At 44.7% G+C, this 54,304-nt stretch overlaps 1 protein-coding gene across 7 annotated transcripts; it reads right to left on the bottom strand.

Annotated features, from left to right (window-relative positions):
- Positions 1–21,905: 21,905 nt before the first annotated feature.
- DGUOK (deoxyguanosine kinase) lies at positions 21,906–53,263 on the bottom strand. 7 transcript variants are annotated; one of them, XM_023187973.2, is made up of 7 exons: positions 53,043–53,263; positions 40,150–40,262; positions 34,301–34,488; positions 30,475–30,622; positions 23,611–23,726; positions 22,617–22,716; positions 21,906–22,153 (listed from the first exon to the last, which is right to left on the bottom strand). In XM_023187973.2, the coding sequence occupies exons 1-7, from the start codon at positions 53,182–53,184 to the stop codon at positions 22,127–22,129; spliced, it is 834 nt and encodes a 277-aa protein (XP_023043741.1). In that variant the 5' UTR covers positions 53,185–53,263; the 3' UTR covers positions 21,906–22,126. The 7 variants fall into 7 exon arrangements, with proteins under 7 accessions (XP_023043741.1, XP_023043742.1, XP_023043746.1 ...); XM_023187974.1 differs by having other exon boundaries at positions 34,319–34,488; XM_023187978.1 differs by lacking the exon at positions 40,150–40,262 and adding an exon at positions 46,968–47,071 and having other exon boundaries at positions 53,043–53,179.
- Between the last annotated feature and the right edge of the window lie 1,041 nt (positions 53,264–54,304).

Genomic DNA, 54,304 nt, shown 5'->3' with positions numbered 1-54,304 from the left:
AAAAAAAAAAAAAAAAAAAAAAAAAAAAAAAAAAAAAAAAAGAAGAGGGTGTCAGAATAGAGGCAGAGAGAGCAGCTAGAAGGCTGTTGCAGAAACCTAAGTGAGAAAACAAAAATGATGGTCTCCATTAGGGTAGTGGTGGTGGGGAGGGAGAGAGGTATCAAGAAAGATTTACGAAGTCAAATCCACAGGACAAGGGCATAGGAAGGGAGGTTTCTGGAAGAACAACAGGGTAGATGGTAGTGCCAGGGGGCCCAGAGAAGGTGCAGGTTGATAAATGAGGTCAGCAGAACACATCCCATTTGAGGTCCATTTTGACAGTGCCCACAGAGAGACCCAGGAGTAGCTCCTGTCACAGCCTGAGATTCCGGTGGGGAAAACCAGGTCCTATGAGCTGCCTCTTGGTTAAACTCCAACATCAGATCAAGGTTAGTATTTTCTTGTTTAAAAAAATATCAGGCTGGGCCTGGTGGCCCATGCCTGTAATCCCAGCACTTTGAAAGGCCAAGGCAGTCGAATCACTTGTGCTCAGGAGTTCAAAACCAGCTTGGGCAATATAGTGAGACCCCAACTTTACAAAAAAAATTAGCCAGTGCAGTGATGCACACTGACGTGAGAGGATCACTTAAGCCCAGGAGGTTGAGGCTGTCAGTGTGCCAAAATTGTGCCACTGCACTCCAGTCTGGGCAACAGAGTAAGACCCTGTCTGAAAAAAAAAAAGGCCGGGTGCGGTGGTTCACACCTGTAATCCCAGCACTTTGGGAGGCCAAGGCAGGTGGATCACAAGGTCGGGAGATTGAGACCATCCTGGCTAACATGGTGAAACCCCCATCTCTACTAAAAATACAAAAAATTAGCCAGGCGCGGTGGCGGGTGCCTGTAGTCCCAGCTACTCGGGAGGCTGAGGCAGGAGAATGGCGTGAACCTGGGAGGCGGAGCTTGCAGTGAGCTGAGATGGCGCCACTGCACTCCAGCCCAGGCGACAGAGCTAGACTCCCTCTCAAAAAAAAAAAAAAAAAAAAAAGACACTAAAAAAATATGTATGTGTGTTGGGGGAGGGGGAAACACAGAAAATACACATAGTATAAAAGTGGTGAAATTCCTGAACTACACATCATAGGAATCCATTCAGAACAGTGCTTCATAGAAAGAGCTGAGCATCCCTGAAAGATTGGTTCAACTTCAATTGGCTTGTCTCCTGATCTTGTTTCCATGTGTTGCTTCTCTCCCATCTCCTGCTAAGTAGGAGCCTGCTTGTCCCATTTGAGACAAACATGATATCAACCCCTTTCGTCTTCGAGGCTTCCCTGCCTCATATCCTTTTGTGGGTGAGGATTGAGCCCCATTTGTAGGTGCTTGACAGTGCTGGGGCACCCATCCTCAGAGACCCTGTTCTTTCCACTTGGACGTTGTGCTCCCCTATCCCCCAGGATGTCTTCCCCATTCCCCATGCACTGAGATGCTCCCGCTGGTTCCTTGAGTTCCATTTTCAGCTCCTCTGTGTACCAGTTTTTGACTGTAGGTGAGGTAATTCCCCCTTCCTGGCCTCCTTCCAATCTCTAAAGATGGGACTCATGATAATACCTTCTAAGCAGACTCCTTTGCAGGGGATCGAATGAGCCAATCTACGGCAAAGTCCTGCCTCAGACCTTGGTGGACAGTAGGCACTCAAACTGTCCTATACTTTCATTTCCATTCAGTCCCCTGATTCTTCCTGCCACTTATCAGAGAAATGGTCTTACCCTAGTCTAGCCATATGTAACCATGATAACCAGAGTTAAACTATATACAATAATCAATGCAGACATTATGTGTTACAGAAGGTCATTGGATATAATGGCATTCAGGTGCCCAGGATGAGGTTTGCTATTAAGTAGGAGCCCCTATCCAGCCTCCCCAGGTGCAGACAGTTTGCGAAGTGCCTCCCTTGTTCTCTCTCTGCCTCCATATTCAATCAACACTAGGTGGTCCTACCAGCTCCAGACTAAACTGTCCTGAACTGGTACCCTTTCTCAGGCTTCCTGCTCTCCCCTTTTCAGCCTGCCTCCCTTCCCCTCAATCTGTGGTCTCCCCTCTCACAGACACGGATTTCATTGCCGTTGATTCAGACCACCTGGGCGTGGGCAGGCAGGGTCCTGGAATTTAGATGATGAGGTGTCTGGGCCATCCTGTAGCCAGCCAGGAATAAAAGTTTCAAACTCCTGCTACTCAAAGTGTGGTTAGTCTGTGGGCTTGCAGCAGCGGTACCACTGAGAGTTTCTAGAAGTGCACTATCTCAACAGGCCTCAGAGCTACTGAATCAGAGTTTGTTTGTTTTTTCCCTCAAGAGACAGGGTCTTACTCTGTTGCCTGGGCTGGAGTGCAGTGGCCTGATCATAGTTCACTGCAGGCTTCAACTCCTGGACTCAATTGATCCTCCTGCCTCAGCCTCCTCAGTAGCTGGGACTACAAATATGTGCTACCCACCCTGGACTAATTTTTAATTTTTTTGTAGAGACAGGGTCTCACTATGTTGCCCAGACCAGTCTCAAACTCCTGGCCTCAAACCGTCCTCCCACATCAGCCTCCCCAACTGTTGGGATTATAGGCGTGAGCCACTGCACCTGGCCAGAATCTGCATATTGACAAGACTTCCAGGTGATTCTTAGGCACCCTAATAATTAAGAAGCTCTGCTTTAGAATCCCTCAGAAGGTAGGGTTAGTTAGGGTAGAGATGAAAAAGGACACAGGCATCCCTCGTAGAGCTGGGAGAGGCCTTCTTGGAAATGCCTGCACTAATGGATCGAGTCATAAGGTTACACCACCATCATTCTGGGGAGATAAGCTGTATTCTCAACATTGTACTATTTATCTGCTAAACCAGGGAGGAATGTGATTAGCAGATGTCTCAGTCTTCTTGCCATTCTTTAGGACATCCACATGACACTCAGCCATCTCAAACCACATTAAAACTGAATTTTAACATCCAGCCTCTGGAAAACATAGTGAATCAAAAATCTGTAAGATACACCAGGCGCAGTGGCTCACGCCTGTAATCCCAGCACTTTGGGAAGCCGAGGCAGGCAGATCCCTTGAGGACAGAAGGTCGAGACCAACATGGTGAACCCCCTGGCCAACATGGTGAAACCCCGTCTCTACCAAAAATGCCAAAAATTAGCTAGGTGTAGTGGTACGTGTCTGTAGTCCCAGCTACTCAGGAGGCTGAAGCACCAGAATCGCTTGAACCCGGGAGGCAAAGGTTGCAATGAGTCCAGATCGCACCAGTGCACTCCAGCCTGGGTAACAGAGCGAGACTCTGTCTCAAAAAAGCAAAACAAAACAACAATAACAACAACAACAAAAACCTGTAAGATAGAAAACAGGGTGTTTTTTTTTTTTTTTTTTTTTTTTTTTGAGGCAGAGTCTCACTCTGTCGACCGGGATGGAGTACTGTGGCCGGATCTCAGCTCACTGCAAGCTCCGCCTCCCGGGTTCACGCCATTCTCCTGCCTCAGCCTCCCCGAGTAGCTGGGACTACAGGCGCCCGCCACCTCGCCCGGCTAGTTTTTGTATTTTTTAGTAGAGACGGGGTTTCACCGTGTTAGCCAGGATGGTCTCGATCTCCTGACCTCGTGATCCGCCCGTCTCCGCCTCCCAAAGTGCTGGGATTACAGGCTTGAGCCACCGCGCCCGGCGAAAAGAGGGTGTTAAAGACCGAAAGAGGCCAAAAGGGAACTGACAGATTGGCCACTCCCAACAGGAGCATGCAGTGAACCAAAGGCATGTGTGCGAGGTGCTGGTGGCCATTCAGATCCATAGACCCATGAGCAGCTTCATGGCTGCTAGAAAAAAAGAGGGACAATGAAGTGCAGGAAGCCTAGAAGCAACCCGTGAGGTCTAGGTGAAGAGCTTAGGTTTGTAAGTACATGGCTGATCTGTGTAGAAAACATAAATGCAGTGGTTTTTTGTTGTTGTTTGTTTTTGTTTTTTAATGTCTCGGGGGCACAAGAGGGAGGGTGCCCCTTGTCCATGAGAACCCTTTTTGAAGGTAAACAGGTAAATTCCTTTATGCAGCATGGTGCCAGGTCTGCTGCTTCGTGTGGGTGCTCCTGGGGCAAGGGCACCAACATTAAGACTGAGAGAAAAACCATAGGTTTAGGGTTGTCAGATTTAGCAAATAGAAACACAGGACTTCCAGTTGAATTTGAGTGTCACACAAACAACAAATAATTTTTTAGTATACATATGTTCCAAATATTGCATGCCAGAGTAACCCTACTCAAGAGCAGAGCCTGTCCCCAAAGCACTCGACCAGGAGAAACTTGAGCTAAAGGAAAGTCTCCCCAGGGCTGAGAGAGCCCAGTGGTACTATCCTAAGACCCACCCTATTTTTGAAAACAGGATGGAAATGGGCTTTGTTAGTTTTGGGGTGGGGCAGTCTTTTGTGAGACAATGCCATATTGTTTGCTTTGTAAAATGTTTTGCCCTGCATTTTACATTTAATTATCCTGTATTGGGCAAGGTAGTTCAAGGAACATATACTATAAAAGTAATGTAGTTTTGATAATTCCAAGTCAGATTCCTGTAGGAGATGGACAGTTTCTTAGTCCAGAACAATAAAATCCCGTGTAGCCAGATAAACTGCTTCTGTATAACCAGGCTTTTATTTATTGAGACCTGTAGAAGAAAATGTTGGTAACTATTTACCTCATCAAGGAACATTTCTAAGCATAAAATCAATAAACCCTTTGTATGTCAACAAACCAAATTAAATGATAAACTCAGGGAAAATATTTACAAGACAAATAAACAGGAAAGGTGTTATATACTTAGTAGGTAAGAAAAGATGGACACTCAAAAGGGAACAAAAAGGCAAAGCATGTGAACATTCACAAAAGAAGGAATACAAATGGCCAATAAAGACATTAAAAAGTCCAGGCCCAGTGTGGTGGCTCACACCTGTAATCCCAGCACTTTGGGAGGCCTGTAATCCTAGCACTTTGGAAGGCCGAAGTGGGCAGATCACCTGAGGTCAGGAATTCAAGACCAGCCTGGCCAATCTCTACTAAAGAAAAATACAAAAATTAACCAGGCGTGGTGGTGCTCCCCTGTAATTCCAGCTACTCGGGAGGCTGAGGCTGCAGAACTGCCTGAGCCTGGGAGGCGGAGGTTGCAGTGAGCCAAGATTGTGCCACTGCACTCCAGCCTGGGCCTATATATATATATATATATATATACACACTTTTTATATATACAAAAATATATTATATATATAAACTTTATAAATATAGCAAACTGGCAGATCACAAAATAAAAATACTCAGTTTTGCAAAGACTATAAGGGTCTAAGTACAAGGATCATCTTGGAGGACTTATTTATGACAGCAAAAAAGTAAAATAAATGTTCAACATTAAAGAATGATTAAGGCCAGGTCCATGGCTCACACTTGTAATCTCAACACTTTGGGAGGTCAAGGCCTGAGGATCACTTAAGCCCAGGAGTTTGAGACCGGTGTGGGTGACATAGGGAGACCCCATCTCTACGAAAAAAAAAAAAGAAAAAAAAAAATTAGCTGGACATGGTGGGTGTGCCTGTGATCACAGCTGCTCTGGAGGCTGAGGTGAGGATTGCTTGAGCTCAGGAAATTGAGGCTACAGTGAGCCATGATTGTGCCACTGCACTCCAGCCTGGGTGACAGAGCAAAATACTGTCTCAAAAAAATTACATAAAATATACCTGAAGATTGGAAGCAAATATATCAAAATACAAACATTGGGTCTCTGGATTATTTTTGTTTTCTTCTTAATACCTTTTTTCCCCTAAAATTTCTACAATAAAGAGGTAGTAGCATTCCTATCATTGAAAAATAGAAAATTGTGTTTGAGAAAGAAGACAAGTGGAACATCAATGCCTTTAAGTAGGTCTTTGAGAGAGAAGGAAGTAAATTCTGATAACTCTCTAACAGAATGACCAAGACTTTTCACAGTGGAATTGCCTGGAGAACTTGAGGAATACCAATGCTGAGGCCCCACTTCCAGAGATTCTGGTTGTATGGACCTGGTGCCCACCCCATGGGGTCTTTGGCAATGTCAGGTCATGCCCCGGGGCGTGGGTACTCCAATGTGAAGCCAGGCTGGGAACCACTACTTGCAGGAGTGATCAGGAGTTTTAGAGTTTAGGTCCCTGTGGACTGTTGGAGGAGCGCTGCAGGAGGAACGGCAAGACCTGATTTCAAGCCTAGTAAGTGGTCCTTTAGGCACATAATTTAAGTGAATCTTTGTGTGTCTATCTGTAAAATGAGAATATTTAATGTGTACCACAAGAGTTGTGGCCTCGAGGAGAGGATAAATGAGGAAGTACTGTGTGAAATAGAAAGCATATACAAATGTCCTCTTGTTAGAACCTGGAAATTCAGACTCTAGCAATGACCTTTGATCAATGGAATATCCTTGACAGCACTGGGACAGATGCAAATAAGCAGGTTTGTTTCAAAACTGTCCATTTTATAATTTGATTTGATTTGCAGATCTTTTAGGCAGGTGCTGTCAGACGTGGATGCCTGGGGCAGTCGTAGCCAGAGGGCTCATGAGCAGGGGACAGCAGCCAATAGATCTGGGTTGGTTCAGATCATTTGGTTGTTCCTGCTTTGAAAAGTGACTGGCCACCAGGAGTCAAAGCCTTGTTCTCCTGACAATGTGCCTTTGCGCTTTTAACAAACACACCAGAATGTCTACTTCCAAATAAATATTCTTATCTAAATTGTTTCCCTGTGAGGTTGTATTACCATAGCTTAAAATGTCTTGGGAATTCCTCGTTTGAGATTGCCTTTTGTCTAAGCTACACTTTTTTTTCTGGGTATTTTCAATCAGTGAATTTATTCTCCATCCTCTGAAGAAGAGCTTAATTTTAGAAAGCAGCCAAAAATATCTTTCAGAAGCAAACCTGGTGATTAAGGTGGTAGTCTAACCTAGGTAAGACATTTTATTTTTTAAGTAGAAAGGTCACTTGTAAGGTACGTGTGCATCTATCTTGCTACTCACTGTAGTCAGTGCCTGACATGCAGACACTCAGTGTATTCTTGTGGAATGGTGAACAGAGCCTGGCTCTCCTGGGACCCATAAACTGGCTCCTAAGGCAACTCCGAAGAGGTTTTTGAGCAACGCCAGCCTATTTGGCACTAACAATTTTTAGCCCGTATGTTGATTAGAATACCTTTATTTATTTATTTATTTATTTTTATTTTTTTTTATTTTTTATTTTTTTTTTTTTTTGAGACGGAGTCTCGCTCTGTGGCCCAGGCTGGAGTGCAGTGGCCAGATCTCAGCTCACTGCAAGCTCCGCCTCCCGGGTTCACTCCATTCTCAAGCCTCAGCCTCCCGAGTAGCTGGGACCACAGGCGCCCGCCACCTCGCCCAGCTAGTTTTTTGTATTTTTTAGTAGAGACGGGGTTTCACCGTGTTAGCCAGGATGGTCTCGATCTCCTGACCTTGTGATCCGCCCGCCTCGGCCTCCCAAAGTGCTGGGATTACAGGCTTGAGCCACCGCGCCCGGCCTAGAATACCTTTATAAGTGTTCTACATCTATACCTTATGTGTTTGATCAAGGAGAAACTGTGGTAGTTCCTTCTACCTTACTGAGGCTAATGCTGGATTTAGTCTTCTAAAGCAACCACTAATCAGTGACGTTGGACAAATCCAGGCATTTTTGGAATTATTTTGCACGCCAACCCAAACCACAGAACATCTAAGCATGTGGTGGGTTAATAAGGACAATGCCTGAAACCCAACTCACTTTTTCACACAATGATTTCAAGATGCTGACATTAATCTTGACTTGCAAATTGACTAGCTGAGGTCCACACTTCCATGCCTTAATACGTGTGAGGTGTACAGAGTTAAGCAGCTCATAGGCAGGGCAGCAAGCACTGGCTTGAGTGTCAGGACACCTGGGCTATTCCAGCTCTGCTGCTAACTAGCTCTGTCTGCTTGGGAAAAACGTGTCTCACACACTCCCATCCATACAAACACACCCTTAGTCCTTATTTATTTATTTACTTACCTACACAATGATCTAGCACCATTAAAATCATCATTCTAAACTGAGAAAAGGCAGACAACAGTAGACACCCCACTGGCAAGGTCCTGCCCAAGTACTGGGGAGATTTGTGGAGCTGCAAAAACCAGTTTGAGGCCAGGCTCCGTGGCTCACGCCTGTAATCTCAGCGCTTTGGGAGGCCGAGGTGGGTGAATCGCTTAAGGTCGGGAGTATGAGACCAGCCTGACCGATGTGATGAAACCGTATCTCTACTAAAACTACAAAATTAGCTGGGTGTTGTGGCGCACGCCTGTAATCCCAGCTACTCTGGAGGCTGAGGTGGGAGAATCCCTTGAACCCGGGAGGAGGAGATTGCAGTGAGCCGAGATCACACCACTGCACTCCAGCCTGGGTGAGAAAGTGAGACTCAATCTTAAAAAAACAAAACAAAACAAAACAAAAAGCCAACAACAACAACCGCCACAAAAAAAAAAAAACCCAGTTTGAGAAGAGAGAAAGTCTCTGCTTTGAAGGAGAAAAAAAGCCAAAGATGAAGCTCACTGCTCCTGGCACTGGAACTGAAGGGAACATGCAGGTCATCTGAGGTCAAGTTCAGGGCATGCAGCCAGCCACCAGGCGGGAAGGAAGCAGAGTGAATGCCTGCCTGCTCTCCCAGCCCTCCACCTTCTGAGCAGAAGTCCCACACTGGCCCCCTTTGCTGGGTCTCCCAAGGGACCTCAGAGACTCCTTCCAGACCCGGGCATTTGGGCTCTGGCCTCAAAGACACAGCCTACGTAGAAATGCTGAAAGAAACAGGTAAGAGAACAGTGTGAGTGACGGAGGCTTGGCTGGCCTGGCTTGTCTTTGCCAAGCACTCTATTTAAAACATTTGAGCATTTCTCGCCTGCTATTGCCCTCTACTCCAGCCTTGCGGTCTCCCTGCCCAACCCCACCCCTCCACAGGCTCTTTTCTTAGCTCCCTGCCTTTGCTTATGGTGTTTACTCCAAATCACCCAGTCTTGCTCTAAAAATCCTACTTCACTTAATGCCCAGATCGAATGCATGTAATCCAAGAAGCTCCTTAGCTGGAAGCAGCACCCATTTCGGTCCACAGTGGTATCACACTTAGGGGCATGCGGTCTGATCCCATCAGGACCTCAACGCACCCCACCCTTCACCATCCCATCCTGTGTGTCCCTTCCTTTGCCCATGCTGCTCCCCTGCTTGGACCGTCCTTCCCGCCCTACCTGCCCAAATGGTCCTTACCTCACCCTTCAAGGCTCAGCTCAGCTGTACTCTGTGAAGCACTCTCCAGCTCTTTCTGTCTCTCCACTCACATGCACCTACCAGTTCCATTTACTGAGTGGCTACTCTGCCTAGAAGTTTGTCTACAATATTTCTAATTCTTGGTACCACTTGAAAAGTAGTTGCAAAATTAGTTTCATTTTGAGATTTAAGGAAAACAGAAGCTCAGAGAGGCAAAGGAACTTGTCCAAGTCACACCGCTGGTGAGTGGCCCAGCCAGGATTTGAACCCAGATTTGCATGATGTCTAATCCCAAGTCCTCCATGTACTCCATGCTACTTATTCATTCGTAAGGCAGATATTGTAAGCAGGAAACTGTCAGGACCTTAAAGATTGTCTTGCTTGCTTTCAAAGCAAGGAACCTAAAGTATAGAGATGTTCAGTGACTTGCCCAAGGTGATACAGTTTCTCTCAGCCCCCTTCTCTGATTCCTCCCATGTGCCAGCTCTGGTGGCCAGGGAACTACCAATCACTGCAGAGGCTGTCCAGTACCAGGTAACATTTGTCTGGGGTCCCCAGTCATAAGCCGTGGGGCACATACCTACACTGCAAGCAGGGCCCCAAATTAGGCAAGAGAGAATGTTGCAACAAGCTCAGAGCCACAGGATATATTAGCACAATTGTATACAATGATAAAATCCTAAACAGTGGCTTCAAAGTTTATAGCTTTCTGACCAGGCATGGTGGTGGCGCACGCCTGTAATCCCAGCTACTTGGGAGGCTGAGGCAGTAGAATTACTTCAACCAAGGAGGCGTAGGTTGCAGTGAGCCAAGATTGCACCATTGCACTCCAGCCTGGGTGACAGAGCAAGGTTCTGTCTCAAAACAAAACAAAAGAAAAAAAGTAGTTTACAGCTTTCTCTAGAAGTCTGAGGAGTGAGTCCAGCGCTAATGTTGCAGTTCTACGAAGTCAGGGCCTGAGGCTTCTTCTGTGTTTTGTAATTCACTCTTTATGAGGCACTTCGTGATCCAAAGTGACCCCCAGGATCATGGGGAACGGGGTGGCTCTGAGGGCAGAATCAAAGGACTCATCATCATCTTTTTCTACCATCCCTTGTAAGAAACTCAGTCATAATCTAGTCCAGAGTCAGAGAGGCTGCTCAGAGTCCACCTGCAGCTGGCCTGGGACTTAGCAAGTATGTAGCTAAGTATGTTAGCAAGTATATTGCTGGCAGCATGGAGGGGTAAGGGCGTGGGAGGTGTTTAATTGCTTAGTGCCAGGGGTCTTTCTCAGGCTCAGCCTGCTTCCCTTTTTCTTCTTTCTTCCTGCTTTCCATTTGTCTAGTATCTATTGAATTACTCACTCCCATGTGCCAGGCACTGGAGATACAAAGTGGGATAAGACATAAGCCATGCTCTAATAAAGAGACAAAGAAAGAGATGATTTTAGGCCGGGCATGGTGGCTCACGCCGGTAATCCTAGCACTTTGGGAGGCTGAAGCGAGTGGATCACCTGAAGTCAGGAGTTTGAGACTGGCCTGGCTAACATGGTGAAACCCTGTCTCTACTAAAAATACAAAAATTAGCTGGGCATGGTGGCGGGCACCTGTAATCCCAGCTACTCTGGAGGCTGAGGTAGGAGAACCACTTGAACCCAGGGGGCAGAGGTTGCAGTGAGCCAAGATCACACCACTTCACCACTCCAGCCTGGGCTATAGGTCAAGATGCTGTCTCAAAAAAAAAGAGATGATTTTAATGTTATGTGTAAGAGCAACAGTAAGATAAATGCAAAAGGCATTTGACAGGAGCTCGAAGGGAGGCACCTGACACAGCCAGGGTAGAGTCAGCAGAAGCTTCCTGGAAATGACAATTGTGGATGCCAAGGGGCTTAGAGATGAAGGGTGCTCCAGGGAGAGCACACAGCATGAGCAAAAGCAATGAGAGTGCGGGGAGTGTGGGACAACCATGAGTTGAATGTAAACACAAACAGAGGAGGGTTTGGAAGGATGTGTGCCTGCTCAGGGCCCCCAGGGGGCCAAAGGCACATTCTGGAGGCACCTGGTGGTATTCGAGGCCCTCTGGCTGCTCTGAGTAGGGATTTGGGAGAGCCATAGCAAGAGGCAGAGACCCTGGGTGGGAGGGCTGGGTTAGGAGTGGAGGTGAGAGAGCAGGTAGATCTGAGAAATGTTAGCAGGAAATTGGTAGCACCAGACATTTGCCTGGCTGTTGGAGATGAGTGACAGGGAGGAGTCAGAGGATCTCAGTTTTCTAGCTGGGTGGCTGGAAGGATGATGGGGTCACTGCTGATATAGAGAATACAGGATCTACTGCCATACCATTCTGAATGCGCCTGATCTCATCTGATCTTGGAAGCTAAGCAGGGTTGGGCCTAGTTAGTATTGGATAGGAGAATAATACAGGGTCTTCTCCCAGCAACCTTTCTTGCCTTGGGGAATACTCCCAGCTTCACAGTAGGATATAATCTTTCCTATGTTGCCTTTTGCATAGCTGATCTTAAAGACATGCACATGAGCCCTTTTCTTTCCTTCCTTCCTTCCTTCCTTCCTTCCTTCCTTCCTTCCTTCCTTCCTTCCTCCCTCCCTTCCTTCCCCCTTTTTTTTTTTGACAGAGTTTTGCTCTTGTTGCCCAGGCTGGAGTGCAGTAGCACGATCCCAGTTCACTGCAACCTCCACCTCCCAGGTTCAAGCGATTCTCCTGCCTCAGCCTCCCAAGTAGCTGGGATTACAAGCATGTGCCACCACGCCCAGCTAATTCTTTTTGTATTTTTAGCAGAGACGAGGTTTCACCATGTTGGTCAAGCTGGTCTCAAACTCCTGACCTCAAATGATCCACCTGCCTTGGCCTCCCAAAGTGCCAAGAGATTACAGGCATGAGCTACCATGCACGGCCAGGCCCTTTTCATTGGAAAGATTTTAATTCAAGTGCCCTCAGGAGATGAAGTTCCCTTCACTCTGGTGTAGTGAATGAAATATAGGAACACAGTTTGTACCGTGGAGTCTCCAGGCCAAAGCTGAAGTTTCAGCTTAGGTAACAAATGTTACCTAAGCCCAGTGGTTCCTAGTGGAAGCTTTGGTTCTAGAAAACCCACTTGTAGTAAACATCTGCCATTCTTTATGGAGAACTAGTAAATCACTCCCCTTCCTGTGTCCAAGGACTTATTCACCTTGTTTGGGGATAGACCCCACCTCTCACAATGAAGATGTGATATCAGATACTGTATTTCTCAGACTCCCTTGCAGCTACTTGGCATGTCAAGGGCATGTGGCCTAGACTCTGCAAGTCAGATGTACCTGCCAGAGTCTCAGGTCCATGAAGAGCATTCTGTGACAGCAGCAGTAATGACGGGGAAATCACATTCTCATAACAGCCATGGTGGACCCTCCTGGGGACTTGCAAGTGATGTACCCTAAAACCTAAGCTTCCTTAGGTTCACAGTAACTTCCTGCTGTTTGCAATTAAGGACTGTGACTAGTTCTTTGGTGGCATATCAATCCAACAGGGTACATGGCTAAGGCAAAAGCAGAGTCTAGGAGAACACAGACGTTGTTCAGAGGACAGTAAGTGAAACCATTTAGCAAGAACAGAGGCTTCTTTCACAGGGGCGGGTAAAGATAAGGTTGGAGAGCTCCAAAAGGCCACTTAAGCCTGGTCATCACCTTCTAAGAGGCATCAATATTGCTTTAATGATTTTTGTTTTGGAATAATTTTGTATTCACAGAAAAATTGCAAAGACAACATAGAGTTTCCGTGTATCCCTCATCCAGATTCCCCTAATGCTAACATCTCACATGACATGGTACATTTGTGAAAACTGAGAAGTTACTATCAGTTAAACTCCAGACTTGATTTGGATTTCACTAGTATTTTCCACTAATGAACTTGGTCTGTTCCAGGATACAATTCAGGATGCCACTATGCATTTGGATACCAACATTTTTTTTTTTTTTTTGAGATGGAGTTTCACTTTTATTGCCCAGGCTGGAGTGCAATGGCGCCATCCGGCTCACCACAACCTCTGCCTCCTGAGTTCAAATGATTCTCCTGCCTCAGCCTCCCAAGCAGCTGGGATTACAGTCATGTGCCACCACACCCAGCTAATTTTGTATTTTTAGTAGAGACAGGGTTTCTCCATGTTGGTCAGGCTGGTCTCGAACTCCGGACCTCGTGATCTGCCCACCTCAGCCCCACAAAGTGCTGGGATTACAGGTGTGAGCCACCACATCCAGCCACTGACATTTTTTTTTTCTTTTTTTTTTTTTTTGAGACGGAATCTTGCTCTGTCACCCAGGCTGGAGTGCAGTGGCCGGATCTCAGCTCACTGCAAGCTCCACCTCCCGGGTTCACGCCATTCTCCTGCCTCAGCCTCCTAAGTAGTTGTGACTACAGGCGCCCGCCACCACACCCAGCTAATTTTTTTTTTTTGTATTTTAGTAGAGACGGGGTTTCACCGTGTTAGCCAGGATGGTCTCGATCGCCAGACCTCGTGATCCGCCCGTCTCAGCCTCCCAAAGTGCTGGGATTACAGGCTTGAGCCACTGCGCCCCGCCACCACCGACATTTTTAAAGAAGAATATTAACATGATTAAAGGTTTTTAGGCTGGGTGTGGTGGCTCACAACTGCAGTCCCAGCACTTTGGGAGCCTGAGGTACGTTGATCACTTGAGGTCAGGAGTTTGAGACCAGCCTAGCCAACATGGTGGTGTCTACTAAAAATACACACACACACACACACACACACAAAATTAGCCAGGTATGGTAGTGTGCTCCCGCAGTCCCAGCTACTTGGGAGGCTGAGGCAGGAGAATCGCTTAAACCCAGGAGGTGGAGGTTGCAGTGAGCCAAGATCGTGCCACTGCACTCCAGCCTGGGCAACAGAGCAATGCTGTCTCAAAAAATAAAAATAAATTAAAAAAAAAAAAAGGTGTTTTAAGAAAACCATCTGATAGCAACATAAAGGGTGAGCTGGGAAGTGGAGTAGAAGGCATCTGTAAAGACATTCCAGAACCTTCACCAAGCTTCCACATACATTCTAATGTCTGTGCCTGAAGGGCACTTTATGAAGGTGCAGTTGCTGAGAAGAGAAAATCTAGCCCCCCAGAAGCATCTCTGTGCCTGTTCAGGGACCCAGGGGCCAAAGGCACAGTGAGGATGCACCTGGTGGCCTCCACCTAGCAGTGCTGGCAAACTAGGTTTTCCTGCCTAGGCTACAAAAGTTGATTGATAAATCCAGACAGGCAGCCAAGGAAATGCATGCTTGCCTCCTTTTCCGAAAGTCTAGTCTTATCTCCCTTAGGTAATGGTTTGGTGTTATGCAGAGAACAGACTCTGGAGTCAGGATGGACCTAGGTGTGAGTCTCAGTGCTGTCAGTTACTATGGGACTCTAGTTGAGTTATTGAACTTTGAGCTTCAGTTTCCTCACTGGTAAAAACTGGCACCTTAAACCTCCTTCACAGGATTATTGAGAGGATTAAATAACATTTAGAAAGTGCTCAGTAGGGGCCGGGCGCGGTGGCTCAAGCCTGTAATCCCAGCACTTTGGGAGGCCGGGACGGGCGGAACACGAGGTCAGGAGATCGAGACCATCCTGGCTAACACGGTGAAACCCCGTCTCTACTAAAAAATACAAAAAAACTAGCCGGGCGAGATGGCGGGCGCCTGTAGTCCCAGCTACTCGGGAGGCTGAGGCAGGAGAATGGCGGAAACCCAGGAGGCTGAGCTTGCAGTGAGCTGAGATCCGGCCACTGCACTCCAGCCTGGGTGACAGAGCGAGACTCCACCTCAAAAAAAAAAAAAAAAAAAAAAAAGAAAGTGCTCAGTAGGGTAGCTGGCACACAGTAGGCATCTGATAATCATCAACTCCTTTGACAATTTAAGAATAGAGTCCGGGCCCCAAATTCTTACATATTCTCAGTACACCGAAGGGACTTCCTCAATTGATGATCATAATATAGAGCTCACAAATAACCCAGGAACCTGAGAAAGGGCAGAGCATGTCTCCAGTCAATAGTTTCTTTATTTAAGAAGTCTATGTTGGGCACTCATGAAACAGCAATAAAGAAATAAAGGCCAGGCATTGTACTAAATGACCAAGACATGGTCTGTGTCAAGAAGGTCAAGGCCAAGGACATCAAAGAGATGTCTCCAGACAACTTTCATTCAGGTATGACACATTTGACAGGAGTTTAATAAACAGGGTGCCCAAGGGCACAAAGACTGGCCATGGTGTGGGGTGAGGGAAGGGCTCCACAGAGAGGGGAATGGTGGGCTTGGGACCGGCAGGATGAGCAATTCTTTCAGTGTAAAAGCTTGGGGTGGAGGGTGGGGGAGAGAGAGAGAGAGAGAGAAACATTTTGTCATGTGGGAAAACACATCTGAAGCTATGGGTGGTCTTGTGGGATTTATGGTAGGAGTGATGGGAGATAGGATTACAAAAACATGGCAGCTCTCATGGCTGAGGGGCAGCTCTCTAGTGGCAGGGGTGGGGCAGGTGACCTCACTTGAAGTTGTGCTTCTGCATAGCAACCACTATTCTTTTTTGTACATCATTTAGTTGATGTGGCTTGGGGAAGAAATGATTACTGGTAGTAGTAATTGGGGGGCAGGGGAGGGGCCATTCCTGCCACTCCTAGGCATAGCCACTGCTACAGAGGGGACCATATGACTGCTATGGAAGAGGAGGGGAGGTGGGATGAATGTTGGGGAGTCAGCCACAATTTCCACTACACCTTCAACTAGAGAAACAGAAATGGGTGCAGAGAAGATTTGAAAGATTTTAGAGATGAATAGTCAGAATTTGTTGAGAATGAGTGTAAGTGGAGGGTCAAAGATAAGACCAAGGCTTTTAATGTGGCCAACGGGGTGAATGGAGAAGCAGGGGAAACGGCTTTGCTGGCTGGGGTGCGGTAGGGTTGGTGGTGGGCATGAGGGTGGGGAGGAGAACTGTTTTGTAGCCATTGAGTGTAAGGGATCCCTGCTGTGAAATCCATAGTTTGATACAGCTCTAGCTTTAAAAGACATCCTCCTGTTTGGGATTTGCTTCAGAATAATCAGAGTGGGGGTAGGCTGTAGGTGAAACCAGACTGGTTCTGAGTAGATAACTCAAGTTGGTGAGAAAGTCAAAGTTGGCTCATACGAAGAAGGTAAAAAGCTGCACTGCGACTCAACAGGCTGGGAGGACGTTACACAGCTAAAGCCAGTCACAAAAGTTACCATGAAACAGTATTTCTCCCACGGGCACATTGTAGCTGTAAAGTGTCATAACGACCCCCTTCCTTGTGTGACTACTGCTTTCTGACTCATAGAGAAACCTTGTTCTTTAAAATAATGAACTATTAGAAACTTTGCTGTGTGAAATATTAAATGTTGACAGTAAAAATGAAACATTCCTTTTTTTTTTTTTTTTTTTTTTTTTGCCAGAAGATTCTTTTTTTTTTTTTTTTTTGTTTGTTTGTTTGTTTTTTTGTTTGAGACGGAGGAGTCTCGCTCTGTCGCCCAGGCTGGAGTGCAGTGGCGCGATCTCGGCTCACTGCAAGCTCCGCCTCCCGGGTTTACGCCATTCTCCTGCCTCAGCCTCCCGAGTAGCTGGGACTACAGGCGCCCGCCATCTCGCCCGGCTAGTTTTTTGTATTTTATAGTAGAGACGGGGTTTCACCGTGTAGACCAGGATGGTCTCGATCTCCTGACCTCGTGATCCACCCGTCTCGGCCTCCCAAAGTGCTGGGATTACAGGCTTGAGCCACCGCGCCCGGCTTGGCCAGAAGATTCTAAGTCACTTTGACACAGAGAAGTTGTCTTGGTTTCCAATCCAGGTTCATAGTTTCACGTAAGGAGCTTCTGAACACAAATTCCATGTTTGTCTTAACTTTGTACTTTCTAGGGAAACAAACCTGGCTTCACTGCACAGTTCAGAACAGACTCCTTTATACATAGTGGACTCCTTTATACACAGTCCTGCTTTGCTTTGCACCTATCCAAACAATACTTCATTCAATTTTACCTAAACTCTAGTTTTCCTTAAAATCCTGTAACAGTATCTTTTCCTGTTTGGTGAGATGTCCCACAGTTCCTCTGGTATGTGGTCTTCCTCGTTGCAATTTGACCTTCTCAAATTCAAGGTTTGTTTCTGGTGATCTTAGGCTGAGTGGGCTAGAATGTGGGTATGGGGGTACAGGGGTGCTTGATACCATTCCCTCTTGCATATGATTCACATTTTCCATAAAATTTCCAAGTTCATAAGAAGCCTTCACCCCATGAGAATAGTAGGAGCCATGATAGTGTTTGAGATCTGTGGAAGGCAGAATAATAGCCTCCCTCCTACCCCACAGCTTGGATTTCCCAGAGGAGGCCAGTGTTATCACGTGGGTCCTTAAAACCAGGACAAAAAGTGGCTGTGGTTAGAGATGCAACATTACTGGCTTTGAAGATGAAGGGGCCACAAGCCAATGAATGTGAGCAGTTTCTAGAAGACAGAAAAGGTAAAGAAACAGAATCTCCTCTAGAACCTCCAGAAAGAAAAGCAGCCCTGTTGATAACTTGATTTTGTCCCAGTGACACCCATGTCAGAGTTCTGACCTCCAGAGCTGTAAGATAATAAATGTGTGCTGCTTTAAGCCATTACATTTGTGGTAATTTGATAATGGCAGTGATGGAAAACAAATTCAAGATCACGCAGAGGGAGTAGACAAAGACAGAAATGAGCCAAGGGTGCCTTGGAGACACCAACATTTTCGAGGAAAGGAGAGAAAGATGTCAGCCCAGGAGGCAGAAGGGGAGGCATCAAATGTAGGGAAGCCAGGAGAGACCCACAAAGGAGAGAGTGGTTCGGAGAATGAGGGCTGAAGAAGGTTAAATAGTATTAAAATTTTAAAGTGCATGTTATTTCGTTGCATCACTTCTTCTGTGATTCTGGTATTTGCATATAACAAACAGCCTCTTTTACTTGAAACTATCACCTTCTCTCTCACGTTGAAAGCCTGAGAGTTTGAAAACTTTCACAACCTTGATCCTTGTTATAAACCCATCAAGGTAATATTCAGGTTCCAGAACAGCAGGTTTTACCACATCGTAAACCAGAAAGAAATGCAGCTATTTTTTATGTGTTAATCCAAATTTTTTGATGCTGGGAGTTGGCCTAAACCAAGAGTAACAGCCATCCAGACTGGCCTGACAGTGTAGAGTAGGGACCATTTTAGTGCGACCTCCACTCTCTAGCATTCCCTTTAAAAACCCAAGGTGCCCAAGGTTTCAGCCTGCCTTCCTGTGGTCCTAATCCACACACTTACAGGCTCCACCCAGACCTACTTGTCCCTCCCCCGCAATTTAAGTTTCAAAATTACTGCTGTTCATTAATATGTTTACTCTCTACAGATGATCTTAGCTACAAATTTGGAAAATGACAAACTATATCACCTGGGTTAGACTGTTGATGGCATGTACTATCCTAGAAGACATTTCTTTTTATTTATTTATTTATTTTGAGACAGTCTTGCTCTGTCACCCAGGCTAGAGTGCAGTGGTGCAATCTCGGCTCACTGCACCCTCTGCCTCACAGTTCAAGTGATTCTCCTGCCTCAGGCTCCCGAGTAGCTGGGACTATAGGCCTGCACCACCATGCTCAGCTAATTTCTGATTTTTAGTAGAGATGGGGTTTCACCTTGTTGGCCAGGCTGGTCTCAAATTCTTGGCCTCAAGTGATCCGCCCGCCTCAGCCTCCCTAAGTGCTTGGATTACAGGCTTGAGCCACTGTGCGCAGCCAACGTTTAGTTTCTAAAAGGCAATGTTTACCAGTAGAGATGCTGAATTTGTAGACTTTCAGACTTTATTTTTTTTAAACTAGTGTTATTTTATTTACTTATTTATTTTTTTAAATTTTATTTATTTATTTATTTATTTATTTTGGACTTTCAGACTTTAAAACTAGGTGAAGAGTGTGGTGGCTTACGCCTATAATCCCAGTGCTTTGGAAGGCCAAAGCGGGAGAATCACTTGACACCAGAAGTTGGAGACTAGCCTGGGCAACATAGTGAGACAGTCTCTACTAAAAATAAAATAATTAGTGGGCGTGGTGATGTGCACCTGTAGTCTCAACTACTCAGGAGGCTGAAGTAGGAGGATGGCTTGAGCTCAGGAGTTCGAGGCCGTAGTGAGCTGTGATTGCCACCACTGCACTCTAGCCTGGGCAACACAGTGAGACTGTGGGGGTTAAAAAAAAGAAATGAAGTACGTGCTACCACTTGGAAGAACCTTAAAAACATTATGCTCAGTTAAAAAAAAAGAAGTTACAGAATACAATATATTATGATTCTATTCTTATGAAATTGCAGAATAGGCAAATCTAGAGAGACAGAAGTAGACTAGTTGTTGCCTAGTGCTGGGAGTTGGAGGCAGGGAAACTTGGGGGAGATGGGTATGGGCTTTCTTTTTGGGGTGATGAAAATGTTCTGGAATTGTGGTATTGGTCATGCAGCCCTATGACTATTATACTAAAAACCATTGAATTGTATACTTTATTTTTTATTTTTATTATTATATTTTGAGATGGAGTTTTGCTCTTGTTGCCCAGGCCGGAGTGCAGTGGTGCGATCTTGGCTCACTGCAACCTCTGCCTCCCAGGTTCAAGTGATCCTTCTGCTTTGCCTCCTGAGTAGCTGAGATTACAGGCACGCACCACCACACCCAGCTAATTTTTTGTATTTTTAGTAGAGATGGGGTTTCACTATGTTGGCCAGGCTGGTCTCAAACTCCTGATCTCAGTTGATCCACCTGCCTTGGCCTCCCAGAGTGCTGGGATTACAGGCATGAGCCACCACGCCTGGCCTGTACACTTTATTTTTCAGAGATAGGGTCTTGCTCTGTCACCTATAAGTGCAGTGGCAGGATCATAGCTCACTGCAGCCTCCAACTCCTGGGGTCACATGATCCTCCCACCTCACCCTCCCAAGTAGCTAGGGCTATAGGCTTACTCCACCACACCTGGCTTATTTTTTAAATATTTACTTTTTTGGAGAGCTGGTCTCTCGTTATGTTACCCGGGCTGGTCTCAAACTCCTGACCTCAAGCAATTTTTACTTTGGCCTCCCAAATCTCTGGGATTACTGGTGTGAGCCATTATGTGTGGCCTGAATTGTACAGTTTAAATGAGTGAATTGTATGGTATGTGAATTATGTATCAATAAAGCTATTAAAATGTTTTAAATAAGTAGGATAAGGAAATTGTCATACTTCCATATTAAAACATAACTTTTTTTTTTTTTTGAGATGTAGTTTGGTTCTTGTCACCCAGACGGGAGTGCGGTGGTGTGATCTTGGCCCACTGCAACGTCCACCTCCTGGGTTCAAGTGATTCTCCTGCCTCAGCCTCTCAAGTAGCTGGGATTACAGACATGCACCACCATGCCCGGATAATTTTTGTATTTTTGGTAGAGACGGGGTTTCGCCATATTGGCCAGGCTGGTCTTGAACTCCTGACCTCAGGTGATCCACCTGCCTTGGTCTCCCAAAGTGCTGGGATTACAGCCGTGAGGCACCTTGCCTGGCCTACGTATTTGTTAGAAACCAATCTCACATTAATTTCCCCTAAGCATAAAGGTCAGAAACACAGCTTTCTGTCTTCTGGGACACTCTTACGTCCCCAGATCATTCATCTTCCTGTGTACCTGCAGAACTGTCAAGGGTTCAGTGCAAGAGGTCCGCTCCTGTGAATCACGGACCTGCAGGCTTCTGGCAATGGAGCACTTCAATCCTATAGCGCCATGTATTTTTCTTCCCTTAACAATAAATTCTACTTGAAGGTTAAAGAGCACAACAAAAAATTTTCTTTTTTTTTCCTGCACGGAGAGATCCACCCCATTAACGTTATGTGAAACTCACTGGGTAAGGTATTTAGACAAAGCTAGAGTGCCGGGCTGGCCAATCTTAAATGTCAGATGCTTAACTTTTGGGTTCTTGCTGTTTTCTCCCTTTCTTTTGGCCAACTTCTTTAGCCCTAGGACAAGGGATTAAGTTCCCCACACCTGTCCCCCATATCAAGAGTGGCAGATGGTAAGAGATAAAGAAGCTTCCTAGAGTTCAAGCTCCATTTCCTGCTCTGGGGGCTCACATTTAAGATCCCACCCACTCTTGAGCCACTTTTCCCTTCTTCATGCATGGCAGGTAGGGCTTGGGTGAGAGTTCTGGGAGCAATTTGAAAATTGCTAGTTGATATGGTTAGGCTTTGTGTCCCCAACCAAATCTCATCTTGAATTGTAATCCCCAGGTGTCAAGGGAGAGACCTGGTGGGAGGTGACTGTATCACTGGGGCAGTTTCTCCCATGCTGTTCTCATGACAGTGAGCTCTCACGACATCTAATGGTTTTATAAGGCAGTTTTCCCTGCTCTTTCTTGCACTCACTCATTCACCTGCCACCATGTAAGATGTGCCTGTTTCCCCTCTGCCATGATTGTAAGTTTCCTGAGGCCTCCCCCAGCATGTGAAACTGTGAATCAATAAAACCTCTTTCCTTTATAAATTACCCAGCCTCAGGTAGTTATCTTTATAGCAGTGTGAAAACGGACTAATACACTAGTCTAGAGGTGAATTCAGAGCAAGCACCAAGAAACACATGCTGAAATAAATGAGCACATGAATTAGAAAAACAAGCAAAACTTAAACTTTATTTTCAAAATGCTTCAGATACAAAAGAAAACAATGGTAAAGTCTAACAATAATTAACAAACCAGCCCTTAAGCGGCAGAGTGCTCCAGGGATGAGAGGGGCTAGGAATGGAAAGGTGGTTGAGAGACACAACATTTTTCTAGCTTCAGAAAGTCAGGGAGCCCAGATCACGGCCTGAACATCATGGTATCAGTTACAGATTCTTTATAAAGGTGTTTACCTGTGGGAAGGAGAAAATCAAAAGTTTAATTTCATATTTTTAACAGACTTTTCAATAGTCCACCCCCAATGCATATGCAGTCAAGCCCATGAGGTTTTTGTGTGGAAAGGAAAATAGGCATGGAGAAGAAATGTGAGAAGCCCAGGGTCATATAGCATCAAGGGGCAGAGCTGGGAATAGAATCCAGTAGTCTCATTTCCCTAGTTTTAGGATGCCTTAGAGAGGAAAGTCAGCTGGCAAGCACATGTTACAAGTCAATTATTTAACAATTATTAGTCCAGCATACTTTAGAGAATAGGGATATATTTGTAATTTGCACAAGATCCCATAGGCCTTGGAGTGTGAAATGCAACGTGAGATGCAAAGCACAAGACCCATGATATTGAACTCTGAAGCAAAGGCCAGAAAGATAAAAGTACAACAAAGGAAACCACTAGAAAGCAGAAGTTAAAGTCCTTCCCACCTCTCTCATGAGGTCTTCTTGTTTGGTTACTTCCTCAGAAAAATCATCATTGACATCCAACACCAGCACTGGAATATTCATCAGAGCCTCAAAGTGGAGCCTATAAGAAGCATGAACGTTTGGGGGACAGAAAAAAAGAAAAGTAATTTGAGTCAAGTTTCACATACTTGCCAAGTCTTTCTTACTCAGAAAACAGATCTAAATTCAACATGACTTTTCAATGAAACTGCATGTAAACTACATTTAAAAAAACAAATTCAATAAAGTTGGCTGGAAACAGAAAGGTTGAGGCTTCTCTTCATTCTTGAGAGTGATACTAATGGTCAGAGCACCAAACATTTTAAGTGGACAACAAACCAAGCCAAAGGGAGGACAGGCAGAAACTAGGAATGCCAATTTAGTAATATTGACAATTTCTCTAACGTTTTCAGCCCTTCATGCTGAGCCAACTATCACCATCGATCACAATGTTCAATCTAGGGAAATGTTAAGAAACAAAGAAAAAGCTGGAGAAATAGAATCTAATAAAAAAGCCCTTGGAATGTAAAGATTATAATTCAATATTAAACTTCTTCTGGGCGTCTCACTCTGTCGCCGAGGCTGGAGTGCAGTGGTGCGATCTTGGCTCACTGCAACCTCTGCCTCCCAGTTTCAAGTGATTCTCCTGCCTCAGCCTCCTGAGTAGATGGGATTATAGGCACCTGACACCACACCTGGCTAATTTTTGTATTTTTAGTAGAGATGGGGTTTCACCATGTTGGCCAGGCTGGTCTTGAACTCCTGACCTCAGGTGATCCACCGCCTCAGTCTCCCAAAGTGCTGGGATTACAGACGTGAGCCACGGCATCCAGCAATATTAAACTTCTGAGATGGAAAATGCTTGACATTTCCAGTATATTCTGAACCTTCCTACAGGGGGCTGCATGCTGAACTTGTTTTTAACAACTGGCTGTTGGGAGCCAGGTCTCTCTGATACATTCTTTTCTCCACTTACTTCGTGGTCTTGTGAAGAAGCCAGGCTTCGTGTTGGCCATGCAGCTGCTCTAGATACGCCAGCTCAATTCCTTTCTCTTCCTCCCTGGCCCTCCGGTACAGTCTCTTCAAACAAACCTAAAAGACAGTCCCCAGGCCCTGATGAGCTCATCTGCTGTTTTGGCTGCTACAATGCAGTCTTAGGGGGCTCTGAGGCCCACCCACAATGTCTATCTTGGGCATTACAAGCCATACCTTTACTTCTACTGTCTTGTTTTCTTATGCAATCAGGGGATCTACACCATTCTTTTCCCATCTCCACCTTAAACCTGCTCTTCCTCTGGAGTATCCTAAATTGGTTAATGGCGAACATCATCCATCCAGTCATCCAAGCCATGGACCTGGAATTTTCCTTGTTCTTCCTTCTCCCTACTATATCCGGAAAGTCACTCAATTCTCTTTCATCTCACTAGATGGTTCTCTCCTCACCTCTACCCTTGTCAGGTCCTCATTACCTCTCACCTGGATTATGGCACAAGCCTTCTGATTTTGCCTCCCAGAGGCAGGGAAGTATATGGACAGAGTACAGGCCTTAAGGTTAGAAAATCCAGGAGTAAATTCCTGCCTTCATCAGGTACTAGCAGTGTAATCTTTGTGGGCTTCTATTTCCTCATTGTCTACCCATCCACAGGTAACTAAGGTAAGTCGTATTGGGCTCCTGGCAAAAGCTGTTCCTTTCTTCCAGTTTGTACCCTTCACTCCACCCTTCGGTAGTACAGCAATATAATGACATGACTTTCCTTGCTGAAAATACTTCACAGGCTCTTTACCACCTACAGCCATAGCCCCAGGGTTCAAAGCAGTATGTATGAGTAGCACTGCATTTATAAAATGTTAGTTCATTTGAAATATGTCTTTCATATCATACCAAACATTCACTCAGGAATAGAATGTAAAATTTGCACAGGTCAAAGATAAAACAAACAAGTGGAAAAACAAGTGAGGCTTGAGACTAACTCTTATCCCCTGCTGCTTTGCAGAGTGTGCATAATTCTATTCTGCATTCATCTGGTAGTGAAGTTTGATGCACACTGGCTCAGAAAATGACATCTTCCTTACCTGTCACACAGAGCTACCCCTCCTACTTCTCAACTGCCTTAGCTCTTCCCCTGGACTCACTGCTTTAGCCAGATTTGACCTCTTTCCTGGGGAACAGGCCAGGCTCTTTCACATCTCAAAATTTTTGCTCCAAATGTTTGTTTTGACTGAATTATTTTCAGGCTTCTCTCTGCTTGACAAACATTTCATTATTCAATATCATCTGTCCTGGAAGAATAGATGGATTAACCCACCGATTTAGAACTTCCCTCTTATTTTATTTTTTTGAGACAGAGTCTCGTTCTGTTGCCAGGCTGGAGTGCAGTGGCGAGATCTCAGCTCATTGCAACCTCCACCTCCTAGGTTCAAGCGACTCTTCTGCCTCAGCCTCTTGAGTAGCTGGGACTACAGGTGGGCGCCACCACGCCCAACTAATTTTTTGTATTTTTAGTAGAGATGCGGTTTCACCATGTTGGCCAGGATGGTCTCGATCTCTTGACCTTGTGATCTGCCTGCCTTGGCCTCCCAAAGTGCTGGGATTACAGGCGTGAGCCACCGTGCCCGGGCCAGGACTTCCCTCTTTCAATAACTTAAGAACTGAAAACTTAATTTCCAAATGTAGTACACAATAATCCCAAAGACTTGGGAGTCTTTGCTGTTTCTCTCTTACCTGTTCTCTAAGGAAATAAAATTATAGAAACAAATTTCATTAATGATCAAAAGGTATATGCATTTGCAATTATATACTGCCAGACTGCCTCCTTAGAGGTTAACCAATTAATATTCCCACTGGAAAGGTAGCTTTAGGATTTCTAAGCATAGCAAAGCTATCTAATTTTCCTTTTTGAGAAAAAAAATGTCTGATTCATGAAAACAATTTTATTTTTAAATGTGGCTTTATGCTTCCAAGTACACACAGAAAGGCAGAACAATTCTTTTTAGGAAAGCTAATTATTCATTCACTGCTTGCAGACAAACACTGACACTAACATTGATCTATTAAAATAGGCTAACATGGCCGGGCGTGGTGGCTCAAGCCTGTAATCCCAGCACTTTGGGAGGCCGAGACGGGCGGATCACGAGGTCAGGAGATCGAGACCATCCTGGCTAATATGGTGAAACCCCGTCTCTACTAAAAAATACAAAAAACTAGCCGGGCGAGGTGGAGTAGTCCCAGCTACTCGGGAGGCTGAGGCAGGAGAATGGCGTGAACCCGGGAGGCGGAGCTTGCAGTGAGCCGAGATGGCGCCACTGCACTCCAGCCTGGGCGACGGAGTGAGACTCCATCTCAAAAAAAAAAAAAAAAAAAAATAGGGTAACATATCTCTATTTACTATTAATTTCCTTAACAGAGCAAATGGATTTCCCTTAGTGGTCTAAGTCTTAACTGGTGGCAGTATTGAGGGGGGAAAAAAAAAGAAGTCGAAGCAAACTCCTACTATGAGCATTTAGCATAACTCTTGCTTTACTGATATGGTTAGAACAAATTCTATTTTTAAAAATCCCGTGTAAACAGTGCTTTAATCTGGCCCCTCTTCATCTCAGTCCTCATGAGGAAGACACACCTGCATGTGCACAGGAAAGATAGTGTAGCTACAAGTGGCAGAGGAAAGACCCTATACTGGTCTTCTTAACCTGCCCCACCCAGGAAGAACTGCTGTTCTGATCGCTTGGAGTCAGAGACAGGAAATGGAAAGTGACTGCTAGTGGGTCTTTTCACTATGCCTCTCAAGCCCAAACCCAGGTGCCACTTGTCCCCATGCACCTCCTGCATGCTATCCCCATGCTGTGCTGGTCCCAGGCAGGGCCTGGCTTTTTGATGTACACTGATCAGCTGCACTCTCTTCTTGATTCCATGGGGCTGGGTAGGAATACTGAGGCCTAGCCATTTCTCTTCTGAGTTTTAAAATTGTTAGCTTGCTTGTTTTTTTTTTTTTTTTAATTTTTAGAGATGGGGTCTCCCTATATTGACCATGCTGGTCTTGAGCTCCTGACCTCAAGCAATCCTCCCATCTCGGCCTCCCAAAAGTGCTGGGATTACAGGCATGAGTGAGTCACCGTGCCCAGCCTGACTTGCTTTTTTTTTTTTTTTTTTCTAAGTTTTATTTATTTATTTGAGACAAGGTCTTGCTTTGTGGCCTAGGCTGAAATGCAGTGGTGCAATCATGACTCACTGCAGCCTCAATCTCCCAGGCTCAAGTAATATCCCACCTCAGCCTGCTGAGTAGCTGGGAATAGAGACACACCACCATGCTTGGCTAATTTTTAAATTTTTCGTAGAGGGCAGGGAGCTCTCACTATGTTGCCCAGGTGGGTCTTAAACTCCTGGGCTCAAGCAGTCCTCACACCTTGGTCTCCCAAAGTGCTGGCATTGCAGGCATGAGTCACTGCACCTGCCTGGTCCAGTCTGGCCTAGCTTGCTTGCTTTTAAGAAGTTAGGGGGCCGGGCGCGGTGGCTCACGCCTGTAATCCCAGCACTTTGGGAGGCAGAGGTGGATGGATTACGAGGTCAGGAGATCGTAGACCATCCTGGGTAACACGGTGAAACCCCGTCTCTACTAAAAATACACAAAATTAGCCGGGCGTGATGGCAGGCGCCTGTAGTCCCAGCTACTTGGGAGGCTGAGGCAGGAGAATGGCGTGATCCCAGGACGGGGAGCTTGCAGTGAGCCGAGATCGTGCCACTGCACTCCAGCCTGGGCGACAGAGCAAGACTCCATCTCAGAAAAAAAGAAGATAGGGAAGAATAGGTAGAAAGGAGCAGAAGGACCTACGAAGTCCATTTGACATGCTCGAAACTCGGTATTTACTAGGGCTCTGAACTGGAAGATTGGGCACCTGCACAGTTTTTTTTTTTTACATAGTGACATGTCAACTTCTATTCTGTTCTTCCCTTGGGCACAGTTACCTCTGAACTTCACAGAAGAGGTCAAGTGTGACTTCAGGAAAGAAATATAGGCATTCCTGCATCTCTGGAACTAATGCCATCAAAACAGCATTAAAATCCCCGTCTAATCTCAAAATGAGTAAGTTATTTTTCTTTTCTGCCATTAAGTTGCAATAATTCTTCAACTCTTCTCATTCTACTCCAGCTGAAATATTTCAGTTAGCCTCTCCAAAAAGGCAGATCTGCCCCCAAGTGACGACGATAATGATAACGATGATGATGATGATGAGCATCATCATCATCATTACAAAGTGCTGGGATTACAGGCGCAATCATCATCATCATCATCACCATTTGCTATGGTTTCAGTGTATCCCCCAGAATTCATGTGTTGGAAATTTGGTCCTTAGTGTGGTAGTGTTGAGAGGTGGGGCCTTTAAGAGGTAATTAGGTTGTTAAGACAGATTAATGCCACTCTCTTGGGACTGGGTTAATTCTCGCCAGAGTGAGTTCTCATTCTCGTGGGACTGGACCAGCTGCCATGAGAGCAGGATGTTATAAAGCAAGGCTGCTACTCCCGTCTTGCCCCTTTTGCACATGCCTGTTCCCTTCCACCTCATCAAGTGATGAGGTAGCAGGATGTCCTCACTGGAAGTTAAGGCTGCCCAATTTAGACTTCCCAGTCTCCATAACTGTGAGCCAAAATAAGCCTCTTTATAAATTAACCAGTTTCAGGCATTCTGTTACAAGGTCATTCAGAGTGCACAAAGAAGAAAAGCAATTAAGACTTTCTTGTTCTCCCTGCTGGGTCCAACTTCCACTCCCCAGAAACAAGAGCCTCTTCAGCTGGCCCAAGTAGCCCCATTTTACTCCCAGGAATGAGTCACTCCACTTCCTCTCTCACTCCTCCCCAGTGCTGGCTTCAAGGCACTGAGCTGATTGTGCTGAAGTTCTGTTCTCTTGGAAAAGGTTAAGTCAGCATTCTCACTTCTCCTAATGCTCAGCTCCTCAACCTCCTGCTTCTTTCAGTCCAGCCATCCCAAGACTCCTATAGGAAACCTGTCACCTCTTCAAATTCCAACCAGGATCTTTACTCAGTCCAACCTCACAGCACTCTCACTCCTCTTTGGCCCAGGCCACAAACCTTCCTGGGGCTCAGGACTTCCCTCTCAACGTGAACCCTACACTTTGACACTTCAAACTGCCCTCTCTGAGAGGGGATTCGTTTCCCCCATAATCGCTGACACTAATCTCTACCCCTAAAGTATAATCCCCTTCTTCTATTCCGGTTCTCAGGCAATGAAGACTATTGAAAGAAGTCACAAAAACATGACCCACCTGGTCAACTTGCAATCAATGCATCTAACTTTAGTGTGGTTCTTTCCATGGAAGGTTATTAGCCCTCTGGCCTCACTGAATCTTTAGTTCAGTTTTATTTTATTTTAGAAACAAGTTCTCACTCTGTCACCTGGGCTGGAGTATAGTGGCATGATCACAGCTCACTGTAGCCTCAAGCTCCTGGACTTAGGTGACCCTCCTGTCTCACCTCCCCAATAGCTAAAACCACAGGCACACATAACCACACTCGGCTAATTTTTAAACTTTTTTGTAGAGATGGACTCACACTATATTGCCTAGGCTGGTCTTGAACTCCTGGTCTTAAGTGATCCTCCCATGCCAGCCTCCCAAAATACTGGGATTGTAAGCGTGAGCCACTGCACCCAGCCCAGTTTCATTTTAAACTTTAACCCTTATTTCTGTAGAATCTCTTATTCCTTCCTATGATCTAGCTTTTGTCTCAAAATGTCCAAAAACTCTCAACACAAAGATCCCCAGTATCTGGTCCCAGTCACATTCAAGGGCCTCTTTTTTCCTGGCTGCCACCTTCTTAAGGCAAGACCCTTCTTTCCAGTCCTCTCCCCATTGGCTGGTGTGAGGCTCTGTGATGGGAGCTCTCCCACTCATCCTCTGGTTCTGCTCAGTCTGTTCTCAGGCTCCTTTCTGCCCACAAGTCTCAGTTCCATCTCTAAAAAGCACAGCCTCTAGCTTGGAGACAGCTTTCCTTCCTTCTAACAGTATGTGGTCTATCTGGCATTTGACTATATATTGGATGTATGTCTCAAAAGCTGAGAGCGGTATATCTCTAAAAAAAAAAAAAAAAAAAAAAAAAAAACCTCTCACCTTGACTCAGAATCCCACTCCAGAAGAGCCCTTAGAGATCATCTAGATTGAGCCAGTGGATTTTACAGGCAAGGATCTCTCCAGTGGAATGGTCTCCAGGGGCTGCCCAAGGTCACTACCAGTCACCAGAAGCGACAGCTCACTTCAGCCTCCAGAGACTCTGGTGCTCCTGCCATGACATCATCATCCTACTGCATGCAGGATGGCACCAGCCAGAGAGTCACAGAATGGAACTACTATAGTCCATCTTGCCTTCCCAATGGCATCAGGGTTCAAAAAAGGGCCATAAATTAGGGCAGTATCATGATGAGGTGAGAAAATTCTCCTTCTCTTCCTCCTCACATCTTACTCAGGAAACCATCAAGACTCCACACTCTGATGACCCAGTCAGACTGAAGGAGGAGCTGAGGCAAGTGGCTACAGGTCAGAGCGTCCCACCTGCAAACCCTAAGTGATAAAGATGATGCTCGATTTGCTCTGTTGTTGCTACATCAACAGCGATCCTTTTATGCATAGTCAATGGCTTTAGCACTCTGCTACACGAAGCCAGTGGGGAACAGGGTGCTCAACACTGGGATAGGAGGGTGTCCCCCACTGCTCTCCATGCTGCAGGTAATGTCTACGCTCTAATTTCTCCAACCAGAAAATCAGGGGCTTGGAGAATGTCACTTCTTAGGTTTCATATGGCCCTAAAGTCTACGGTTTTAGGTTCGGTGTTACCTGGGGAGAAGCCTGGAGGTAGATGAAGCCATGTAATGTGAGCCGGCTGGCAAACTCCCACAGGAGAAAAGAATGCCAGTCCTGATAGATATGCCACTCGATGTCACTGAGGGAACCATTTTCAAAAAGATTCTTTGCAAAGATATACCTGGTTGGAAGTGGGATGGGAATGGGGATGGGAGGAGAATGGGAAATGGAATGAAAGGCACCAGAGAGAGAGAGAAGCAGAAAAATCAATAACAAACTTGTTCCATGTCTGTTCAAACCACTTAACCTTTCGAGCTCCTCATCAATCCTTAAGAAACCTGAATTCTTAACCCATATCTCCCTCCCTGCTCAATAACTAAGATGGGAAATAGGATCTAGACTTTGGAGGCTGAAATCACACCTTTCCAGATGGATTGATTCACTGGAAGAAAAGGGACAGAAGATAGTATCATTGGTCCCTAACAATTTTCTCTGCTAGAAATCAGTCAGAACATACAGCAAATATATGTTAACTTGAACTTTTGAGATCTCCTTATTATTATTATAGCAAGGCCCAAAACAAATAAACAAGTGAATCCAGTATAAACCCACCCACTCAATTTCATACAAGGACTGAGGACTTCTGACTCTCCAGGCTACTGAGCCATCCTTTTGTCTAGCTGAGACATGCAGAACAAATAGTTTTTATGTGGTGTCCTCTATGGAGCAGAAAATGCATTTCCCACTAATTTCAGTATTACCAAGAAAGCAAACTCTCCTGCAAAGTGCATATGAGCTCTTGCTTGCTTGCTTCCTGTGCTGCTGAGTTTCTAGTTCAGATAAAAGAAAGCTAAAGCTAATAATCAAACCAGCTTTGCCCCCTGCTTATTTCTACAACCAAAAGAGCATCTGGTAAACAGGAAATCAGAGCTAAACACAAACCATGGTTTCAGACAAACCAGGGGTCAATTCTGCTTTCAAACCTCAGGCATTTTAATACAAAACACAATTTGCATCCTAAACAAAGTACTCCAGTTTTCAAGGCAATGCTCAGCAACTGGCCACTTCAGCAACTGGCCACCTCCGAGAAAATAAAATTCAGAACCCTTGTATACGATGGCTCAGGGAAGTGCAGACTGCAAGGCTGTGAGTGTCACCATTAAGGGAATACCTCAGAATAACATTCCAGGGTCTGATCCTGGCTGAAAGATTCACTAGCTATGTAACCTCAGGCAAGTCACCTAAATCCTCTCAGCCCGTTATTATGATGTCTTGTAATAATCCTCATAAAGTGCTTAGAAGAGTGACTGGCACATGGTATTCTAGATATCTTAGTAATAAATATAACTGCTTTTTGTCAGGCTATGAAGAAGCTAACTTAGAAACTCCAAAAGTAAACTTTCCCAGTCTGGAATGGTTTAGCCATAGTCTAGTTGATGAGAACAAAGAAAAGGGTAACATTTTAAACTCAAAATGTTTTTGAGTTCTTCACAGATAACTAGAAGATGAAATTAAGATCCTATAAAGTGGCCATGCACTGTGGCTCACACCTGTAATCCCAGCACTTTTGGAGGCTGAGGCAGGCGGACCACCTGAGGCCAGGAGTTTGAGACCAGCCTGGCCAACATGGTGAAACCCCGTCTCTACTAAAAACACAAAAATTAGCCAGGCATGATGGCGTGTCCCTGTAATCCCAGCTACTTAGGAGACTGAGGCGCAAGAATTGCTTGAACCCAGGAAGCAGAGGTTATAGTGAGCCGAGATTATACCACTGCATTCCAGCCTGGGTGACAGAGCGAGACTCTGTCTTAAAACAAAACAAAAAGGATCCTAAAAAGAGAAATTAAAGATTTGCTAATAAGCCCTATGAAAGGGGTTCTTGGCTTTCTTGAGAAAGAGCACTTCCTTTATTTCTTCAAAGCTCTTGGTGGTGATGGGGTGAGGGGTAGAAGGGTGTGGTGCTGAGTGAGAGGGAAGTACTGCAGACTGAATGCAAGGGGCTGTAGGACAGAACAGGGCATAAGGATCTTGGAGTCAGGGTCTCTGCTCGAAAATCATATGCTAACGTTTCCTTTAACTCAAATAGAAGACTAAGATTTCTTCCTCCCTATAATCAACTCTCCCAGATAACCTGTGTTCCTCCTTTGGAACAAATATCACACAGGTGAGCATGTGTTCAGTCCCTGTTAGGCAGGGACTGGGTCTGCCTTATTCACTGTTGCAGCCCCAGGGCCAGCCTTGGTGCTTCAACACAGGAGGCATCCAATAAATCTGTGTGAGTGAACAAAGTCTAAATTACCCTCAGGATTGGAACTTGTGATTAGTTTTCCTTTCTGTCTCAAAAATGCCCTCAGTGAAGATAGCACCTGGAATGTTGTATGCCCACAGTGTAATCAATTCTTACCTCTTCCTTTACAAGCAAAGGTTAAGATCCATGTAGCTTCTTAATGCATTTCTAATTAACAAAGTGTTTCTACTTCTCTATTTTCCTCTGAGGGTCTCACATGCCTACTTACTTCATGAAGGGACTAGAAATAAAGACTATGTTTCCCAGCAACCCAGGTGGTTATATGTAATTCAACTTCTGAGTCCGAGAGGCATGGCTTGGGAGAAAAGAGAGGAAAACAGGCACATGGGATACCCAACAGCTGAAAAAGAAGTAAAACCTATAGCCCAGTCGTATGTAATTCACATATTTAGCTTTTATAAAAAGTAGGCTCTCTCGGGGTACATAAAGAAGGAATGGATAGCCTATAGAGTTTGTTTTATATATCTTCCAAGATTTTAGGGTAAAGTCAGAAAAATCACTTGTCATTTACAAAAGTACCCTTATTTTTTTCTTCTAGGAGGCTTTCTGAAAGCACTAAGAAATAGAACTCGTTTGTGTAATCCGGAATTAAGAGTAACCAACTGAGCGTCTTCAGCAGTGACACTTTCCATTTTGATAATTCAAAGAGCCTTAAGAAAGATCATTTTGCTTGAAAGCACCATTTCACACTGACACTGGTCATTTATAGGCTTCAGATAAGAAAAACCCCAGCAGTGTCCAGATCAAGCCATCCTGACTTTGTCTCTAGGTGGCTTTACCTCAAGTCACAGCCTGGTCTCTGTGGCAGAGCCAGGCATTCTGGAGCCTGCACGGCCTAGCTCTTCTGGAGCAGATGGGCGCACTTCCCAGGGTGCTGCTAGCCTGCATTAAAAGTGACTTCACATCTCATTCCCTCAGGTGGTCAGGATGATGCCCATCCCTGATCTGACACAGGCACTGATGTCCACGAGACTCTGGCCAGCAAGAAGCCCTCTCACAGCAGGAAGGGGTCAAAAAGGGCTAAATCTGAGACAGAAGCCAGTTTCACAAAATGTGCTATTTCTGCCTAAGCATCCTTTCTTGAAGAATAAAAAAAAGGCTGAAAATATCTCCTATATCATTTTTAGGAACACAAATTTTAATTTTGTCTGCTTTTTTCTTAAAGAGGATAACCAACCACTGAATCATTTGATTTCTTAGAATATACACTGCTACTTCAGTGTCTGTTCTGTGCCTTTTAGCATGTGATGGTTACATTAGGTGGCTACCAGTTTGCTCCATGCCAGAAAAGAAGGAAACCTAAGATAATCAGTAGCAATATAAGAAAATCAAAGCATTCAGTTGATGAAAAACACAATTTCCTTTCTTGACATAGATGACAATTTGGTACAAGTACAATTCTGGACAAATCTGTATAGTGTTGTCTTTAAAAAAGAAGACAATTTTTTAAAGTATAATTATCAGTGACCAGAGCAGTGCAGGATCTGTGCAAGATCAAACAGGCGGCACTGAGCATGGGGCTTGTGACTGGTGGAGGGCTTGGCATTTTACCTGTCACTGTACACAGACCTCTCAAAGATCTGTACTGGCTTCCTGGCCTGTAAGAGTTTCTCAGGGAAGGGCTCCAGCTGTACTTTCAGGCGGCTCAAAAAGGAAAATGTCTGGAATGTGTAGGACCATCGTGCTGGCTCCCGGTACATCATATTCAGCAAGTTTCCAAGACTTTGGGCAGTGCAGGCCTAGAGGGAGATGAAAAAAAAAAAAAAAGAGAATTTCCTAGAAAGCGTATTTACTCCATGGGGTACACCCCTCCACCTTCCCAAACAGGTTTAATAATCAACGAAACAAGGAATTATAAAAGTTTTCTTCCACCAAAAAGGTAGAATCAGATCCCCAGTTTAGTCAAAATTTCATAATCAGGGATGAGATTTTCCTACCTATTAAAAAAGACTCTCTTTTTTTTTTTTTTTTCTTTTTTTTGAGACGGAGTCTTACTCTGCAGCCCAGGCTGGAGTGCAGTGGCCGGATCTCAGCTCACTGCAAGCTCCGCCGCCCGGGTTTAGGCCATTCTCCTGTCTCAGCCTCCCCAGTAGCTGGGACTACAGGCGCCCGCCTCGTCGCCCGGCTAGTTTTTTGTATTTTTTAGTAGAGACGGGGTTTCACCATATGAGCCAGGATGGTCTCGATCTCCTGACCTCGTGATCCACCCATCTCGGCCTCCCAAAGTGCTGGGATTACAGACTTGAGCCACCGCGCCCGGCCTAAAAAAAAAGACTCTCTAACGGGAGATGACATGCCACTTCAATATAACAAAAGCAGAGGAAGAACCATATATAGAATTAACACGATCACTGATTGAGGGATTTGTGAAGTCTGTCTAGGGAGGAGTTAACAGTCAACGACCATCTAAAATTTAACTTTGAATCAAATCTTTCCACTATAACACTATGTTGCCTCTCTTTTGAGTTCCATCTGTAGCTATTTGTTTATAAAATGTCAAGGCAAACTGGAAAGCAACTGCTTATTTGAAAATCCAACCAATCAACCACCAAATAGAATTCTGTATCTTTCATATAAGGACTACAATTTGTTTGTTAAAGAAAAACAAAACCCTACTTAATTCTAGAGACTTTATGAAACATAATTAAAACATTTCACTTGCTCAGCATATGCAAGTGGGCACAAGTGTGGGATGTTCAGCAGCCCCGGATTCTTTCTTTTTTTTTTTTTGAGACAGAGTCTCGCTCTGCCACCCAGGCTGGAGTGCAGTGGCGCAATCTCGGCTCACTGCAACCTCCCAGCTCACTGCAACCTCCCGGCTCACTGCAATCTCTGCCCCCCTCCCCACCCCAGCTGAGTTCAAATAATTCTCCTACCTCAGCCTCCTGAGTGGCTGGGATCACAAGCGCCCGCCACCATGACAAGCTAATTTTTGTAGTTTTAGTAGAGACAGGGTTTCACCATGCTGGCCAGGCTGGTCTCGAACTCCTGACCTCAGATGATCCACCCGTTTTGCCCTCCCAAAGTGCTGGAATTACAGGCATGAGCCACCACGCCCGGCCCCAGATTCTTTTCTGGATCTGCCATTAACTCAACAATGCAAAAGTGAGTTTTGTACAAAAGCACTTTGGAGCTGTATTTTTCATTCAATTGCCATTAACTGAAGGCCTGTGTGGAAGACACGCTACATGGACAGGGTACTGTAAGGGTAGAGAAAAAGGAATTAACATTTATTTTAACCTTTACTGTGGTATGTTATCTCCTTTAATCTTCAAAACAGCTTCATGAGGTAGGTACTGCTGTAACGCCCCTTTTCCAGAGGGGAAAATCCACTCAGAGGTGAAGTAACTTACTTGTGCAAGGTTTCATGGTGAATAAATGTTGAAGGGACTCAAACCTGGCTTCCTCTAACCTCATCATTCCAACACCCTCCATCTAAAGGTGAACAAAACAGTTCCTGAACTCAAAGAGCTCACAATGCAAAAAGGAAGAGGGTGATGAGGATATACAAAGCTGGAATGTAAGGCAGAACATGAGATGAAGGGATGATTACTGACGGTGGAAGGAATCTCAGGGAGTTTCTGAAATAAAGTGGCATTAAGCTGGGAAGTAACTGATGAGTAGAATTCTCACAGATGGAAATGGAGATCAAAAAGACTGCATTTCAGGTAGAAACAACAGTACAGGAGGAGAAAAAAGATTAAAAAACACTAAGTAGTCCAATTTGGCTAAAAAGCACTCTTAGATTCCGAAGAAGGGTCCTAGTCTTTGAAAGGCTTCAGCAAGAGCAACACATATAGCGCAGAGTGGACCAGAAAAACATTTAACTTGGAGGTATTTTTGGGATTTCCCTCCTTCTGACCCCGCAAGCCCACACTTACTAGCCTCACACATGGCCCCTGACTAAGAGCTGGAGGTAGAAGTAGGAGGACAAATTTGAGTCTCCTATAGTCTCTGTGGTATCACTAGAGATGGTAGGGAGCAGCTGTGGGCCTGTAGCACAATTCACACACTGTATGTAGAAACAGGAGAAAACAAAAGATACTGCCTTGCTGATAAAACAAGAATAGGCTGTCATAAAAAAGGAGGAATAAGAAAAGAACTTTCTTAGAGTTGAAAAAAATGCAATTGCCAAAGTAAAACATCCAATGAAGATAATGAAGATGGTAACTAGCAGACTACATAATGCAGTAAACCTAATTAGTGAATTAGAAGATCCTCAAAGAGAATCACTTTAATGGCTAGGTATGGGGGCTCACACCTGCCCAGCACTTTGGGGGGCCAAGGCAGGAGGACTGCTTGAGGCCAAGAGTTCAAGACCAACTTGGGCAACACAGCGAGACTCTGTCTCTACAAAAAAAATTTAAAAATTACCTGGGCATAGTGGTGCATGCCTGTAGTCCCAGCTATTCTGCAGGCTGAGGTGGGAGGATTTGCTTGAGCCCAGGAGTTCAATGCTGCAGTGTGCTATACACTTGATCTTAGCCAAAAGGCTGAGAAGTGATGCTGCAGTGAGCTATAATAGGGCCACTGCATTCCAGCCTGGGAAAGTGAGACTCTTTAAAAAAAGAGACAAGAGTATCAGCTTAAGAAATTCTCCCTAGGGGCCAGACATGGTGGCTGATGCCTGTAATCCCAGCACTTTCGGAGGCCAAGGCGGGCAAATCGCCTGAGGTCAGGGGTTCAAGATCAGTCTGGCCAACATGGTGAAAGCCTGTCACTACTAAAAATACAAAATTAGCTGGGCATGGTGGTGCATGCCTGTAATCCCAGCTACTTGGGAGGCTGAGGCAGGAGAATCGCCTGAACCCAGGAGGTGGAGGTTGCAATGAGCCGAGATTGCACCATTGCACTCCAGCCCGGGCAACAGGAGCGAAAACTCCATCTAAAAACACACACACACACACACACACACAAAACCCCATGAATAACTGAGGCAGAATACAGTTGTCCAATAATGATTCCCCTCAAACAGCACTGAATCCATATAATCTTAAGGATGATTTCTATCATACCTTCAAGGAATAGATCATTCCCATGCTAGAAAAGAAGAAAAATTTCTCCATTTATTTTCATAACATTGATGGTAAAACCCGTCACAAACTACACATGGGCCAGGCATCACGGCTCACACCTGTGGTCCCAACACCTTGGGAATCCAAGGTGGAAAGATTACTTGAGCCTAGGAGTTCAAGACCAGCCTGGGCAGCAAAGTGAGAACCTATCTCTACATAAAAAAATTTTTTTAAGTAGACAGGGACAGTGGTATGCACCTATAGTCCCAACTACCCAAGAGACTGAGGTGGGAAGATAGCTGGCTTCCCCCAGAACAAGATGGAAGCTACTGTGTCTCTTATGACCTACCCTAGAAAGGTATTTCTTATTTTTGCTACTTTCTATTTACTGGAAACAAATCACAAAGTCCAGCCACGTTCAAGGCAAGAATTAATGCTCTACTTCTTGAAGGGAGGAATACCAAACAATTGTGGACATGCAGTCATGTATCCCTTAACAACAGGAGTATGTTCTGAGAAATGTGTCATTGGACAATTTTGTCACTGTGTGACCATGAGAGAATGTACTCACACAAACCTAGATGGGATAGCCTGTTACACACTTAGGCTTTAAGGTATACCCTGCTGCTCCTAGGCTACAAAGCTGTGTCACATGCCACTGTATTGAATACTGCAGGCAATTATAATACAATGGTATTTGTGTATCTAAACATAGAAAAGGTACAGTAAAAATATGTTGTTATAATCTTACAGGACCACCATTGTACACATTGACAAAAACATCATTATGTGGCCCACGACTTTATTTTGAAATCTCAACAGGTGACCTGTGGCATACTCAGAAAAAGATATATAATTTATTCCTGCATAGGAAAGTTAATTTCACAAATACACACACAGGCACACATACAGACATATAAAGAAACAACTTAAGAAACAAAAATCCTCAATAGGCATGATATGCCAGCCACAAAAGCTAACACAATTCTGGGTTGGAATAAAAAAAAATGGCACCCAGAACAAGTTCCATGATACTCTGGTCCCACTTAGACTACATCCAGAATGTCCTGTTTACCTCCAAGTAGCACTCTTAGTAAATTCAAAGTGGAAAGTGAACAAACTAGGACTCATCACTTAGGTAAAGTTACTTCAGAGTAAAGAATAGCCTGCAGGAAAATCGGAGGTGTTTGGCTTGAAAGAGAGAAGACTTGACCAGGCATGGTAACTCATGCCTATAATCCCAGCACTTTGGGGGCCAAGGTGGGTAGATCGCTTGAGCCCAGGAGTTTGAGACCAGCCTGGCCAACATGGCGAAACCCTGTCTCTACTAAAGATACAAAAATTATCCCAGCATGGTGGCATGCACCCATTAGTCTCAGTTCTCAGGAGGCTGAGGCATGAGAATCACTTGAACCCAGGAGGTGGAGGTTACAGTGGGCTGAGATCACACCATTGCACCCCAGCCTGGGTGACAGAATGCGACTGTCAAAAAAAAAAAAAAAGAGGGAGACTTGAGGGGGAGAAGGAACAGGAAAATCATTACCTTCAACTATATATAGGGTTGTTACGGGGAAAAGTTAAAAGACTTAGGGGGTAGAACTTGAACCAATGAGTCAGAGTCACAGGGGTGCAACGTGGCTCATTAAAAGGCAGAATTGTTTAGCAATTAGAGTTAAGAACCAGAATGTGCCACTGAGTGAATGTTCCAGGTGGAGGCAAGAGGAGTTCATGGTGCTTGAGGAGGCATGGTGCTTCTGCTCCCTCTGAGGGTCATGTCCAAACAGGTCCTTCCTTACTCACACTGATGTGGCTGGAAACCAACCCTACGGCCTCTGCCAAAGCCATAGTCTTCACACCATGGCCTAAACTATGAGGTAAAAGTGAAATGTACTTATACCTCATAGTAAAGTGCCTGGCACATAGTACGTGCTCATAAATGTTAGCTGTTATCTCTCCAATTGACTCAAAGTGTGACTGGAACCTCTCTAATATCCCTTCCAATTTCTAAGACTTTATTTAAAAAGTTAAAATCACTATAATTAGCTATTAAGCCTAGTGGTTAGCTTCAGTAATAATGTAAATACTTAAGTGTAGGAATGACAAAATTCATCTTCAAAGTCATCCATGCTGGTTGGACATGCTTTGGGAAACCACAAACAACAGAGGCAGTCACTTAGATAGACATATAAAAACCACAAAAATCAAAACTACACATATTCAAACAAGTCATATCCTCTCTGGTGTATGTGGTCTGCTTTCTGGAATGAAGCTATTTTAAAAAGGATACTCAAACTGGGCTACTTTACCCACTCAGAGTAAATTAAATTACGACAATTAGATTATTCACCCATGCCTGCCAACTACCCACCACAACTAAAAACTTACTTTTTGGGTGCCAGCAGCCTGGATATCCTGCCATGTTGCTACAGGTTCTGTAGCGACGTGCCATTCTGGGTAAGTTTTAGCGAGTAACTTCACAAACGTGGACTTTCCCACAGCTGTAATGCAAACAGCATGTATTGGGATGCTTCCCAAATCAGGGCTGAAGGAGAAGGCTTCTACTGAACTCTGTCACAAACGCCCAACTCAAGGGAACAAGTATCAGTTTTCTGAATTTCAAACTTAGCAGCCAGACTGATAACAGATCAATCCATGCCAACCAGAGCCACTATAATGAATACAGCCAATAGGGAGGAAAAATTCCTTCAAGATTTAATTTGCAATTTCCATGTCTCAACCTTCCAGAGGCAGAGCATTTAATAACAGCTGAAAATGTAAAAGTAGATGAAATCAGTTCCGTAAGTTCTATCACTTGAGTCACCATTCTATTTGTGCTGTGACAGTGTAAAATTTCTCAGTTTTTCAAGATAAAAAATAAAAATGATTATAATATCATTCATTCAACAAATCTAAAAAATATTCATGGAGTGCTGACTATGTGCTCAGGACTGTCAGGCACTGTGGGTACAATGGTAAACAAAACACAGAATGGATTTTGCCCTCACAGAGCTTGTATGGGTGACAGATAGTAGACAAACACAAAATTAACTACTAACAAACTGTGTTAGGTGCTAGGAAAAAATGCAGGATGGCCCTAATATAGCCCAGGAGGTCAAAGAAGACTCCTTCGAAAAAATGAGAAGATGACAATTCATGCAAAGGGAGTAGCATGCACAAAGACCTGAAAGACAGAAAGAAGTTGACATACAACAATACAGAAGTTTGAGGCCCTAGAAGAAGCCATATAGTATGGCTACAGCATGAGTAAGTGATGGAGAAGTGGCTCAAAATGGGTGTAGCCACACAGAGAGGGAGTCTGGGGCCAGGTCACACAGGGCTCTGTAGTCATGGTAAGAAGACTGAATTCTATTCTAAGGGCAATGGGAAGTTAGTGAGGATTGGTTTTAAGTAGGAAAATTATAAGACTCCTTCTCATTTTTAAAAGATCACTCCACCAGCTATGTAAGAATGGGATGAAGCAGAAGCAAGCAGGCTAGTTAAAAGATACAGCAGCTTGTCCCGGGGTTATAGCAGAGGAGTGAAAAGTAGTGGTTGTTTCGAGAAATATTTTGGAGATGAAATCAACCTAGTAACACATTCAAGTTGTCTTTTCCCATTTATACCAATGTTTGGCCCATACCTCCCTGAGCTCCAGAGACTCTATTCAAGAACCCTCCAGACATCTCCACTTGGGACATCCCACAAACACCTCAAAGTCAACATATTTCCTAAATGAACTAATCATCTTTGCCACCAAACTGAGCTTCCTCCTGTATCCCAGACCTCAGGGTATGAACATACCATCCACTCACTGACAGAAGTCCCTCCTCTGCCAAACCTCGGTGGCCACCAAATCCTTCTGCATTTGCTTTTCAATTTTTCATATTTGTCCTTTTCTCTCTATTCCCACCTCCATGCTCAAGACCAGCCTCTTATCATCTCTTGCCTTTCTGATGCTGGCCTTGCTCTCTTCAATCCATGCTCCATACTGTGGTCAGACTGAACATGAAATAACACTGCTTACAATCTTTTTTTTTTTTTTTTTTGAGACGGAGTCTCACTCTGTCGCCCAGGCTGGAGTGCAGTGGCCGGATCTCAGCTCACTGCAAGCTCCGCCTCCCGGATTTACGCCATTATCCTGCATCAGCCTCCCGAGTAGCTGGGACTACAGGCGCCCGCCACCTCACCCGGCTAGTTTTTTTGTATTTTTTAGTAGAGACGGGGTTTCACCATGTTAGCCAGGATGATCTCGATCTCCTGACCTCGTGATCCGCCCGTCTCGGCCTCCCAAAGTGCTGGGATTACAGGCTTGAGCCACCGCACCTGGCCTGCTTACAATCTTTTGACAACTCCCTGTTGGCTACAGCAAGGGCAAGTGATGGAGGAGTGGCTCAAGATGGGCGTGGCCACACAGGCAGTCCAGGGCCAGGTCACATAGGGCCTTGTGGCCATGGTAAGAGGGCTGAATTCTATTCTAAGGGCAACGGGAAGTTAGTGACATCTGAGCTAAGACCTGAACTAGCTTCATGACAAACTCCAAACTCTTTAACATGGTCTGCAAGACACAACAAGATCTGATCCCTGTGTATTGCCTCTCTGGCCTCAGCTTTCCTTTAGGGAGCCTACACTCCTGCAGGACCAAACTCCAATCATGCCATGTTCTCTTGCAAATATGACTTTGCATATGCTTTCTCATTTCCCGAAGCGCCTCCTCTCCTCACCTGACCAACGCCTACTCAATCCTCAATTCTGTTTAGATGTACCTCCTGTGTGAAGCCTTCCCAGATCCTGATACCTCTGAGCAGGATTAGCTAGTCCTCCTTTGTGCTTGGCTTGGTATTCTGGGTGAGACTCCATCACTGCACCTGTCATTGTGTTTCTCCAGCTAGAGGATGGAGCTCCTCTAGGGTAGAAAACAAACTGAAACCTAATGACCTGGCCAAATGAATAAAATACACAGTATATTACTAATTTCAGTTCTCTCTGAAACCTACATTTGTGAAAAATAAAAAATGAATCTTAAGACTGTATCTGGACCTCAATCTCCTCTATCAGAAGTAATCTATCTCAAGGGAAAGAAGGGGGGCATCCTTCCACTTATGGTTACTGATTGGGGTGCTGATATCTCAGCACAAGAACCCACACATTTAACAGATGACATTTACTATATGCCACCCCAACTCCTCTCTGAATAGGCAGGATAAGAACAAACAGCATGAATCTGTAGATTTGTACAGTCACGCTCATCTCTCAGTCCCCACCTCCACCTAACTTGTGTGTGCTTCTTCACATCTGTTCAATCCCTGCTCTTCCCACACTCCAATGAATAAATGCCCTCCCCTGCTCTTCCAGGCCTGTGTCTAAATCCTTTCCGCCAGCAAGCCTAAGGTCCCACTTCTTCATTACTTCTCTAGCTCTGAATTCCTACCACACTGGTCAGGTGCCAAGTGGTTGAATGTGTATATTATCAGATACCTGTCTGCCCTGAGTAAGCCCTTGCTTAAAATATTTGGCCCAGATGGTCAATATTTAGTTTGTAGGTTGTTTCACAAGTCTAAAATATGGTCCCTGCTATTTAATAGCTAAAAAGTTATTTTAATGAATATGAAAAGATAAATGTAGTTGATTTGTTACATGGCTGGGATTGAATGATTGTTAGAATTACATATATACATATATATATATATATAAATTTTTTTTTTTTTTTTTTTTTTTGAGACAGAGTCTAGCTCTGTCATCCAGGCTGGAGTGCAGTGATGTGATCTCAGCTCACTGCAAGCTCCGCCTCCTGGGTTCACGCCATTCTCCTGTCTCAGCCTCCCAAGTAGCTGGGACTACAGGCGCCCGCCACCATGCCCGGCTAGTTTTTTGGTATTTTTAGTAGAGACGGGGTTTCACCGTGTTAGCCGGGATGGTCTCGATCTCCTGACCTCGTGATCCACCCACCTCGGCCTCCCAAAGTGCTGGGATTACAGGCATGAGCCCCCGCACCTGGCCAGAATTACTTATATTTTTTAAAAGTTAAAAACAATTACCTTAAAAAAACTGTTGCAGATGGAAAAGAAGGGCTCTGAGGTCAGACACTATTAGTTCATCTAAGAGCAGTCAGGACTCCAAGAAATTGACTCATGCAATTTAAACACATAAATTCTAGAATGCCAACAAATTAGATGTAATAGGAAATATACAGTTCCAATGACTGGAACAATAACATCTAATACCCAGGGTACTCTGTAACCCATTCCCCATTCCAAGGCTTCTGGAAAGCCAGTTTAGTAATCAGAAGGCAGCTTCAGCATACAATGACAGTAAATGGTGGTGAAAGGTCCTAAGAGCTGTGCCATCCATGTTTCTGGGGCTTGGAGAGCCTGAGTAATTCACTACAGGGCAGTATTTCTTAAACTAATTCCACTGGAACTGAGCTGTGCCAGGTACCACCCACAGATGTGGAATAATTACTTTAAAAAATAATTCAAAGTTATATGTTTTTATTAAAGCCAGACACAGTATAACTTTCTCAGTGCTGTGATATCTGATCATAATATATATTTTTTTCCTTCCTGCTGGGGTGTTTTTTGTCTGTTTGTTTTGACAAATGTTTCTAGGTGTTCACAGGGGGTTCATAAGAGTGGTGGTGTTTGGCTCTCCACTGCTTCAGAGGCCTCCGCCTAGTGATCGGAACACCCCTGTCTAGAGAAAGCCTACTTCTTCAGTCAATCTCTTATGATATCATTATCTCAGACTTACTGCAATTTAGTTAGATCCCAGCTTAGCTGCTATCTTTCCTTTTGAGATTGGGGTCTCTCTCGTCACCCAGGCTGGAGTGCAGTGGTGCGATCTTGGCTCACAGCAACCTCTGCCTCCCGGGCTCAGGTGATCTTCTCACCTCAGCCTGCTGGGTAGCTGGTCCAGTATGTTTGACCTGCCCAATATATTGTTTGTTTGTTTGTTTATGAGATGGAGTCTAGCTGTCGCCCAGGCTGGAGTGCAGTGGCACAATCTCGGCTCACTGCAACCTCCGCTTCCTGGGTTTAAGTGACTCTCCTGCCTCAGCCTCTCGAGTAGCTGGGACTATAGGTGTGTGCCACCACGCCCAGCTAATTTTTGTATTTTTGGCAGAGACAGGGTTTTACCATGTTGCCCCGGCTGGTATCAGACTCCTGAGTTCAAGCGATCCACCTGCCTTGGCCTCCCAAAGTGCTGGGATTACAGGCGTGAGCCATTGCGCCGGGCCACTGCAGTTATCTTTCTTTTCTTTTCTTTTTTTTTTTTTTCTTTTTTGAGACAGAGTCTTGCTCTGTTGCCCAGGCTGGACTGCAGTGGGGCAATCTCAGCTCACTGCAACCTCTGACTCCTGGGTTCAACTGATTCTCCAGCCTCTCAGCCTCACGAGTAACTGGGACTACCGGCACGTGCCACCACACCTGACTAATTTTTGTATTTTTAGTAGAGACAGGGTTTCGCCATGTTGGCCAGGCTGGTCTCGAACTCCTGACCTCAGGTATCTGCCCACCTCAGCCTCCCAAAGTGCTGGGATGACAGGCGTCAGCCACATCGCCCGGCCTATCTTTCAATATACTCTTAGTATTATGAATTTTGGAAGGTATCGGATCTTACAAGCAGCATCAAACCTTCCCTTAGGACCTTGGCCACCAGTGTTCTCTGTTGTTATATTGCCACGACTTTCAAAAAGGTGGAAGGTACTTTCTTAAGAGTATATTACTTCAACATGTTGATTTTCATTAGCTCCATGATTCTCATTCCACAAGCTGGGCCAGAGAGTTCTGTTGTTATCACTCATCTTTTCCTAAGGCATGGTTTTTTCTCCCCACAAAATTTTCTATAAACTGACAATGCCTACCATAGCTATGTAATGCTAAAATCTACCAGTAAGATAGCATATGATGTAATACCCGAAATAACAGATCCCATTATTTTACGTCTAATACAGCTGTATTTCACAGGAGCCTATATTTATCACCTCTAGGCATTTTCATCTCCTGAACAAGATGAAAAACATGAGGAAAAAAAAATCCAATTCTGAAATCTTTTACCAAAATCCAACAGTCAGAACATATAAAACTGTCTAATGTCTTTTTTAAAAAATCCTTTCAAAAAAAATTAAAGTCTTTATTTCAGATACTGTATTTGATGCTGCATTCATTCACTCACTCATTCATTCAATCAACAAATGTTTATGGAGTAGCTACTAAGTGGTAGGTACTATAACTGAAATGATGATCTAGGCTGAAAGCTTGCCCTCAAGTTATATTCCAACCCCAAGACTGAGTACCCAGGATCACACAGGCTCTAAGCTTAAAAGCATTCTAGGCAAAGTTAATACAAATCAGTCAGCAGGCTTAAAAAAAAATTAATACATTTTACTTTGATGCCTTTTCTTCATGAAAAACTGTTTACGAAAAAAAAAAAAAAAAAAAGGCCAAAAAACTTCCTCACACCTTCCTATGATCCAAACTCATCTGTTCAGCACAAAAGACTCTTACTGATCTGGCATCCCCTCCTCCCTGCCTTGCCTACCAGGTGATTCAGCTTTCCACTGCCACCTTCTCTGCGAAGCCTCCTTGAACTCTCTCCAGCTCCACTTCATCTCTAGGCAGAGTTAATTACTGCCTGCTCTGGTTTACCAAAGGATTACACTGTAATTATTTGTTCACTCATCACTCCCTCCAGCTAGACTGGGAGCTCACTTTTAAAGACAGAGACTGAACCTTTGCATCCTGGGTATGAGAACAGTGATAGATGGATGGAAGGAGGTGAGTCACAGGCACAGAGAATCCACTACACAGTATTTGATATAAATAGGCTATTTTTCCCCAAGGATTCTTTGCCCAACATTTATACTCAAAATAAGTAAAAGACACATATTAGTGATGTGAAGTCACTAATTTTGAATGCTGGAGGAAACATGTTATTAGGGAAGCCCTCTACTGCTTTATGTTTAAGTCTCTTGATTGAAAAGTGCAAAAGAGTTTTCTCTTCTCTGGTTGGGTCTTTGAAAATCAAGTAAAAATGCTGAGATGACTCACTGACAGTGAGATTTCATACAGCAATCTTTTCTTCAATTTAGGCTTGTAATCGTAAGATAATCACAAAAAGATGATAATACACTGTAGGGATGAACAGTCTTAGAAGAGAGGCTAAGTGTTTTATGTTTTAGATTTTCAAGGGTTCTAGGTACCAACCTTTTGACTTTCAATCACACATCTTATATGGCTTCGCAAGTCATGCCAGATGCCATTAGTTGCTACTTCACTGATCAATTTTCCTTACATGCCACTGTCTGCACCTTCAGGATCAGAATAACAGGACTTAGAGCAGAAGGAATACAAGAAAACCCCCTCTAAACATACCTAATTTTGGTTAGGACAGGGGTTCACCTTCCCTGTTCAGGTTTCCTGAATGGGTGCTCTCAATCTGATTTGCTTGAGGATGTTACCTGTGATTAGAGAAGATGCTCACTCTTGATTTAAAAAGCAGTTTAATGTATCCCTGTGTGGGTACCAATGCCTAACTTCTACATGGATATCACAGCACAGGATTCAAGAATCTGGTCAGTACTGAGTACACTGGGTCAAGGCAGGGATTAGGTGTCAGCAATACAAAGATGAACAGCACAGCACACTGAGTGGTCAGAGCCCAAGGAAGGTGGTGAATGTGCAAACAAGCTCAGCAGAACTCAAGTGCTGCAGCAGTTGTGGGTACAAAATGTTATGTCAGCCCACAGAGGAGGCAGTGACTAATTCTGTCTAGGGAGAGTCATCAGGGTGTGTGGGGTGATGAAGAGTAGTGGGAGATAAAAGGAAAAAAGAGTCAGATTAGGTTCCCCCATTCCACTTCTCATCACATTTTTCTGGGGCAACTGCATTTACTTCCAAGGCTTCAACAACTACCTCCCACCAGTCAACAACTTCCACATCTGAAACCTCAGCACCCATCTCCAGACTCTCTTGACTTCAGACATATATTCCAATCTGTCTCAGAACACCTCTATGTCTCACAGGAACCTCATACAAAACATATCACTCTACCCTCCCCAGACTGCCTCTTCCTTTATTCCCTTTATCCCTCATGAACCTCAGTGTCACCCTCCTGTACTCCTCCTTATCCCTCGCCTCCAAGTGGCCACCACATCCTGTCAATCCCACTTCCAAAATCTCTCTCATACCATCGCTTCTCTGTCTCTCCAGTTCTTCTATTCAGGCCTGCATCTTTCCTCCCTCCAATTACTCCAATAGCCATAAAACTAGTGCACAGACTCAACTCTGTTCCAATTGATCTATTCATTCATCCAACAAACTGGATGCAAGGCACTATGGGTACTGCAGCAAACAAAATATACAAAGAAAGTGCCTGTTTTATGGAGCTTTCTTTCTCATCCTACACAGTTTCCTTTTTAAAATTAATCTGGTCATGGCACACACTGGCTTCAAGTGTTCAACAGCCTCCCACTGCCAACAGGACAAACTAGCATGGTCCACAAGGCTCTTCGACATAATGGCAAATCCCACCCTTCCAATCTCTTGTTCTGCCACGCTTTCACAGGTCCCTTCAATTCCAGGCACATCCAACTATTTCTCTTCCATTAAAACTGCATGTGTTAGTCAGGCGTGATGGCACATGCCTGTAGTCTCAGCTACTTGGGAGGCTGAAGCAGGAGAATCACTTGAACCTGGGAGGTGGAGGTTGCAGTGAGATGAGATCACACCACTGCACTCCAGCCTGGGTGACAGAATGAGACTCCGTCTCAAAAACATAAACAAAACCAAAACCAAAACCAAAAAAACTGCATGTGTTTCTTCAGGCTTCACCACTTTGGCACATGTTGCTTTCTATGCTTGAAACACTTTTTCCTCTTCTTCCTCTTGGGAATTCCTACCCCAGAGATTCTGGCTTTCCATGCCCAATCACGGATCTCACCACACTGTATGAAAATTATGTCGAGTCAGAGGGGCGTGGTGGCTCACGCCTGTAATCCCAGCACTTTGGGAGGCCAAGGTTCGCGGATCACAAGGTCAGGAGATCGAGACCATCCTGGCTAACATGGTGAAACCCCGTCTCCACTAAAAAATACAAAAAATTAGCCGGGCGTGATGGTGGGCACCTGTAGTCCCAACTACTCAGGAGGCTGAGGCAGCAGAATGGCGTGAACCTGGGAGGCGGAGGTTGCAGTGAGCCGAGATCGTGCCAGTGCACTCTAGCCTGGGCGACAGAGTAAGACTCTGGCTCAAAAAAAAAAAGAAAAGAAAAGAAAAGAAAGGAAAATTATGTCAAGTCTGTTTCTCCCATTTGGTTGTGAGCTCCTTGAAGGACAGGAACTGTAACCTATTCACTGCTATGCTTAGCATGAGAGTGGAGTCTTAGTCCTCACTCAGTAAGCCTCTGTTGCATGAGAGAGCAAGAAAGAAGCAGAGAAATTTGAGGTTAAGAAGCAAAGGTCAGGAAAATAGAGGGAGTTCAAACTTTATCTGATGACCTGTCCTAAGTTACTTTGTGATATACCCTGTTTTCTCTCTGGGCTTTGAGGACAGAGCTTCCTTTAGGGGTGTGTTTCTCAAAGTACAGTACAAAACATATTTAAATAATAACATCATCAGGCAAATAGCAGGACTCTCCCTTCCCATTCCTTTCAATGTTTCCAATTTGGCTGGAGAAAAACACGCAGCCATGGTGACTGGTCTCACTTTAAATTCATGACCACTAACTCAAAGTGGGTCCTAAATGGTACCCAGCAATTTAACATTTCCTTTGCTTATACACTAGAGTATTTCATGTCGTGTCTCCACATTCACTCTTAGCTGATGACCTTTCCTATTTCACGCTGAAAACAGACACAACCAGGCCGGGCGTGGTGGCTCACGTAATCCCAGCACTTTGGGAGGCCGAGGTGGGCAGATCACAAGGTCAGGAGATCGAGACCATCCTGGCTAACATGGTGAAACTCCGTCTCTACTAAAAAAAAAAATACAAAAAATTAGCCGGGCGTGGTGGCGGGTGCCTGTAGTCCCAGCTACTCAGGAGGCTGAGGCAGGAGAATGGCGTGAACCCGGGAGGCAGAGCTTGCAGTGAGCCGAGATGGCACCACTACACTCCAGAATGGGAGAGAACAAGACTCCGGCTCACACACAAAAAAAAAAAACAGACACAACCAAAAGACCTTCCCAAGTTCCCACTACACTCACTCAAGTTGGTGCTCATATATTTTGCCATCACTCCTGTTACTAGGGACGAACTGTGCTCCTAGCTAAGGCTAAAGTCTTTCCCACTGGGCAATAGATCCTATTCTTTCTTGCTTAAAAATCACTCCAGCAATTCTATCCTCTGTCCCAATTTACCAATTTTCCTCCTTTCTACTAGACCACTTCCGTCAACTCACAAACATACTCTAATTCTTCTTACAAAAAGAAAATTAAAAATGCTAAACTCTCATACCCTCTTCTAATTTCAGCTACCACCCCATGACTTCCCTTTCTAAAAACTTCCAGTTATCTTAACCCACTCTCCTCACCTCCCATTCTCCTGGAACCTGTACGGATTAGGCTTTCACTCCTAACACTCCTTAAACTGTTCGAGTTCACCAAAGACCTTCATTTACTTAAACAGTATAACACAGCTGATCATTCCCTCCCACTGAACACCTTCTTCACTTGGCTTCCAGGATAGCATTCTGTTTTTTCCTCCTGTGTCAGTGGGCATTCCTTCTCTGTCTCTGCTTATTCCTTCCCACCTCCCCAGTCTCATAATATTTGCATGCCCAGGGCTCAGTCCTTTCCATCAACACATAGTCTTCCAGCATTAAATACCACCTACATTTACAGCTCCAGTCCAGGAAGACCCTAATTCTGAAGTTACATATCCAACTACCTATCCAACACCTCTACTTGGATATTAATAGGCATGTAAAAACCTAACATGCTTAAAACCAAGGCTCACGCCTGTAATCCCAGCACTTTGGGAGGCCAAGGCAGGAGGATCACTTGAGCCCAGGAGTTCAAGACCTGCCTGGGAAATACAGTGAGACCCCCATCTTTACAAAAAATATAAAAAATCAGCCAGGCATAGTGGCAAACGCCTGTGGTTCCAGCTACTCAAGAGGCTAAGGTCGGAGGATGGCTTGAGCCTGGGAGGCAGGCTGCAGTGAGATGCAATCGCATCACTGTATTCTAGCCTGGGCAAGAGGGCAAAACCCCACCAAGCGAGGGGAAGAGAGGGGAGGAAGAAGGAAAGGAGGAAATAAAATCAAGAGTCTATCTTTCAAGTACTCAAGTCAAAATAACTGGAGTCATCATTGGCCCCTCTATCTTACACTCTGCATTCAATCTGTCACCAAATCCAACTGGCCCTACCTTAAAATATAACTAGAACCCAATCATTTCTCACCACTTCCACTGTTAAATTTTACTTAAAATGTAACTCAATTTTTGTTAACGTATAACTAAGTATAACTAGAATCCAATCATGTCTCACCATTTTCACAAAGGTCCAACATACCATAATTATTGCAATACCACTTAACACCCTTTATTTTCAACGTATCAGTCACAGTGATCTTTTTATAATCTAAGTAAAACTGTCGCTTGACTCCTCAAACCTTCCAATGGCTACCCATCTCAGTAAGATTAAAAACCTATGATAAGGCCTATAAAATCTGGCCAACCCTTGGGCTTCTGCCCTCATTTCCCTACCGTCCTTGCTCACTCGACTTCAGCCACATTAACTTCCCTCCTATTCCCCAAACACACTTTCCACCTCAGGGCCTTTCCAATTGCTTTTCACTGTGCTTAGAGGATTCTTCTCCCAGGTATCCACATGGTTTGCTCCCTCACCTTCTTCAGTTTTTTGCTCAGATGTCACCTTCTCAGTGAGGCCTTGCTTATTTAAAATGACAACTTTGGCCAGGCGCGGTGGCTCACGCCTATAATCCCAGCACTTTGGGAGGCTGAGGCAGGCGGATCATCTGAAGTCAGGAGTTCAAGACCAGCCTGGCCAACATGGTGAAACTCTGTCTCTAAAAATAAAACAAAAATTAGCTGGGTGTGGTGGCGGGTGCCTCTAATCCCAGCTACTGGGGAGGCTAAGGCAGGAGAATCACTTGAATCAGAGAGGCTGAGGTTGCAGTGAGTCGAGATCAAGCCACTGCACTCCCACCTGGGCAACAAGAGCGACACTCCATCTCAAATAAAATAAAAGCTTCCCTCAATTCTTCATCCCTGATTTTTCTCCATCACACTCATTACTCTCTAACATATTGTTCACCTTGCTTAATTTGTGTTGTTTATTGTCTATCTCTCCCTACTTGAGTTCCATGAGAGCAGAGATTTTTATTTCTTCTATTCACAGCTGTATTCTCCAGGCCAAGAACAGTGCTGGCATAGGGAAGTGACTCAAAAGGTGATTTGTTGAATGAATAAAAAAAGAAATTCTCAGTTTGCTGCTATAATGTCTTCAGTACTCAACACTTGCTAAGCCCCTTTTAGGGCTCAGTACCTTGGCAGGTAGAAGTATCAAGTTAGAATTTATTAATATTAAATTGAAATGCTTTGCCTTCATTTTGCTTTTTGACTACTTTTTATTCAAGATACTGGGTCTCAATCTTGTAACAAAATTATTTTTAATTTAATACATGTTCTTAAGTTAAAAAGTGAGGTTCTTCTAAGAAAAACCTTAAGAAATTATCATGCAACTAGCACAGGCACAAAAACTGTGAATGTGGTATTTGACCGACTTAAGTTTAGGAACTCTCTTAGAATAGGGTTGCCAGATAAAATACAGGACACAGTTAAATATGAACTTTCAAAGAGTGATTTCGTTGTTGTTTTGCTGTAAGGATGCCCCAAATATTGCATTGGACACACACTAAAAATAATTCGTTATCTTAAATTCTATTTTAACTGGATATTATTTTTAATTTTTGCTAAATATGGCAACCCTATCTAGGAGAACAAATAAACTGCACCCGCTTGTCGCTTCAATTTCGATCTATTACAAACAGCTAATAAAATTCTTGTCCTAGCCACTAACGGCGTGGCTTTTATGCCCTAACAAATGTGTCCCTGTGGGTGGGAAATGAGGCCCGATACTCTAAAAATCAAGGAGGCAAAGATCCACAGTGCACTTTGCGAGGGGAAAGGCCCTCCTCGCAGCCCAGAAAGAGAGGCCGGCCGCATCAGACGCGGGCCATTCCGAGCCCAGCTCCTTTCCCAGCCTCTGTCACCTGCATGGCGGAGGCCAAGGCTTGGCAGTCCCTTTCCGGCCCTTACCAATGTTGCCTTCGATGGAGAGCCTTCGGGGCCCGCGCCCCGCGTGCAGGCCCCTGGAGAAGGGAACGCCCTCGAGTAGGCGCTGGGCCATGGAACTGAAGGGTGCTCGAAGCCGACTAAGAAAGAGGCGGCCCGCGGCCATCCCACCCACGATTCGCACAACGATCACTTCCGCGGAGAGCACTTCCGTCCTAGGTACCGCTGCTCACTCGCTCCAGCGCTCCGCTGACGTAAGGCGATCGTCAGGCAGGAAGTGGGTGGGGTTGAACATGCGACGGGGTGCGCCCAAGAGACCGCTCTGCTCTCGCGATGTTTGTAAAGAAGCGTTGCGAGAAGGAAGGGTTTTACAAGGGTGCAGAATTTGCTAGTAACAGGAGTTGCGGTGTTGAGTGGCTCCTCAGTTTTTGTTCATTGGATAAATAACATTTTAGGAGACATAACTCCACAATCCAACCACCTCATTTTTGTATAACTTTAAAATAAATTTTATAACTGAAGACAAATTAAAAAAAGAAACTAATTTTAAGAGGGGATTTTTCCCCCCCAGGTGCTTGTTGTCTGGTTTTTAATACTGTAAGAAAATAGAAGTTTTAAAGTAGGAAAATGACTCAATCTGATGATTTACACAAATTTAACTTTTTCCTATTCCCTGTAATTCCCTGCATAATGCTGGCATATTATTGACTAAATTAACAAATTAGATAATCAGTTACACCCCATCTCTTAGTTTGTGTCTTGAGTAAATAAATAAATGTTCGGTCAATCGATTCGCATTATAGCCAAAAATCCCTTCAGGATAAGGTGGTGGTGGCTCAGGTATGTTACTGGAAATCGTTTAAACCTGGTAGGTTGGGTTCTGTGCACGTAAGCAATGGCAGGTAGAGACTTGCCGGTGTAGAAAACCTGAGTCCTGCTGTCGGTGAAGCGTGCTCTACAGAAGGGCAGGGACCTAAGCTGCTGCCACAGGTGAGGCCGGACTGCCACACCCAGTCGTCATAACAACCTCAGAACTAATGATTTACGAAATGTTGTCAAATGGTGCTTCTAGTTCCAATCGCTTGAATCACCAGAGTCAAAACCAGGAGTCAACAGGCCAAACCGGCCTTCAGGCAGAACTCAGGTGTGGTAGGTTTTAGAAGACAAGGATCTGATGGCAAAGAGGCTGGAGAAGGACCGGGGCTGGGATACCTAAGCTGTTCCCATAGAAAGCACAGGACCTTTTTCTTTTTTTTTTTTTTTTTTTTTTTTTTTTTTTTTTTTTT

Source organism: Piliocolobus tephrosceles, chromosome 15 (genome assembly GCF_002776525.5).
Source record: "Piliocolobus tephrosceles isolate RC106 chromosome 15, ASM277652v3, whole genome shotgun sequence".
Classification (NCBI taxonomy): domain Eukaryota; kingdom Metazoa; phylum Chordata; class Mammalia; order Primates; family Cercopithecidae; genus Piliocolobus; species Piliocolobus tephrosceles.
Note: the sequence above shows the minus strand (reverse complement) of the source record. Positions and strands in the feature narration are given on the sequence as shown.

Excerpts from the sequence above, each read along its gene's own strand:
- DGUOK (XM_023187973.2), bottom strand. The coding sequence starts at position 53,184 with ATGGCCGCGGGCCGCCTCTTTCTTAGTCGGCTTCGAGCACCCTTCAGT. Across the intron at positions 34,489-40,149 it reads AGGCTGCTGGCACCCAAAAA|GCCTGCACTGCCCAAAGTCT; the intron begins GTAAGTTTTTAG and ends ATCTCCCTCTAG. Across the intron at positions 22,717-23,610 it reads CTTCTTCACAAGACCACGAA|GCTCCACTTTGAGGCTCTGA; the intron begins GTAAGTGGAGAA and ends TGCTTCTTATAG.